A 70,539-nucleotide genomic window follows, 5' to 3' on the forward strand; every position below is an offset into this window, starting at 1 on the left:
CTCTCTGCATGACATAGTCTGGAGCTCCGCCGGCTGTTTGTTAATCATAAACTTTCGACGGTGCAGGCCAGTTCCTGGAATCAGATGTCGTTCCCAATAGTCCCGGTTTTAGTGGGGAGCGGGAATGTGGGGGAGTTTCCTGTTAAAAAGGCCCCTTCGGTAAGGCCTGAGACAGCCCCTGCCCTGGAGACAGAGCATGCCGAAACACACACGCAAGCGTGCGCGCGCGCACACACACACACACACACACACACACACACACACACACACACATACACACACACACGCACACACACACACACACACACACACACACACAAACACACGCACACACACACACACACACACACACACACACACAAACACACAGAGACACGCACGCACGCACACACAGACACACACACACACACACACACACACACACACACACCCTCTCGCCCTTGTCCTAACCTCGATCAGAGCTGGTCCAGAGCGTGGGGAGCTGTGTTCTGATCAGGGCCCAGTCCCGTCTCTCCTGCTTGAGGCAAGATGGTTTCCACATGTGGGGAGGAGACACGGCTGGCTGAGCAGCCCTCGTCCAGGGATTCGTCGGCAGGAGAAGTCACAAGCCAAAGGTGACATTTAATAATTGCAAGTTAATGCTTTTGATGGAATAGGTGAAGCCACGCCCACTCTCTCCCTGGACTGGTACCAGTTTAACAAACGGGCCGGAGTCACAGGAGATTTGTTTCCAATTAGTATTGCCATGAGTCAGTGTTGGGAGGCCTGCCAGAGTAGACAGTACACTGTTCAAATGTTTCTCTTTGGGATGATGCAGTCCAATCCAAACTACACTGTAGGAACTCTGTTTCCATTTCTCTCACATGTTCAGTACAAAAATACATGTACTAGAGAAGCACGCTTTCTTTTGCTGTTGCATACTTTCTCACATTTATACAACTCCACAAGTCTTCACAAGTAGCTGAATACGATCTGACAACAAGCAATGACACGAATGAGTCAAAATGTTGACTCCATTGGTCATAACTGAGACATGAAGAGTCACCTAAAATATAGAGGTCTCTCTCTCTCTCTCTTTCTCTCTCTCTCAGTATGTCTCTGTTTCCCTCTCTATCACAGACACACACACACACACATACAGACACACACACACAAACACACACACACACACACCACTACTACTAGTACACCAGCTCCTCTGTGGCCAGAGTTTAATTGCAGACATATAACACGCTCTGGAGCCTCTCCAGGATCCGAGAATCAACCAATAAACAAGCAGGCCGCATCAGAGCCAAGTGGCCAGCACTAATCAGAGAGGGGGGAGAGCTAAGGCTGTCATTTACTGCCTTTCCCAGGATGCAACCTAATCCCGCAGAGCGCGAGAAACCGAAACACAGGAAAGCGTTTTAATTCTCCTCCAGACCCTCCAGTCTGAAGATGATTTTAATGAATACCATATCATTTTTGAGTCATACAGACATCATCAGAGTCGTATTGAATTATAGGGTCCTTTATTAGATTAGTTGTTTTCTTTACCCCATGCTTTCAGTATGACAGAGAGACATTTCAGGCTTTGGACGATGAACTCAAATAATGTCAAAACTAAGACCACATGTTCAAGGTTAAAGGTTGCTTCACTTTTTTTTTAAGATAATGACCCATATTATTCCTCATTGTTGTCTGTGGGCTTCTGTAAGAAACCATAATATGACCAAGACCGAGACCTGGTCTTGCAGGGTGACCTTTGTCTGTTCCAACCAAGGCAAGAGAGAGAAGAAGGTTGAAAAGGACAATACATGTGTTTGATAGCTGTTGGGCTGCATGTGGGCATCTTGGCTTTGCGAGGAGGAGCGGATATTTACAGGCCGTAGGTATCAATCAGATTGAGTAGCTTGTACTGTCCTTTTGGTCAGTACTGTATATCTCAACTTGTTCTCCAAACGGTCTTGTTCTTTCTTTCAACCACACAGTAAACATGTGCAGCCTGGGCCCACCACTGGGAATGTAGGATGTTATGAGTGGAGCTGTGGTCGGACGTGGGGGATCGAGGTATAGAGTCTGTGATCGTGATTCGGCTTGACATGGTTGGTTTTCATCAGTGTGACAGAACAAAGATGGAGGGAGAAAGAGAGGGAGAGGGAGAGGGAGAGGGAGAGGGAGAGGGAGAAGGAGAGGGAGAGGGAGAGGGAGAGGGAGAAGTCGTGGTGAGGAGACGTAGACCTGGGGGGCTGAGTGGATCACCATGGCGCTGGTTGGAACCTCTCATTTCCAGTGGGGAACATAGGAGGATTCTCTTACAGGCATAAGTGCTCCCTCTGACAGTGTCTCTCTCTCATGTGGCTTTGTGTCATAGAAATGCCTGGTGAGACGCTGCAGGCCACAGGCTTTGGTTGCATGGCTTTGTTGTTCTGATGGGAGAGCAAGGAAGAGTGGGGGGCTCACGGGGTGAGTGGGATTTGGGGGGCTCTTCGGAGGTTTTGTGGGGAGTCAGAGGATGGGGGCTCTGTGGACAGCTCTCCTCCAGGAGATAGCCAAGGCCTGGTTTCAATAAGATGCATGGTGAAGCAGCCTCGGTTCCCACAATGCTTCCTCCACCACAGACCCCAGGCCCAGTCAAGACTTGTCATTAAGTCAATCTGAGGAGGGGTACTTGCACCCACGCACGCTTGCATGCCCGCACGCGCACACACACACACACACACACACACACACACACACACACACACACACACACACACACACACACATTTATTTTACATTTATGGCATTTAGCAGATGCCTTCATCCAAAGCGACTTACAACAAATACATTTGTTTTAGTAAGTGAATCATCTATCCATCAGTCATCATAAGATAAAGTAATCAATGCTCAGACCAGGGGCCATAGGCAGTCACAATGCTAGAAGAAGGAAAAATTACTTTTTTTAAAAATGTATTATTATTATTTTTTAAATGTATTAGCAGGAGAGAAACTTGTACAGGGGGGTAGTGGGGGTGAAGAGGTCGTTAGGAGGGACTGTTAAGATGTAGCCTGAAGAGATGGGTCTTCAATCTACGGCGGCAATCTACATACACACTCACTATCTCACAAACCTTGTCTAGCATAGATACGAGCAAACAATCATTGGCACACTCTACTGCACTATTGATATTCAATGCACTCAGTTAAACTTTAGTCATTTCATAAGTCTTTTATAGCTCATCTTACGTAATACACACTCCTTGTAGTACCAGGGCAAAGTACATTACGTGAGTAAATGAGTCCCCATACTACAGGCTAAATGTGGATCTCCTGTAGTCTTCCAAGTTTAGTTTCAATCAAGGTTAAATACGATTTCAGTGCAAAATAAAGGAGTGGAACTGATGGTAATAGATTTACAGTGAAGACCTTTAATCATGGCCCTTCGTCCATTGCCTTTCAGCCACTGGGATCCCCAACAATGGGTAGAAAGACAAAACGGCACTGTGTGTGTGCCTGACATTACGCAGATGGACGCTCAGCGATGATATAATCATAGCCCAATCCGTGCAGTGTCAGTGAAGTCACGTAGAATGGCCCTGTGACTGACATCTCCATACCTCCTGGGCCTCTAATGAGCATAGCAGAACAGGTCAAACCTCTGAAGCGCTCTGCCCTCCTCCACACATGTTTCAGCTCAGCGCCCCTGTCCAAAGTTCCCATACTGTAGAGATGACAGATCTCACCGCTTCTACTCCTCTGATTACACCGACAGGAGATTGGACTCAGACATATAGATTTTGTGCAGGGTGATTCAGAGAATTCATGGAATGCCCCAAACAACGTAATTGAGGTGTTTCCAAACAGGCCAAAGCAAATATCGTATAGAGTATATCAGTCAGCGCTGAGATACAGTGAAGTTAAAGTACCTGGTATCAACTCTACTTAAGTTATCAACAGGAGCTAATGACAGTACTGTTAGTCAACTTAGCATAATCAGTTTACCTTTGAGTGGGTTGTCTTGGTGGGTTAGCCCATTGCCCTGGTGTTAATGAATTCTTGTCAGTCTTCAAAATGGAGTCTGACCCCTCCCCCCCCCCCACTCCCAACACACACACACACACACACACACACACACACACACACACACACACACACACACACACACTCCTCCATGTTATGTAAGCCACATGCTTGTGAGGAGGGGGGATGAGGCATGAACTCTCAGGGGTTATCCAACCATGGCCCCACTGAGACAGACAGACCGTCATCCATGACAGGGACAAAGACAAACCCCGGAGAGCTTATGCAACATCTGTGGTGAGATACTCCCTTCTACTCCCTCGATCCTGGAGCTTTTAGATAGCCGCCAAACCCCATTAGTTTACTTTCACCACTTCATCATGTGGTGATGGGCCTCAGCTCTGCTTGCTTTGGCAATGCGTATGTTTGTGAGTTTGTGTTTTGAGCTTGTGTTTCGTTTTTTTTGTTGTGGTCGGTTGCATTAGGAGTAGTGGACTTGCAGGATTCTTCTTTTCAATAATGTCGTTTTTTTCAACCACACCCTTAGCAGACACACACAGAGAAAACAGAAACAGACACACAGACGCATGCGCACACAGACGCATGCGCACATGCATGCGCGCGCACACACACACACGCAAAGACACATGCACACAAACTCACACACCCATATACACACACACAAACACACATGCACACACACTCACACACACACGCAAAGACACATGCACACACACACACACACACACACACACACACACACACACACACACACACACGCACAGACACACACGCAAAGACACATGCACACATACTCACACACGCATATACACACACACACACACACACACACACACACACACACACACACACACACACACACACACACACACACACACACACACACACACAGTTAATGACTCCAGGGTTGGAAAGAGTATTATTGTTTCCCTTCTGGCTGCGAGCCATCATTTCACACAGGTACAAGTCAAATAAATCATGGAGGCCGTCCAGCCTCCAATTTTCTTTTCTTCATTCTTTTCCTTCCATTTCACTGAGTCTGCAGCAATGAATACAAAGAGATGGGGTAGAGGGAGGGTGGGAGGGGAGGGGGGGGGGGGTTTGCACATGTGAATACAGAGAATAGAGAAAGAGTTAAGGCTGAGGAGAAGAAAAGAGAGGGATGCACCAAGGAGGAGAGGTTTTGTGGCGATGAAAGAATGGTGGGAAGGGGAGGAGAACACTGCGGGGTATAGGGGGGGCGTAGTTGCGGTGAAGGCAGGCCATCTCCTGCTTTTAGAACACGGTGGCTGCTTGACATGTGAGTCCTGTGGTCGAGACGAGGTCTCCTCTCTGACGTCCTTCCCCACACATCTCCATTGTGTCTCTTAACAGGGAAGTGTTCATGTTCACAGCCCCTGGTGCACTTATGCCCTGTTACACACGGCATGGACTCAAATGGACGAGACTCCATGTCTAGCAGAAGGTATCTCTAGTTCAAACACGCTGTCTGGCACCACCTCATTGGTCATCTGAGGAGCTGTCATGGGAAAGACTGCAGTGAAATCTGATCAGGTGAAAAGATATACAGTAAACCTAGGAATACCATATCCCTTCTGTACAGTATAAAGATGATGGGAATACACTTCAACTATACAAATATAGTTCAGAAAAACAACAACAACAACAACAACAACAACAACAACAACAACAACAACCACCACCACCACCACAATGTGCTAGAGGGTCAACAGCATAAAGCCTCCCCTCCCTCCATCTCGCTCCCATGAGGTCAGGAGTAGTCTGCAAAGTCAAAGGTCAGTCTTGTGATGGTGTGGAGGTCTGCTCAGCTCAGGCAATGCCCTGGGGTCAACCCTGCTGGGCTTGGGTCAGTGTGGCTTTCAAGCCACCCACTCTTATCCAGAGCTTAAGGCTAAAACCAACATGTCGCAAAACAGAAAAAAAAACAATCAGCTCTTAAGTGATCACCCTCAGCTCATGACTAATCAATGGTGCGGCCCTGAGTGTTCAACCTCCGTGACCAGGTTCAGGCCCCGCCCTGCAGAGTGACCGCCGTGTTGAGCAACATTGGCTGAACTCCCTGAACTGGTGGTCAGAGTGGAGTTCTTCTGTGGTCATCACACTCTCAGGGCAGTCAGGGTAGCAGGCCCATTCTCTCTCCCCTTCTGGCCAGGGGGAGGCGGGGGGGGGGCGGGTTATAGCCCAGGGAGAGGCTGGGAGGTCTGGTCTCCTTGCGGTCAGTGGCTGGACCTCGCTGTGTCTTGGCAGCAGTCATGTCTTTAGAAAAGCCAACGTGTTTGTTTTAGGATATCAGTCCCCCTCATTTACAGGAACCAAGCCTGTGGTCTGATTGCATTCCCAACCCCCTAAACTGATGTGTCGTAGGAGCTATTTTCATGCGTACAACAGAGAAATTGGAACTATGCAAGACGATACAATTACCCATCTACTATCTGAATATCTATTTTAGGGTAGAGAGATATCAGATGGGCCACATGGATAGATGGATATACTAAATGTGTAATACAGGAAAACCCAGAGTATGCTATGACGTATGAAAGTAAACAAGTATTGAAACCTACCATTTTCATTCCTGTTCTGTTTCAGGTTGTCCTAAAACAAGTTCCACAAAACCAAACAAAAAGTTGTTTCTCTTCCTAAGGTCGCAGAGTCCAATCTATTTTTGTTATGCTGGGGAAGCTCAACATATACAATCATGTAAAGATATTGTGGCGTATGGATACTGGAGCTGTAAGCACATTTGGGATGAAGTATGTAAATACCAGTTATTTTGGCCTGAAAAAGCCTTACTTTTCCATTCACCGACTGGGCTTGTGGGCTATTCTCTTCCCTACTTAGCATAGCACAGAGTTATTACATAACCACATGTAATTATTGCAATGGAACAACATGCTTCCCCATGAACGTTGGATACCGTCACCGTGAACTAGCGTGGCGGTAGTATAACAGATTTGCCTAAAATAGAGCTCAGGGACATTTCCAGTCCTTGTCTTTCTCCTCAGGACACAGAGTGCATGACAGTATGTGCCATCCCTGGTCCCAGCTGTCCCGTATGCCTCAGGCAGGTAACTCTAACTCAACCCCCTCATTGAAAACCTGGTCACCTAAGACTGCAGATCACCTGTGTGTTTGTATATGCAGGGAGAGAGGGGAGAGTGTTAGCGAGGACGACGCTTCATGTTTTTAGTTAGACTCACAATGGCCTCCCTGGCCATGTCATGACGTGCTTCCTTCCCCACTCATTCAAGGACCTGCTAATAGGCAGTGATATGGAGATTTGGATCACACAGAGAAGGCCTTGTGCTGGTATTACCGCCGTAATGATGGGAGCACTGGTGTAACTGGGAAGTAGCCAGAGAGGGAGAGGGAGAGGGAGAGAGGGAGGGAGAGAGGGAGGGAGGGAGAGATGGGAGAGAGAGAGAGAGAGAGAGAGAGAGAGAGAGAGAAAACAAGGGGGGGGGACCTCCTCCCCCTAGCACTGAGGTTCTTTAATTGCTGTGAATTATGTGGCTTCTGTTTCTGGGTGAGTGAAAAGCACTGAGAGAGATAAGAATAAGAGTAGTTATAAAGTGCTACCATGTTTATTGGAATTTCTGTTTGCCTTCCAACCTTGTGGTCTCAGATACACAACATGTCAGATTGGCCACATAAGCAGACACAGTGAGGAGGACACTAATGTATATTGCATGGTAGCTAGGTCACCCTCCAGCAATCATTACCTTTCTTGTTTGAGTTGTCTACAGTATCTTTATCAATCTTTTTGCTGTTGACACAGGCACTATAATATCTTTACACTTATGTTCCTATCTTTCATGTTGGTTATCTCAGGATCATCATCCCTGAGCACTGAGCAGCCTTTTCCATTTTGGAGTTGGCAATAACCTGAACGACAGCACTATCTACTGGATAGTGTCTGCAATAGCAGTCTACCAAATTCTTCTCTTTGCATCAAATATTTTATTATCAGTACAGACAATCAATACAGAACAGCAAACACACGTAACACAATCATACACAGATACTGTATTAATAAGGTATGCATTTTTTTCATTCATTTGGAAAAGTAACCTCTGAATGGCAGCTTTTGTGGACTGTGTGTATGCCTACATGTGTCCTTTCCTATTACTCCAAACCCAACGAGAATGGGCCTCCTTAAAGTTTACCTGCATAAGAGAATATGATTATATTATTTAGTCAAAACAATACATACTGCATTAAAAAATAGCTACCTTCAACTGTGATATATCTTTTCACAAACACTTTTTGGGTTGTCTTGGCTGTCTTACCTGATGAACAGTGAGATGTGATGACTGTTATTCCAAACAGGTGAGACCTCTGCCTTGGTAAATACTCTTCTGTCAGATTGCTGTTATCTTTATTTAGTATGACAATCCCATCCCTGAGAGAGAAATCAGATTAGCACTAGTCCTTGATCTGAGGGAATCTGTATACACAATCAAATCAGAGACACAGTTACTGTTTGACATAAGGACAACTTACCTCTCCCAGTCTGTGCAGTATATGTTGTTGCCATGGAAAATTAGGCTGAACGGGTAGTCAAGACTACTATGGATCTCTCTTCTTCCAGTCCCATCGGCTGTAATGCACTCCAGTTTCTTGGTCCCTAATTGTCAAAACCGATACAGTACTAAATAAAAACCCACATTTTTTTTTGGACATGCAATAGCTGTCAATAGCTGATCATATTACATTTAGAAACTGGAAAGCATGGCTCTCACGTCCATACCTGCATCTGCCCAGCACAGATGTTTAGTTGTGGGGTCAAGGGTCAATGCGTTGGGCAGTGCAATACCCTCCTTCACCAGAACCTTCCTGCCTTTACCCTCCACAGTGGAGATCTCGATCTTAGGGGCATCACGGTCCCAGTCAGTCCAGTACAGGAGACTGGACACAAGGACAAGAATACACACCTAAATAGTATTGTCCTCCATCCACACCATCCCAATGCAAAAGCCTTTGGTAACCATTTAGTGTACCTACTGTACAGAATAACAGAATACCAGAATTAATTATATGTTTTACGTATTTCATATATTTAACATCAATATAGGTTGTGCTTTTAGAGGGTTAAAATGAGTTTGATGAATGTTTTTTTGAGTGTTTTTGAGTGTTTTTTTGCTATGTGCTACATACCCATGGATGGGGTCCACAACGATGGCTCTGGGGTTGACCAGGTGAGAGTCAAACAGAACCTTTCTGCCACCACCATCCAGGCTGGACACCTCGATCCTGTCTGCCCCGCTGTCCACCCAGAACAGCCTTCTTGACTTCACCTCTACTGCCATGCCCTCTGGACTACTCAGACCTGAACACAAGACACAGTATATTATGTTATATATATATATATTATGTTAATGCGTGCGTGTGTTCGTATGTGTGAGCGTGCGTGTGTGCATGTATGTGTACGGTATGTATGACTCGTGCTCTGTGTATCACCTGTGTTGATGACAGTCTCAGGCTCAGCTCCGGCCACCAGTTTGACTCTGTCAATGGTTTGTTTGGCCAGGTCTGTCCAGTAGAGCCTATTCTCCTGACAGTCATAGTCAATCCCAACCACTATGGAGTCCTGTGTTGGATGGGCAGTGGGCACATTAACGTGTTATTATCCTGCTGTGTCCCTTGACATTGTATGTTATGACACTGACATTGTTTTGGGCCCCTCTATCAAAAGAAAACCCTATTATTGTACTTGCATATCTACAGGGACAGCGTGAAACCTCTTATCCATACCTTCAGGGTCAGGAACACTGACGCTTTCTCCTTGACAACTTGAGGTCCGTTGAGAGGAAAGGATCCAATCTGCTGGCCCTGAGAATACAGAATGGCTGGAGCAGGGGGTGGAGAGGCAACGGCAGAACTGACCAATGGCTGAGGAGTGTTTGAGATCACAGTTGGAAGGCCTGCCAATGGGAGGAGCCGGAGGAATGGTGAATAAATGTGAGATACGGAACGTTTTCACGTGCTGCACCGCACGACACACTATGGAGAAGTGAGCCGCACAGCACATCATAATTGTCACCTTTGTCTGTTATGTGCTTTTGCGAACAAACCTTTTAACAATGATCCAGTCAAACTGTATTGGAACACTGAAACAATGCACTACAGGCCTAATCTATAGGCCTCGGTGCAGTAAATCATTCTAAAATACCCTATCCTAAGTCTCCAGTTCCCCACACAGACAGACTCACAGGCAGGTTTGACGACGTGGTTTGAGCGGGTCCCGACCACCTCTCTCCCGTCCCTGTCCACACACCAGCAGAAGGTGCTGTCGCCGTAGCACTGCGCGGGCAGAAAGTGTCCCTGGGCGTCACACTGGGGCATGTAGTCCTGGGGGGAGGGCTGCCCTCCGTACTGCTCCTCCAGACTCAGCCTCCAGCGCTCACACAGAGACTCCACACTCACCCGAGGAGAGGCTGCAGGGAGGGGCAGCTGCTTTGTGTGGAAGCCTGAGTCACATTTTCATGACATAAAATGATGTGATGTGATGACATATTCTATTTCTCAATGTGCCAACATGGCTGATAGGGAGGCAATAAAGAGGTGTTATGCTGTTATGAACCATAAACCTGTGTATACTTTCATTCGGTTCAAATCACAGAAATACTGTAGTGTAGATAATCTTCAGTATTTACAAATCTGAGACGTTTGATTTATCTTGCAATTGAATGAGGTATCTTAAGTGTTGGTGAGGGGATCCACCAAAACTGTGCCTTTGGAGCGGCTGATTATAGTGATGCTCTTACACACTACATAATTAACCCAAATATAGACCTGTGGCTCAGCTCCTGCTTTTCTAGACTGAGAGGAGCATTTCAGAGAGAAAACGAGAGAAGACACTACTTTCACTGGTAATAATACAGCCACGGAAGTGTATTATCAATGTATTATCACTGATTATTACTGTGGTTCAAAAACAAGGTTGAGACATTGCACTGTAGAAAATGATTCAACTACGATATCTATCAATCATCACAACGGCAAGCGTACCAGGAGCTGGAACGTCAGCTGTCCGACCTGGCTGGTCACAGTTGACCGGAGGTGTACCAGGGGATGTCCTGGTGCCTGTTCTCTCCTGCCCTCTGCTGTCCACACACCAGCAGTGCCCGGTGGTACTGTGGCACTGGAGGGGGAGGTACTGACCCTCCTCGTCACACTGGGGCACAAAGGTGCCCGCCACGGGCATCCCTCCCCAGGAGCCCAGACCCTCCTGCAGGCTGTCTCTGTGCTGCTCACAGAGGGTCAGCGGGAGCTTAGGGGCCACTGCCAGGCACAGGGGGGGGCAGATCAGGTCAGCAGGGCACACCATGTTCACTCATTGTAATATAACATTTATAGAATATTGAACACTTACATGATAGTTTTCAAGTGATGCAGTATTTTGTTAAGATGACTCTCAACAAATGTTGTGTTTTGTAACAATTGACAAGCATTGTTAATGAACCATTCAACAGTCATTTGTCAAAGATCAAACATGTTATCCATACCTGATTGGTCACAGAGAAATCCATCCCCGTAGTAACCCGGCCAACACTGGCAGCGGAAGGATCCCTCAGAGTTTGAGCAAGAGGCTAAAGGATGGCACCGTCTAAGGTAGCACTCATCAATATCTGGGACAAGGACAGACATAAGAATATGTATTGACAAATATGATTGTTCGTGTGGGACGTGTCAGTGTTCCAACCTCCCCTGACGTACTTATGTTCATGTGTTCAGATGAGTACATGCATATCATCTGTATCCTCACCAACACAGGTGTGCCAGTCAAGGTCCAACTCAAAGCCAGCGTCACATTGACAGTGGTGGCTGCCAGGCACGTTGACACACTGGGAGTGAGGACCACAGCTGTCCAGCAACTCTGAGCACTCATCCACATCTGACCAGGAGAGACAGCAAGCAAAAACCATGGGAACACATGCTGAACATTAGCGGATGTAATGATTATTATTAGATAACCAATACAGCACATGCTTGTGTACATACAGTTTTTGTGAAATAAAACAATGTTCCACAGATATCAATTTCAAAATATGGATCTATTTTCGATTAACTTTGATCAGGAACGATACGGTACCAAAACAGTTCTGTCCGTCTCCTCTGTATCCCAGGGCACACTGGCAGTGGTAGTCTGGCCCCACCCCAGGCACACACAGGGCCATAGGGTCACAGTGGTGGGCTCCAGCAGAGCATGGGTTCACCCAGTCAGGGTCTGGCAGCCCCACTGGGAACACAAGGCCACAGAGTCAAACAGCAGTGACACGTGAGCACTGCAATACGTTTGCTGTTCTGCCTGCTCAAATGACTTCTACTGAATAGTGTGCATGCAAACCCCAAATGGAAGAAAGACGCAGGCCTTGTTGTATGTGAAATGACTAGAACAACTCTATTTCCTAACTCTGACTGAGACTTTCGTTTGGAACGAAACGTCCTACCTCCAACGGGTCCCACAGTGTTGGTGATGGTGTATCTCAGAATGTGGCCCTCCTTGGCATACATGATCAGAACCCGGTCCACGTTCAGCTGCTGGAACTCTGGAATGGCCCTTGCACTGTGATGGCAGCCCTGAAACGTCACATTCTGACGCAGCAGGTAAGAGAACTTCTCCAATCCTCCATTTTCGGACATGACTGAGTAGTCTCGCAGCGATGATGAGGTCACCACTGGAAGAGAAGCAGAAACGTCACTCATTTACTCATTTGAATGTAAATCCATTTGAATTCATGCTCTTGTCGCTACCAAATTCATACCCCAACACTATTTTACATTGACGCCATGCCCGGTTACCTGTGAGAAACTAGTGAAGTGTTGGACACATTACATTACCACAGAACAGTAGCTACCATGAGTGGTTCACCTGAGTGGTTGAACTGGTATGTCTCCTTATAGGGTTCAAGCTGGACCGTGGCACCAGGAAGGAGGTAGGGCACCTCTCCATTGATAAACGTCTCAACCCAGAGACAATGGAACGAGTCCAGCCCCTGGGATTTGTGTGTAACCGTGAGATTCTGTTTACCAGGGTAGAATGTCATCTCCGTGTGGTGTGTGAACTCAGCACCTTAGAGACGCAAAAGAAGATCATACGGATATTTCTTTATGTAATAGGATTGAAATAGATAAACTACATGCTAATATTGTATGCATTGCCTTACCAGTGATACTGAAGCCATTCTTGTGGCCTTGGAGCTCCAGGGCGAAGAGCCAACTGAACAGGCCGATGATGGGGCTGACGCTCCTCAGGGCCCAGCCTGCCTGCTCTGGGACCGGGCTGATGGACACGTGAGCACGGCCATCACCCACCACAGCATACCCATGGAGATTCACCCTGTCCAGCCGAACTTCAGCCCCCCCAACAAACACCTGCCCACTCACTTTCCCATTCAGACGCTGGGGGACACCTGAGAGGCGGGACACAAAACACACACTGAAACGTAGCTCTAAGCACAGATCTAGGATCAATTTAATTGTATGGTCAATCGCAAAACTCTCACACACACACACACACACACACACACACACCTTGTATAATCTATCTCCTAATTTCCAGACTCACCCTGTGGTAGGCACTGTCTCCCGTTGCCGTAGTAACCAGAGCGGCAGTGGCAGCAGGGCCCGGAGGGGTGGTCTGTGCAGTAACTGTCCTGGGAGCAGAGTGGCAGGAGCTGGCCACATTTCTCCTTGGGGCTGGGTGATCCTCCGGAGTGTGACAGACCCTGGCTGGGGATCTGTAGGGGGGTGAGGGTTGATGTCTCTGGGTTGACTTTCGGAAAGGGTTGGGTCGAGTGGGAGTTGCTGTCCATCTGTAGGCGGGTGAGGGTTGGTGCCTTGGGGTAGACCGTGGGTACATTTAGGACAGAGAGGGAGTTACTGTCAGACAGAATGGAGAAATCATCATTTTGATCTTCCACTCCTGGGCTCTCAATGCCAGACGGCTCCCTCTCATTCTGGCCTGAGGGTTTTGCCATGTGATATGAATCATTCACTGCAGCAGGAACGATGGTCTGGAGTGAAGACTGGCTGCCAATGTGAAAGAGCCACAGCCCTTCTACCCCTGTGTTCCCCTGCCTAAGGAAAGGGGAAACAAACTCATGTCAAAACATGAAAACAAGGTCATCACCCGTACTGTTAAACAAGATATTGTAGCGTTGACTTGAAAACGGTTCTTTCGTGGCTGACAGACTGACTGGTGAAGGTTCCTAATGCTCTGCTCTGGGAGAACGTAGTCGTGATCTTCTGAGGTGGAGATCCATCCCCTACTGAAGCCCACTCTGGCTGGCAGCTCTGTTCCTGTTCCTGTCTTAGGCCTCGTTCCAAAGAACTGCAGTCCCTCCTCAGGGTAGAAGAACAGAGCATAGGAGTCTGTGTCATCCGAGGCCAGCACAGCCTGGAAGGTGTTCACCTGAGGGATACGTAGAAGCTGTTATTAAAACACAGCCACGGCGCAGGCTGCAATAGTTTATCCAATGCAGAGATGAGTTGAACTGCACTGCTGAGCTACTGTAACACATGCTGTATGTCTGCAGCAGGGGAGGCTGGTGGAGGTCGAAATCTGAAAATGGGCTCATTGTAGAATGTGGAATGGAATGAGGGATACGTCCATGCATTACAATGAGCCCGTCCTTCGATTTCGACTTTCGATTTTCAGCCTCTCCTGGTCTGCTGTAAGCCATGCACGTCCACATGTGTAACCCTCTCTTGTGATACATGATCCTCATTGTATCTACAGTACATATTTGGAACCTATCTGATCTGAGATGGCGATATTTGATCGATCTCTCACCCTATCAGAGGACTCCGAAGAGTGGAGCACTTCCTGGTGACGACCCACACTCTGCCAGGTGGCGATGACTGTGTAGGTTGGCATGAAACTGGTGTTTGGGAAACCCCTCCGCACAGCCACAGACACCTGATTTAGTATGTCCATAGACGCCTCCATACGGTAGTACACAGCACCTCTCCCCCGGCTAGTGTCTATATCAGCCAAGAAGGGTGCAATGACGGAGAAGCCCAGAGGGAAAGGCCTGTCCACATATGCATCCTCTTTAGGAGGGGGCTGCATACAGAGTATCCCATTGGTGGATATCTAAAAAAAAAAGAGAGAGAGGGGAGACTCCTATATACACTGAGGCATAATAATCACAATCGACAAGTAATAATATTTCCAACAATTGTTGTCCACAGGCAGGCTGTAGGCCAACTAACAACACAGACAACTTATTGAAGAGCATAACTGCATTCTGTAAATTGTGTAAATGTACATATTCATTGTAGATAACAACCACTAGTATGACACTCACTGCGTAGCCTGTGTAAAATAGAAATTAGCTACTTACTTACATAAATCCCATTGTACTGCGTATCATAGAAAAATAAACACTTTTCAAGCCACAGGACTTCGGACACCTCATCGTCACCGTCGCGCAGAGTGGAATCACCGACCTGTATCCCATAAGGAAAAATATACCTTTGAAGAGCAGTAATGACATTGTAGTTAAAAAATAATATCGAGAATGTCTCCCATATCCTCATTGCGAAACCAAGTGAATAACAGTGAGCGATCCCCAGTGCGGCAATACAGTAGTCTACAAATAAGTTAAGACAAGGCGGTAATTTAAAGTCTAAAAGGTTCCAACCCACAGGCCAGTGTGACAACAAGAATGCTTGAGGAAGGTTTATCATCTGATAGTGCAGGTTGAGATGAAATAATGGACTCTGAATATGCCTCTAAAAAGATGTTTAGCTGTAAAAGGTAGATATTTTCATGTTTTCAAAGTATTCTAAGCATGCAAAAGTGACATTAATTTTGTAGTCAGATAGACCTACTAACAGTGAATAAAATGCCTATAGGACGTTCGCCACTTGGAGGCGCCTTTTCCATGTCCAACCGCGCGACTTGATGGCTTTCACTTTACAGTTCCATCACCTCTGGTCCTGTTATATGTAATTATTTGGTAAGTATAGGTTACAAACTGTTAACGTCTTGTAAATAATTCTGGCATTTGTTCAAATAAAACGCATCCCTAAGTAACGCCCAGTTAATCACAGGCCGAATTAGTTTTCATGTAATTAGGGGGCTAGAAAATAAAGAGTTACTTAATTATACCATAGCCTAATATGTTGAGGATAATTGACAAACACTTGTAATGTTTCTCATCATGTCTATTGAATTGAAACTGTCCTAAGTTACCTAATTCCACTCGTCGACGTTTGAGTAAATCCGTGACTCACTCGTGTATCGGTCAAAGTTAAGCTTAGGGCGAAGAGGAGAGTGACGGCATCACATCCGCTTCAGCGTGGTTGCTTACCAAAAACTTTTTTGTGCGTGTTTCAGCGTGGTTCTCATATCGAGACAGCATGGGAGATTCTTTGACGCGGACATTTCAAAATCCTGTGCTCTAGTGTGCATGAAAACTGGCCAAGTCCATGCGCATAGTCAGTTGTCAGTCCATATGCGCTTTTAGTGGTTATAAGCTTAGTTCTTATGGAATCTACGATTTGTGATCACAACTGCCATCGCAGTCTAACTGTGGAGGACGGGCAGCCCACTGCGTCCGCGGTTATGTTTTCTCTTGGAGTTCTGGGCAATCTGATCGCATTGGCCCTATTGGAGATGCGGCGCAGGAGGCAAAGTCCATCGCTGTTCCACATACTGGTGACGGCGCTTGTCATGACGGATTTACTGGGTACCATCTCTGTCAGTCCTCTTGTTCTAGCCTCTTATACCCACAACAAGACATTGGTGGGTATGAGCGACGGCGGAGCAGTGTGCGCATACTTTGGGTTCAGCATGACTTTTTTAAGCCTCGCCACTTTGGCCATTCTGTGCGCCATGGCTCTGGAGCGATACCTCTCCATCGGACGCCCGTACTTTTACGAGCGGCACCTGAGCAAGCGCTGTGGCTACATCACCATTCCAGTCATCTACCTGGTCTGCGTCTTATTCTGCGTGACTCCTTTCTTGGGCGTTGGCGAGTTCGTACAATATTGTCCAGGAACGTGGTGCTTCATTGACATGAGCCCTATGGATCACAAAGGCAAAGTGTACGCCGGTCTATACGCGTCCTTAACGCTCTTTATGACTTTGTGCACTGTGTTTTGTAACGTATCGGTCATTTGCCACTTGATTTCGATGCACCGGAGACACAAAGCGCACCGCGGGGGAGTCATGCGCCAGTCAAGGATGTACCGAAGATCCTTCTCTATGACGGAGGAAGTGGAGCATCTTCTGCTTTTGGGCTTCATAACGGTGGCTTTTGTCATTTTCTCGTTTCCTTTGGTGGTAAGAGTATTTGCATTTGTAAGAGTATTTGCATCAGCATGTTGGTCAACATGCTGATGTCTTGAGACATAGGCCACAACTTCCACTTACTACGTAACACCGATTTATACCAAAAAAGGTCTAAAATTAGTTGTTTTTTTATATCAATAGAAAGCTCTTGATAAAATCCATCAAGTGGTAAAAGGAGCTGACTGAGATCATTAACTGCATTGAATAGAGTGTATAAACAAAGACTCATCATAATACGATCTTTACAGAATCAAAGTTTTGTTTTTGCTCTCCTGTAAAATTCAGAAAATGTCACTTAAACTCTAAAAGCAAGGCTATTGACAAAGATGGCCTTTGAATACAATGGATGGAAAATGTGTTATAATCCATTTTCATATTCTGTGTTCCTACACCTTTTAAACTATAACCACAACTCCAATATTTACTGATCAAATGGATCAAAACAAATGATAAAAACGTTTTGTTGACGCCTTTGACTTTGTGTCTCCCTGTAGCTTCGTGTATATGTCAACTTCACAGGCAGGACAAAAGAATACCCTGCTGCTGATCTTTTTGCCCTTCGCCTGTTGTCCTTCAACTCCATCATCGACCCCTGGGTCTTCATCATCCTCAGCCCCTCAGTGCTGCGTTTTTTGTGGAGGAAGCTCTGTAGGCCCCAGAAGCCTACATTGCCACAAGAGAAGGCTATCCCCATTCAACCAAAGCTTGTCCAGCCAAGCCCACCCATGGAGCAAAGAACCACAGAGTGGACCGGAAATAGAGACAGTCTTGGGTGCCATGACCCTCTGCAACAGGTTTATGGGGTCCATTGACCTCAGTAGGAGCCAGATGACACAGGAAGTCATTTGTCAGATATCCAGACATCAGACTCCTGTGGCACTGTTAACAACTTCTACGGACTAGATGGATTTTGGAACAGACTTGCATTTTGAAAATGCATTCATTAGCAGTGTGACTATTTATTTATTCCGTTGATTTATTTTTTTACATTAATGGCTTGATGATTAGGTCTTTTGGTTGGACTGTCATCTGTTTTTACCACATTATAGATGAATGGATTTACTTTTCTATTACCTAATCTCAACAGGATTTGAGATTGGATCACATATAACGTGGATGAATTGTTTTTTATTTTTGATGTATTTGAATGTTGAATGTTTACATTAAATCTGCATTCAAATCTAATCCACTATCTGTTGTAACAGCCCCATAACGCAAACACAGCTGACATCAGCAGTCTGGAAAAGGTCACGAACGATCTGTGATGTCAGCCATAGGCCGGCATGTGACTGTACATGTACATGGTAGAAGTTAGTTAAAAAGACATTGAAAGACTCTCTGTTGTGGTCCTCTGTGGCTCAGTTGGTAGTTCATGGCATTAACAATGCCAAGGTTGTGGGTTTGATTCCCACTGGGACCATATATACTGAAAAATGTATGCACTCACTGCAATGTAAGTAGCTTTAGATAAAAGCGTCAGCTAAATGGCATATACATATATTATACATGTGCCATACATTCAAACCCATACCAGACATGACTGTGAGGACAGACAGGTCACCTACTGCATACAGTACTGTAAAGCAGGCAGGCCCTAATGACTATATCTGAGCCTGTTAAGAGACAGTCCAGTGTGACATTCAGCCCTGCTTGGCATTTTCAATGATTCCCAAATTGCCTGTAATGAGAGGATGCTAGGTTTCTTTTTTTTGACTTGAGATTTTTCCTGTTAATAGCCAAACAAAGGGTTTGAAATGTCCTATGACATACACCCTTAGAGTAGGATACAATGGTTTAACATGGTTTCAAGTGCTCTTGCCCTCATCAATGTACAGTATTGTGAACATCAAACCCACTGCTGACACAGTGTTTCCTGTATGTGTCATTCTTTCCTGATATAGTTAACAGTTGTCTTAGAAAGAACAAAAAGAAAGGCATAGGCCCATCAAAGGCTAAGTGCTTTCAGATCCCATCTGGCCTGTCTTGTTATTTATCTCTGATTTTAACATGTTTATAAGACCAGCAGGGATCCCCCAGGCAGCGATCTGGCTGATACTATTTTGGACTGAAATGGAACTGTTGTTTATTAGAGTATCATTGCTTTAGGGATGGAATAAGACAGATACAGTGTGTTTGAGTGGGTAGATCCAGTGGCAGATAATCCCCAACTCTAGTGTTATTTATATGTTTGATCTTATTTTCCATTTATGGAGAAAACCGTTCAGTCCATTGTCCTTACTTACTCAGCTCAGCTGGCATTGGGCACTAGAAGGTGGGTTGGATGTTTTCATTGTTTGCTGGGTATTCTTAGTCCAGCGTTATATGAATGTTTGGGAAGAAACACTTGCATCGTGATTGTATCAGTATGGCATTGATCTGAGATCTTGGCACAGGCCAGATTTTGAACAGGTCAGGAAACAGATGCTCTTTGTATGAGAGGCAATTGTTCAACTGTTTTTGGGTTGACGGCCAAGAAGAAATGTGTGCCCAGATTACATTTGGTATCCATAGACCATACAAATGAACATGTACAGGTATTCGATCCAGATTTAAAGGCAGAATGAAAATTCAAGCAATTAGACCAACAAGTCCCCAGATCACATACTGGACTCACTGCGTGTGTCAACATACTGTATGTACAACAGCAGCAAATCCAGATAAGACTTCATATAGTAGCCATCACACAACCAGATGGTGTTTTGTTGCACCTAACACAGATAAACATAGACTTGGACGATAATCCACACAGTACAAACAGACTTGGACCATAGAACACTTTTCTATTCAGAACAGAAAGATGTTAGGACACAAACAGCTCACAGAACGTTCTGCACCTCTTGAGGATAACAAGGGACAAACAACCACAGCAGGGAGAAAGTAAAGACATTGCAATACAGCGCAGAACATGACAGTACATACTAATGTATACCTCATGAACAAGCTCATAATGACCAGAAAATTATTCTTAGCTGTGGTCTTGGTCTTGAATTCATGGTTTACATTCTTTCATGCTCCCCTCCCTGGAAAAAGCTGAGATAACATAGCATTCTGTAAATACAGACACCAAAACTGTGCCAAGGCAGCATCCCTGGGGGATAATTAAAGTTGTACTTTCACAGGACAGAGAGTGTCACTATGAAGTCCTAACATTTCAGCTGGTACATTATGTCTAAATCTGTGTATTTATTTAAAACAATGCGGTTGAACACAGACACAACACATGCTGCACCATTGAAGTATAAAAGTAGGATCTTGATCCCTGGGCTTACACAAAGTATGTTGAGTTTGGGACTGTGCAGTAGTTGGTTGTCCTGATTACCATGGAATCCCTCTGTGAGGGTTTATTATTACTCCCCAACTGCCTTTGGAGGGTAGATGACTACCCAGTGTCCACTTTGACTCTTTAGACAATAACATTCCCATGAAGTGCTGCTTGATGCATTTTCCATTTAGACCTCACCAGTAGTGCGCTAATGCAACATGGCAGCTGACAGAGTGCTTGGCTTTGGTCATGTAATGAAGATGGTTGTGTGCTTTGGTGCTGTAGCTTTCAGAATGCATTTATTGGAACATTATCTCCTGATGTTCACATGATAAGGCAAAACAGGGCTGCGTTCTCTCTCAGTGAAGGGGTGTGCAGAGGTGGATGACTGGTTCCTATCCTGCCTGCATGTGTACCAGGACACTCTGGAAAAACTGGTTATCTCCCACTGTCCCTGCATTACTGTGGGAGCCTGGCTGCGCTGCAGAACCTGAGGGGGCTCCGGTGGCTGGACGTGTCCTCTCTACCCAGGATCCAGAACCCTGAGCTGGTGCACATCCTACTGGAGGAGATGCTGCCTCACTGCCCTGTTAAAGTCACTTTAACAGGGTACATCCAGGACCAGGGCCTGCCCGTCAGCCAGCTACACACCCAGGCACAGCCAGGACCAGGGCCTGCCCGTCAGCCAGCTACACACCCAGGCACAGCCAGGACCAGGGCCTGCCCGTCAGCCAGCTACACACCCAGGTACAGATCGAAGTCCATGAGGCTGAATGTCTGGTCCAAGGAAATAAGAGAGATTCTCACAGACAAATACAGGTGTAGACAAATATAAGACCTCTTTACCCCCACTACCCCCCCTGTACTAGCCCTACCCCATACCCTAGAGACCTCTTCACCCCCACTACCCCCCTGTACGAGTTCTCTCCTGTTAATAAATAAATAAATAAATAAATAAATTAAAAAAAAAAAAGCTTCTGGCATTATGACTGCCAATGGCCCCTGGTATGAGCATTGATTACTTTGTCTTATGATGACTGTTGGATAGATGATTCACTTACTTAAACAAATGTATTTGTTGTAAGTCGCTTTGGATAAAGGCGTCTGCTAAATGCCATAAATGTAAAATGTAAAAAAGCAGATCTCTTTGTGTAAACTATTGGGCTTTTTGGGTGGGTGTCCTTCTCATGTGCTTGAACATACAGTTTGTGTCTGTGACATTCCTCATACTCTCTAGCAGCCATTAATCACTGTTGGGCATATTTCAGTCCACAAATAGCCATTATGCATGCAATACCATACCATACCATGCCATACAACCTTAAAGGACACTGGAGAACTGGTATGACATAGGCCTACTGTAGGTCATATATTTGCCGGAATGTAAATAGTATTTTTTAAGGGTGCCATACCAAATGTGTTGAATGTAGAAATGGAACTAACTACAACTGAGATTTTTGATTCAGATTGAATGCTATTAAACTTCCAGTGTTACCTCATTCAGGCACCGTGGATTTGCATTACACCCATAACATAGACCAGCTCTTCTCTGACCATAATATATATATGCCATTTAGCTGACACCTTTATCCAAAGCAACTCACATTTGCAGTGAGTGCATACATCAGTATATATGGTCCCAGCGGGAATCAAACCCACAACCTTAGCTTTGAGGAGGACCACACACCCAACAACCCTCAACCTCAGGTAGAAAATCCCTTCCCTAAGGTGAGGAGAAACATGGAACATCAAACCAGTTACTACTGTAGAGGAGGGATGCAAATGAGACTACAGCTGCATCTTGTCTCCTTTGGGTGAAGTGGTTTATAAGCCTTTCCCAGGCTAAATGATGGGGAGGAGATAATTGATGAGAACAAGGCCTGGGGTGAATTGTGTACTGACTTCCCCTGCTACAATCCACTCAGTCAAGTGTTTACATGTGAGAATGATTCGAAACACTCTGCTGGCTCTGGCACGCATGTGGACTTTACAAGATCTTGCTATGGAAGTGATCCAAGTGTTTTTGACCTTCCACTAAGAACATCATCAGACTGATTCAAGTAGCTTCATCCTTGTCTCAGTCCCAGAAATAATCAAACACAAACCATTTATACGTATAATTGTATTGTTGTTTCGACTACTTAGTATTGTTTTTTTTAAAGAATTGTCAATCTCAATGGGGTCTCTCTTGTACTGTCTCTTAATTGTTTCCAAAAAAGAGAGAGGGCTGATCCTGGAAGCTAACAGAAGGCATACAGGACAGGCCACATTATGAGAACTCTCTACTCATGGGCACCGCCAAATATGGCCAGACAACACAACACAACTGTAAAATATTTTAACTATCTCACCACATCCATTGGGTATAAAAAGTCATCGAAGGCAAACCACAAGCTCATTTTTCTCTCCAGACATATTTTGTAAGAATGATTCACATGTGTTTTAAATCAAGGGGAAATATTTAGTGACCATTGTCTTGTTAGTATGTGTTCCCTTGTCAGATAGTGTTCCCCCTCTATAAATTGTGGTTTTAAGAGGTACAGTATCTAAGACAAAACGTAATTGATGATGGATTATGATGTCACCATTGCCTTCCAAGTGTTATCATGCATTTTAAAGAATATTCTAAAATGAATGATTTCATTCAGAACATTAATTGATGTTATCACAATCAATTAAGTCAATTTAACACCAATATTAATCAACTTTTTTTACTTGAATGATATACAGATGCAATCAATAGTATGTCATCTGCAAGCATCAGAAACGTTTTACAGATAAATAAATGAATACATTTTGAATACATTATTATATTCATACAGAGGATCTAAAGTGCATGGAAATATCACTGTTATAATATGTAATCAAATGTGATGAACAAGGGTATAACATGATTGACAATCATTAATGAAATACTAATTAATCATAATTCCAAAAGTTGAGTAATATAACATGTGCTGCATCATCATATTGATGATATCATAACTAGTAATCATGAAGCTGCTTTGGGATGCAACGTAAGCCATTTACCACAATATAGATTACTCTTAAAAACACACTTCCTGTCAACACATCCTGCATATTCCTTGTCTATTAACAGAGACTAACAGAATACATTGAATAGAAATAGGGAGGCACTGCTCCCAAGTGGCAAAGCATACAAATTGCATGAACAACCTGAGCCCAATCATAATATGCGTCTCAGTCAGGTGTGTCCACTGAAATTATGGATATAGCAGAAGATAAATTATTCAAATAATTTTATGATCAAACCAAATTGAATCTGACAGACAGGGGGTGACCAAAACAAAACAAAACACATCACCTTCTGACGTAACTACTGTTCCCATAATTCAGTGGAGCATCATGGCCGACACCAGAGAAAAGGGGCTGCAAGATTACAGGAAAAAATTACTTGAACATAAAGAAATTGATGGACGTCTGAAAGAGTGTAAGTATTGTTTAGCTTCGAAGTCGTCGACATGTTAGAAGAGCAGGCCAGAGGGCTGAATTTCAAGATCAAGTGGACAACACAGCCAGTTTTCTTGATCGTTGGCTAGCCAGCAAGCTAAGTCGCTTTGTCATGCAGTAGACACGGCTATAGAAATGAATGGTCTTGACAACCGGCTAACGTTAGCTGGATAGTCAAAACAGCTAACTATCCCTTCAGAACAGTTTGCTTGCTATTGATCAACCTCGTGAGTTATTTGGCTCCAATCATGTTTTTGCTATTAAGCTTTCCAATCAGCAGTGCCAGTTGATAGCATAGTTGATTTCTATTAATTACATGTTTCTTATTGTTTTAAAAAGCTAGCTTTGATACAGCAACAAACCCCAACTCATCCTGATGCTGATTTCATTCCTCCTATGTCTCTAGTGCGGGAACAGCTCAAAGAACAGACAAAGCAGTATGAAAAATCTGAAAATGACCTGAAGGCCCTGCAAAGTGTTGGTCAGGTAATATTGATTATATACAAGATGTCGGCCTAATGGCCAATGTACTGCAAACATTAATTTCCATGTAGCACTGACTGTACATATTTCCCTTCAGTCATTCGTGGCGAATTGCAATGATGTGGTGAATAGAAAAGTACTTATTAATTTGCATATAGGTATTAAGAAACAATTGCTGAAATGTTTATTGTGACTTTCTATTTCGTTTAGATTGTTGGTGAAGTACTCAAACAGCTGACAGAGGAAAAATGTAAGTTGTATTGTAATTGACTGGAACAACCTGTATGTGCATTTGTGTTATGCCATGCTCATTTTTCCTACCTCTCGTTAGTCATTGTCAAGGCAACCAATGGACCTCGCTATGTTGTCGGCTGTCGCAGACAGGTAAGTCCCGAGCCTTGATCTTGCCCTCAACAGTCTATACCTTCTGGGTCTCTATGTGAGTTATTTTTCCATGACTGACATTGAGCTCATGTATTTGTGATTCCCACCACAGTTGGACAAATCACAGCTCAAACCTGGCACCAGAGTGGCGCTGGACATGACCACCCTCACCATTATGAGGTAGGCAGCAGGCACTTATCAGACATAACTGTTTCTTCTGTTGACATCAGTGTGCTTCCTTCAGTTGTCAGTATGTACTGTCTTTCAGACATGTGTAAATGTTGTCCTGAAGCTGGTTATGTGTCCCTTACCCCTCAGGTACCTGCCCAGGGAGGTAGACCCTCTGGTATACAACATGTCCCATGAAGACCCAGGCAGTGTCTCATACTCAGAGATCGGGGGCTTGTCCGAACAGATTCGTGAGCTGAGAGAGGTACATTTAAAACATTTTTTTGTTTATACAGATAAGGTTATGTTACATGAAATCAGAGATTGAGAGACAGTTGTTATATGACATTCTCATGTTTTGCGTCAGGTGATTGAGCTGCCCCTGACCAATCCTGAACTCTTCCTGAGGGTGGGGATCATTCCCCCAAAGGGTTGTCTTCTCTATGGACCTCCAGGTGAGTCAGCAGCCAGATTGCAGTGTGCAGACTTTAGCCACAGAGCTCAATCTTCATGTGTGTGAGAGAACTTGACAGTTTATTTATTTATTTATCTCCCAATTTTTCATTTAGGCACAGGGAAGACCCTTCTTGCCAGAGCTGTGGCCAGTCAGCTAGACTGCAATTTCCTGAAGGTGAATTGCTCACTTCTTTAGTTTCACTGGTCTGTGGACTCTGAACCAGATGGCTGTCGGCGATGACACTGACACGGCTTCCTGTCTTGTTTGCCTTGCCCATTGCAGGTTGTGTCCAGCTCTATTGTGGATAAGTACATAGGAGAGAGTGCCAGGTTGATCAGAGAAATGTTCAACTATGCCAGGGACCATCAGCCGTGCATCATCTTCATGGACGAGATTGACGCCATCGGTGAGTATGCTGGGCCCTGACACTCCTCTCTGCGCGACCAGTGAAACCATCTCACATTCCTCAGCACTGCCTGCCTTTAATGGGACTTTTGAATGTGTTGTAAGTTTGCCTTATGCTTCGCTTTAAGGTGGCCGTCGTTTCTCTGAGGGAACATCTGCAGACAGAGAGATCCAGAGGACACTGATGGAGGTAACATCTTTGACTGTTCAGCATGTTAATCAAGGGTTTACTGGAAGGTGTTTAGGTTATTAGGATCCATGGCAGATAATCCTTTCCTGAGTTACCTGTTGACTAATCTGTCTCTCTGGTCACTCAGCTGCTGAACCAAATGGATGGCTTTGACACCCTGCACAGAGTAAAGATGATCATGGCCACCAACCGGCCAGACACCCTGGACCCTGCCCTACTGCGTCCTGGCAGGCTGGACCGCAAGATCCGTATGTTCTTTCTACTTCCTCATCATCATTCCCTGTTTCTAATCACATCCAAGCAGTAACAAACCGAATGTCTATGAACTGATGAACTTGATATCCTCTCTCCTGTTTCAACAGACATTGAGCTGCCCAATGAACAGGCTCGTCTGGACATCCTGAAGATCCACGCTGGTCCTATCACCAAACACGGAGAAATAGGTCAGTGTAGACTCATAATGGAGGCAGCTGCCAGATCCATGTGTGTGTGATATTGTGTTGTATATGTAGGTATTACATACTGCTCCTTGTAACGGGTGCTGTTGGCTCTGTCTTTTCAGATTATGAAGCAATCGTGAAGCTTTCGGACGGTTTCAATGGAGCTGATTTGAGAAACGTGTGCACTGAAGCAGGTAACTGACTGACTTTCGCATTATCCATATTTGTGATTTGCTAGTTCCCTCTGGGACCATAAATACAACAATGTATGCACTCACTGTACTGTATGTAAGTGGCTTTGGATAAAAGTGTCTAAATAGCACATACACTCACCGGCCACTTTATTAGGTACACCTTGCTAGTACCAGGCAGGACCCCCTTTTGCCTTCAGAACTGCCTTAATTCTAAGTGGCATAGATTCAACAAGATGCTGGAAACATTCCTCAGAGATTTTGGTCCATATTGACATGATAGCATTACGCAGTTGCTGCAGATTTGTCCATGATGCGAATCTCCCATTCCACCACATCCCAAAGGTGCTCTATTGGATTGAGATCTGGTGACTGTGGAGGCCATTGGAGTACAGTGAACTCATTGTCATGTTCAAGAAACCAGTTTGAGATGATTTGAGCTTTGTGACATGGCGCGTTATCCTGCTGGAAGTAGCCATCAGAAGATGGGTACACTGTTGTCATAAAGGGATGGACATGGTCAGCAACAATACTCAGGTAGACTGTGGCGTTTAAACGATGCCTAAATGCATTGAGTTGCTGCCATGTGATTGGCTAATTAGATATTTGCGTTTACGAGCAGTTAAACAGGTGTACCTAATAAAATGGCCAGTGAGTGTATATGCAAGAACACATTAACACATGTTCAGGTTGTCAAAAGTGTTGTGTGTCTGTCTACCAGGTATGTTTGCAATCCGTGCTGACCATGAGTACGTCACTCAAGAGGATTTCATGAAAGCAGTGCGCAAGGTGGCGGATTCAAAGAAGCTGGAATCCAAGCTTGACTACAAGCCTTTATAATACTTATATCTATATATCTATACTTCTGTGTAAATGAAAAGGATTTGAGGGAGGGTTTGCTGTTGCTGTGTTAGAGACCACCACCAGGAAAAGTCTTTTTTGCTATGTTGTTTTTGTATGATGCCGAAAACGTCTCTTCCTTTATTTGGGGGAAAAAATATATATCTTGGGTCTGTTCATAATAGAATACCATTTCTATACAATGTTGCCAAGAAGTGACCTCAAACTATTATAAATATGGGAATACATTAATTCATGTCCCTGTGCCTAGTTTTTTAGTCTGGAAACTGTCTGCCCCTAAGATTAGTATATCATTAAAAACAGTACATATTCTCGCCATTGGACTACCTGTACCTGTAAAGAAGTGCAAAGGAAATATGCCACATTAAAAGGTTGATCAATGAACACTGTTTGTGTTTTTTTATACAGTGCCCCTTGCGTCACGCACAGTAATGCTGCAATGTTTGTTTTCAGTCTTGTCAGGGCAATACTTTTTAAAATTGGAAATAAAAGAAGCAATGGCTCCCTTTCTCTCTAGAACAAATTAAAGACTGAATGCAGAACAAATACAGATTCTATAAAACAGGAGAAATAAAGTTCAACTTGATGGCCCCAACAGTCATTCCTGAAGCAAATATCTTACTATACAGTACAGACAATAAATATATTTTCTCTACATTAGACATTAAAACAAAAGGTTATATTTTCTCATACCTACATTGTTTCAAAGCTCAGCTCAATGAATAATTTCCTTCTCTCTATAAACTCATCAACATGATAAAATATGTGGTTGCTATGTTTACATACCCTTTAAAAAGTTGGAAATGTAAAATATATCCCTTCAATGATAAACATTTTGATTCCCTTGAAATAATACTGTCTGTATTGAGTAACATTCCTATCAAGTAAATAAATACTAATAACACTGACATTCTACGATCATTCTTCTTCCTCTTTTTCCTCCACCTCCTCCCTAGAGGGCTGCTGGGACAGAGCAAAGGACTCTAATACGAAAGCCCTGCATATGGGGCAGTGTTGAAACCGGGAGACACAGCCATCACACACACAGGCATGTCTACAGGGCAGCAGGACACGGTTGACAGCCGCGTTCTGACACACCACACAGTCTTTGCCTTTTCCCTCAGACCAATCCTCCTCCACTTCCTCCTCCATCCCTGGCTCCTGCTCTATCACATTGCTGGGTTCACTGTCCTGTGGTTCTGGTGCATCTGCGCTGGGGGCAGGGTCAATAACCCCAGACAGTCCCCCGCTCTCTGCTGACATAAACAGTGGCTGGGGAAAAACAGATAACAGAACAACATTATGTTTCCGGATGTTAGTCTTAGCAGAATGTGAAGTGTTTTGCTAGTGTGCAGAATGTGTACTGCCAGTATGAGACCATCTCTGTACAGTGAACACAATGGGGGAACACAATTACTTGGACTTGTTAAGTCAACGCATATAGTACTTGTGATATATCGCCATATAATGCTACCCAATAAAGACTGATTTGCGTATTCTCATTGTACAGTACCTTTAACTCATACATGTTCCCTTGTGCTGTGAGCAGATACTGAAACAGGATCCGTGGAGACAGGTTGTATTTGTCATCAGGAACATGAACCACAGTGACACTAGCCACCTGAAAGAGGAACAATGGAAGATAATGACCGTGGCACCATCCACGCCGAGTCTAACCATGCCATCTTACTTACCCTCACACTTTAGTTAGAGGGGTATTGATGACTAATCCATTACATGTACTAAGGTGCCTGGATTTCAGATTTAAAGGGATAACGCTGCAAATGTTGTCTGACTCACAATGTTATACGTGTCCCTGGCTTCAGCCTTGGCCAGTGTAAGGAGGGCCACTAGGGGGTAGCGTTCCCGTGGCAACAGCCCGAAATTGGTGATGCCGAGATCAGCTGGCATCTCAGTGAAACGCTCCTCTCTGTCCTCATCTCCAATTCTGAGGTTTCGGTTAAGGCGTGAAAACAATGGGTGAAACATAATGGTTGACCTATCCTCACGTCACGGTGCTACAGCTAAAAATGTCATGTTGCATACATTGATGAAACCTGTCAGAAACGTAATACCAGCAAGGGCCTTTCACATTGGAACATCACATCTACTAATACAACTACCTACAAAGACCCAGAAGAAGCTTATCCTATTCTTTAGTAAAAAAGATACTGAAAGCTCTGGCAGTGGTGGTACTGCAAATGCAGAGTCTCCTGGAACTGCTGGGGTGTGCTGAGCCTGGGGCCATGTTGGTGGGCTTGCAGCGCCCCCTGCAGGGCCTGAACACCACAGCCCCAAAAACAGCTGAGGACACAGGGCTCCAAGCAGCATGGTTGAAGAGACACACCACCTAAAATAATACAATGTTACCATGTTATAGGGTGATCTTCCTTAATTATAAAACATATGCAATGTTTGAAAGATCATCAGTCCCGAATTAAGATTTCCTGTAGCGCGGGAGTTGATGTGATTACAACACTGGTACATATTGTTCCTTGTTAACCATTTAGAAAACATAAGAAACTGCACTGTATGTCACAAAATAACTTGTGTCTGACAACAACACCTGGACCTGAGTGTGTTAAGTGCTCACCCATCACAGAGGCAGGCCTAGATCCTATGTCCAGAGCAAAGGGATTGGTCACCTGAACCATTCTCTTCTCTGGGACAGGTAAGACAGACTCTGTCTCATCAGAACTGCGTAAAATGACTGGGACATCAAAACCAAACCTTAGGGAGGTGAAGGGGAAAATAACAGTCAGTAGTCAGACAATTTTGTTATTCCACATACATTTTTTGATGATGACCAAAAGACTAAAGTGTTGTACTTTACAAATACTTGTTCATGTTATTCATTTCACAACACGGGCCCTAATGCTTATTGAGCTTCAAGTGTACTCGTTTTTCATACAGAATTATTTGAAGCAATGTTACTATTGTTTCAGTTTTCGGGGTCAAGCACTCAGATGGCACATAATAAGTTTGGATGGCACGTGGAAAATGTGTCAAATAATGTAACACAAATGACGCGCGGGCTGTCAAATTGCGCAACACCTCTGGCCGCCTTTAATATTGCAATAACAAGCGCAAACATAAGCTTTCCTGGCAGTAAAATGTCAAAATAACAATATAATATTTCTCACTGAGTGACAAATAGAGGCAATTTACACCCGGGTAAGCGAGTTATTTGGCCAACTGCCTTTGAAGGTATACAGTACATAAGCAGTTTATTCAATGGCAATGTTGTTGTCAATATAGCCAGCAATGAGGAACCTACCAGCCGAGGACCATGGCGGCGGTAACAACGAAACATAAGGATATAACACTAATGTAAAACAGAGGTGAATATTCATACAACATTACTAGGAACACGGCAGCCATTTCTAAGCGTGTCTATAAGTAAACACGGCAATATATGATAAAAACCTGTCGATTACACAAAATTCGTATCTTCCATCACAAGCACTTCCGTCTTTCAACTACGGTGGCCCGTGCACACATCTCCCTGATCCGCATTATTTACGCATTTGGGAGGAGCACGTATCATTGTAGCCTTTTTTTTTCGTAAGCAAACCACAGATAGGCATGCGAATAGAAAAGGTGAACAGGTAAATCTATCCGCAGGGTAAAAATTGGTCGCTGAAAATATTTATGAATAATTATAAGAAGTCCCATGCTCGGCAGTTCTGCGGAAGACTGGACAGAATCGCCGTACAGATGGTGGCAAAAGCGGTGAATAAGGGGAAGGTTTTGCAACCGTTAGTCCTGGACCCATGACAGCCGACTGATAGCAGGTAAACAAGAAGCGCAGAGAAGAAGAACGTTTAGAACGTACCCACTCCTTTTTACATAGGGTCAATATTATTTTTTTGTCAAGTCATGAGCAATTTTAAGGACAGTCCGAACAGCCGCCAACAGAGCGTGGATAACAATTCTGTCAGCAGTAATGACTGGGATATGGCAAATGATGTCTTTGTGTCCTGTTATGAGGACCCGATTAGTGAGACTATACACGGGGGAATGGAATCAGTCCAGTCCGGCATGGACAGACACCTGCCGATGCTGCGAGGCGGTCACCGGTTATCTCAGGACGGCATGATGTTGGGCCTAGTAGAAGAAGCTTATTCGGGCTATCACCCTCATCCCGACTCGGGAACAGGGTATTTGGACATCACAAGCGACCTGAACTACACTGAAAGTGATGGAAATGTAACCACAAAGAAGCGGAACCGCTCCAATAGTTCCAGGCACCGCGGTGAGGTCGTTACTGAGCTGGGGCCGGAGGAAGTGCGATGGTTTTACAAAGAGGACAAGAGAACCTGGAAGCCATTTGTTGGACATGACTCTTTGAAAATTGAAGTAATTTACCGCAGATTATGTGAATTAAACCCCGACAAGGTCAAACGCAGGGGTCCCACTGAGGCAGAGGACACTGGTAGTTCGGCCACAGGGTCCGAGATACAACCGGAGGATATTGAGGGGGGAGCTGTTCAATCGGAGCCCCTGACAGCAGAACAGGGGAGTGAAGGGGACGGGGGATCAGTGATGGATGAAAGGGATCTGGATTCCATAAGTATCAACGTTGAGGCTGTGTGTGTAAGAGGGGGTCTCTATGAAGTCGATGTGAAAGAGAAAGAGTGCTACCCTGTGTATTGGAACCGTGAGTATTTTTAATACTAACATGATTTTAATCTCTTAACCTGCCATTTGTCTTGTCCGCTGATAGCCAAGCTGATAACAAGCTGATAGTCACCACATTAAGAAATCTAAATGTGGCATTTATAACCGTTTAAAATATATAAGACCATAACTGATAAGCCTACTCCTATAATGCTGGACCAACATGACCGACAATCGAACACTCTTCCCACAGAGCAGGACCGTATTCCTGTGATGAGGGGACAGTGGTTTATTGATGGCACATGGCTTCCCCTGGAGGAGGACGAGAGTGACCTCATCGAACTGGAGCATTTGGCCCGTTTCCGGGGGCAGCAGATGAGGGACACCTATGAGACGGAGGTGGTAACTACCACAGTGGACAGCAAGGATGGTAAAGTGGATGGACTGTGGGGTCGTGTGTGTGTGCGGGATGTGGTAGTGTCAAACCATGGTATTTAGGGCAGGGTCACAAAGCATGTCAGGTGACCTCATTTGAGCTGACATCAGCTAAACCAGGGGGACATTCATAAGCTCACCTGAGAGTGAATACACATACAAACCTGCTCACACACTCACCTCATGTCTCTCATACAAGGAATAGAATACCCTGGACACACACACAGACACACACACACACACACACAAACGATAGGAGGACTGCGTGTATGAATTTGCAAGTGGGACCTATACAAAATCACTGGAGATGTTCATTCATTAACTAAACACAACAGGTCCCTGTTAATTAACGCTCTCTTTCAGCAATCGTCAGTTTGAAACTCAGCCGAAGCCATGTGGATTGGCACAGTGTGGACGAGGTGTATCTCTACAGTGATTGCACCACCTCCAAGATAGCACGCAGTGTCACACAGAAACTAGGATTCTCCAAAGGTTTGTATCCTTATATACCGATATGAAACAGCAGTCTTCTGTGAGATATGTTCAAAGAATGATGTGTTCCTGTCTTGTAGTGGAGTGAGCTGTTATTGCCCTCTGTTCTTCTCAGCCTCCAGCAGTGGTACACGTCTCCACCGGGGGTATGTGGAGGAGGCAGCCCCCGAGGACACCCCACCGGAAACAACACACATCGTCTTTGTGGTGCACGGGATTGGCCAGAAGATGGATCAGGGACGCATTATCAGGAACACAAGCATGTGGGTCACAGTCATAGTCACATGGGCACTCTGTTCCATAATGAGAAACATGGGGATGTCAGATGAGTTTGAAATGTATTGGTGCAAGTGAAGCATTTTCTTTATTTTTAATGCAATTTTTTGTTTTTGTGGGTCTACGTCTGTGTTCGTCTGTGTCTTTGTCTTTGTCTGTAGGATGAGAGATGCCGCTCGAAAGATGGAGGAGAAGCATTTTTCGGATCGTTCCACAGAGCATGTCGAGTTCCTACCTGTGGAGTGGAGGTCCAAACTGGCTCTGGATGGAGGTATGACCACAGCTATTAGTGTGTGCTGTAGACTGAGAATGTACCTGTAATTGGATTGGATATTCCTGAGGAGTTGGTGTATTCCCGTTGTTGTTGATGACATGGGATGTGTCTGTGATGGTTGTAGACACAGTGGACTCCATCACTCCAGACAAAGTGAGAGGACTCAGAGACATGCTGAACAGCAGTGCCATGGACATAATGTACTACTCCAGTCCTCTGTACAGAGATGAGGTGAGACTTTAGATCTCTCTCTCTCACGCACACACACACACACACACGCACACACACACACTCGCATTTCCGAATCCCACACACAAATGTTTGTGATGCGTTTGTTTGGCTGTAGATCACCAAAGGTCTGACCCTGGAGTTGAACCGTCTCTACACACTCTTCTGCAAGCGGAACCCTGAGTTTGAGGAGAGTGGGAAGGTGTCCATTGTCAGTCACTCCCTGGGCTGCGTCATCACCTTCGACATCATGACAGGCTGGGACCCTGTGCACTTTGTTCATCCGGACGCACCAGAGCCAGAGGAGACAAAAGCATGGCCAAGCTATGAGGAGCACCACTTACAGGAGCAACTGCGACTCACACGACTCAGGTAGTACTCAACAGTCAGTTCCGACTGTCATTTGGTAAAAGTATGTTGAATTTACGTATCGTAGAGTGTAATATCTCTGTATTGCATTAATGCTTGCAGGTTGAGGGATTTGGAAGATCAGTTTCAGGGTTTGCAAACCTCTTCATCTGTAGCTGCACCAGCCCTGAAATTTAAGGTGAAGTTGGCAAATTCTCTATCCCATTCCACCTTGATTGTAGTGATTGACATTTAGGCATGACTTAACCCTTTGCTGTCCTTTGACTGTTTCTCTGTCATTCATCTGTTGTAGGTGGAGAACTTCTTTTGTATGGGTAATCCCCTGGCCGTGTTCTTGGCATTGCGAGGGATCCGACCTGGGAACAACGCAACCCAGGACCATATCTTACCCAAATCCATCTGCCAACGTCTCTTCAACATCTTTCATCCTACTGACCCAGTGGTGAGCCCAACCAACAGCAAACAGTAGCCTACAGGCAGTCAATAATAATGTCACAATTAACTCCCTAATAATGCCTATGGCTGTATTTACAGGCATATAGACTGGAGCCTCTCATCTTAAAGCACTACAGTAACATTTCACCTATCCAAATAAACTGGTGAGTAGTGGCCTTAATAAAGTACCTATCAAGCCCTACATTCAGTGAGTTGATAACATGGGTATAACCTGACTGTGGATTGCAGGTATGACACCACCAGCCCAACACCATACGACCAGATCCGTCCAACGCTGCTGAACCCACTGAAGGAGAGTGCGTCTGTGTCCGATACGGAGAGCATCCCCAGCCCCTGCACCTCCCCCCCACAGGCCCGCAGACACTACGGAGAGTCCATCACAAACCTGGGCAAGGCCAGCTTCGCGGGTGAGGGAAGAAGGGAAGGAAGACTGAAGCCAGAGGGGCATACAGAAAGAGAGAGAGAGAGAAAGAGAGAAACAGACAAAGATACTTTTTTTTTGCTGGACTCGTCATTGTATTATCTGGTCTTTGGACTTTGCTCTTTGGCTATGTTGTGTTTTGGACTTTGTCATGTTTTTGAACGAACAAGGGTGTATTTAGGTGTGTCATTTTTGCTGAAATTGCCTTATTTTGTGACGTTGTATTGTAGAGTGGAATGAGTATGTGTTAGGCCTGAGGAAAGACCTAATTTGAGCCAACTGAAACAGAAGTAGCTTGCATAGCTGATGTATCAGCAAGCCAAGCACTGCATAGCCAGCACAGCCTAAACAAATCAATAGAGAGTAATTATGCCCTGTCTCATGGATTGACAATACAGGGCCCATGATCTCTCTGTTTCCTTAATGCAGAGATATATTTGACGAAAGTACATTTTACAGTATATGACCACCATCTAAGGCAATGGCAATTATGTACATACTTTTGGTGTGATGTCTGTACACTGAGCTCTTACAAGAGTAATTCTATGTGCATAGTGGGGTCTGTCTTTTAGTTCCCCTGTATTCTTCGCCTCCCTAGGTGCGGCCAGTATCGGCAAGGGCATAGGAGGGATTTTCTTTTCCCGCTTCTCACGCTCCAGTGGTCAGGTTGGCGGGTTGGAGGAGGAGCCTTCGGATTCGGATGGTGGGGCATCTGAGGTAGAGAATGCCCTGTCAGGAGAGGAGGGCGGGCCTACAGAGGGAGAGGAGAAGGTAGAGGAGAGGAGGGAGGTAGATCCCACCATGTCTCAGTCCACCTCTGCTATCTTGGACAACACCTCATGTAAGTCTCCAGTCCGTACCTAAGCACATTTCCATACTTCATACTGCTTTTTTAAACAGGTAATGAACTGCTACCGAAAACCTTTTTTTGAGGCAAGCTTCCCCATTGCCTTTACTGTCTTTGTGTTTTATCCCATTATGGATGGCTAGTGTCTACAGTGTGTGTGGGCATTGTTGTCATTCTTTGTCTTTGTGTTACAGTGGAGTTGGAGAGGCGCATTGACTTTGAACTGCGAGAGGGCCTAGTGGAGAGCCGCTATTGGTCGGCAGTGACCTCTCACACAGCCTATTGGTGCTCCCATGACATTGCCCTGTTTCTGCTCACTTTCATGTATAGACAGGAAGACACGTCTGTGCCCACGGAGGATAACCCTGAGTCATAGCCTACATACAACACACACACACACACACACACACACACACACACACACACACACACACACACACACACACACACACACACACACACACACACACTCTTATCCCCACCCTATTTCACTCAACACATTTCACTGGCTCCCGGTTTACACAGCACGCTCACCATGACTTGACCTTAGTAACCACCAGACCCAGACGGAGCAGCATTAGAGAACCACTCTTCAGACACGTGGCGCTCATCTTATCAAAGACTGTTCCCTTACCCCCCCTATGACTGTTCCTCTTATGGTCCCAATGTCCCAATGTTGACCACTGATCTTATCCACCCTGTGCTATATTGGCTATATTGTCTCTCAGCCCAACAATTACAATGACTGGTCCTGTGACCCTAAATGATGACTGTGTTTCTATGACCATGCATCTGTCAAGCATCTAGGACGTGTGTCTGTGACAAGCGCTCCTTAAACTGTAGCCATGGCTAAAGCCTATCCTCTCTCAGCATGAAGCGTCAATACTCATCTACATCCATTTGATCATATTATTGAAACCTGTTGATTGGGTGGGGGGGGGGGGGGGGCTGAAAGTGAACTGTAGGACACACAGACAAAATAGAATGCAGCCATAAAGACTTAACTGTACTGCTTAAACTACTGTTATCATTTGGGGAGTCATAAGATAATATATGTCATATATTATCTTATAGATGTGTCATGTTCTCATGTTTACACTAATTGCAAGATTAAGAGGTTATGGAGAAATGGAACATTGTTGCTTACTCTTTTGGGTTCACAACTTTAATAAGTGGCCAAATATTAGTTTCTCTCCTACTCTCATAACCAAGTGACAGGGCTGTTCACTTGGCCAATACATATCCATCGAAAGAAGACCACAGAATTGCTTGTTCAACTGTGATTGGTCTTGATCTGACATAAAGCACTACAATTATGTTTATCAATTTATACTAACACTGACATGTTGCACATGACTTAATAGTTTTACATGAGTAAATGTGTTACTACAGTACATGTCAGTCATGCATGTAGAATCCATGCAAAATGTTTCTTATAAAACCATAGAGTGACAATGGGCAGATATGAAGAATATACCATAGTTATTTTTTTCACACTTCATTGGATTAATTTCTGAAGGAGTGAACGTTAAACCAATTATGATTTGGGTCATAATGAAGCATGATATGCAGTATGTACATAGATATAGGGGAATATGCTTTGTTTAAGATTGTCTTGCTGTATAATGGGGACAGTAGCATGAAGAGGCTCATTTGAAGCCACACTGAGAGTTTCTTCCCCTGATTTTTTTTTTTTTTTGAGGTTTTTATCAAATGAATAACACTTACATTGACATAATATCAGCCAGGAAAGGATCACACTTGCCATCCAGAGGTTTTTAAACAAGATTTATGTCTAGCAAATATTTTCTTTAAACTCAGGATTTGTTAGAATACATTTTTACTTTATTTTACAAATTTGTTTCATGAGATGTGTTTGTGAGCCTTCCCTTTGAATACTGACTGTCATTCATTCTCCTCAGTAGGCTAATGTATCATCCTAACGCCTTTGCTCTTACAGAGACAGACTACTTACCAATGATTGTTAGTTCTGCATATATCCTTGTTTACATGTCACTACACTACTCAGTTAATTAAAGATGATACCTCCTCCTTCCTTAGGATACAGCATAGACCTACCCATTCTTGTGCCATAACTTGTGATTATTTGACATAGAGATACTGTGCTAGGCAAAATGAAAGTACTGTACCCTACGGAAATCGAATTGTTATTGTGTTGTGGGTAGTCTACCCTTCATCTGTACCCACTGCCATGCACAAGAGGACACTGTATTTTTCTGTCATGCTCACCCTTTTTAACCTCGGTGTTCTGTTCCCTCTTCAAATTAATGACGTGGTGCTTTACCATGGTAAACCTTTTGTTTTTCATTAAAATAGATCTCTACAGCTCTGTCTATGGTCTCAGTTTATTTCATACCATCAGTAAATAAAAGTGAACCCCATATCAATGAGCTTCAGAACACTGTTTCACATTAAATAATACTGTAGGGAGGAAGCGGTCATTTTCACTGTCCTGAGAATATTGCAGCAGGTGCGTACCTTTATTGATTTGTTTTAAAGTGATGATAAACCAAGTGAAACATTCAAATTATGAACGTTTTGGTGATTATTGAAATTAGATGAAACTCCCTACAATAGCCCCGACCCACGTGACCACAAACTCATTCAAATAGGATGGTTTCTCAGATAAAATCGCCTTCTCCGCAAGGCACGCCGTTGCGGTGTGCCGTGTATTCGCTGAACTCGCCACAGCTCATTATCTCTTGGATTTATACATTGATTTGGTCGCAAGTGATCTCGGAAGATTGGCGTAGCATTCTCATTCTCACAGTTTAGGCAATGGAATAGTTTGGTAAACAAACCAATAGTCTCGCTTGTTTCTGTAACGCGCCAGTCATACAGCAAAACAGGTAAAGTACCCTGTAAACAGATTCTCTTTCTTTGAAGGAAGTATTTGATGGCCACTTATCTTCGATTATTGCAAATATTTCCATGTGCATAGTTGATGAATTTATTCTGATGAAAAGAGTAAATTCATTACTTAATTAATTTTTTTCGTTAGGGTTAAGCGCCACTGTCCATGTGTGTCACTGACTGTGGTGCTTGTTAGAAGTCTTGTTAGAAGTCTTTCAATGTAATGCTGATAACATTTTACACAAAGTAGGCCTACATGGGGAACTATTTCTGTCTACTAATCTTTCTGCCCATTTTAGATAATCCATCACCTTGGCTCCAAGATTCACGATGAATATCCAGTCTTCTATCAATAAGGAGGTATTTGCCCCTCGAGATGAGAGGATGCTGGTTGCTGTTGAGGTGAGGAGAAGAAAGAGGAAACGGGTTCCGTTTCTGCCCACTGGAGGAAAGGGAGAGTATGCAACATTCATCTGCCTGTCAGGTAAACCATTGTCTCTTACATCCTACTGTTCTGTTCTGTATTGAATAGCAGCATTGTTTAGGGGAGCACAGCAGTGGCAATGTTGTCAAAGGACATGGATACTTAAAGCAGGCTTTGACCACATGTTGGAAACATTTAGTTGTGTTTAGTGATTGATTTTTTATTTGGGAGTAACACAAAATGCACACAGAGTGCATGTCCCAGAGGATAACACAGGAAATGGTAAAACACTTATTCAATCGTAGCTATTGTGTTGAAGTCACCCAGTGTTGTTCACTCTCCACTGCTCCAGTTCCCTGTCAGTGACTAAACACCCCTACCCAATAACACCACTGACATGATGGGTGTCCTCAGCTGACACGCTGAGGCCCCCCCCCCCTTCCCACTGCACATCCCAAATATCATGTGAGCTAAAAACAACTGAGGAAGATGAATGATACAATCTGCTTTTCTGGGATGGTGAGGTATCTCACTGATGCTATTGGATGCTCTGGACGCTCTGTGTACAGTTTAACACACTTTAAGTTGATGAGAGCCAATCCCCAAACTGCAGAGCCCCTTTATACTGTAACATTGGCTGTCAGAAGAGCTGCAGTGTTTACGTCCTCCTTGGTGGGCAGTATGAGTTGTGCTTATTTTTTTAGTATTGACACATCTCTGACCCCTCATCATCTCCCAGTGACCAATGAGAGGCCAGCTCAGCTCCTCATCACAAAGGTCAAGCAGTTTGGTGACTCCTCCTCCTTCATCAGAAGGTCTCAGTGGACCGCGGAGCAGCTCCGACAGGTCAACGGGGTCAACCCGAACAAGGTCAGCCCAGGCTCTTCTACCAACAACACTGTGCTGTCTGTCAAGTATCCACCCCATTGCCTTAGATTGACAGGTCCCTACTGTGTGTCTCCCCCAGGACTGCCCAGAGTTTGATCTGGTGTTTGATAACGCCTTTGACCAGTGGGTGGCAAGCTCAGCAGCAGAGAAGTGCATCTTCATCCAGATTATATACCATGCCTGTCAGACCTACTGGGAGGGCAAGGAGGCCAGAGAGGTCACAGAGGCCCAAGGTAGCCCCGGGGACCAGCGAGGCCAGAAACGTCCAGCGGGCCTAGGTAGACGGAAGAGCATTGTGGCCCCAGCCCCACCCAGGAGAACTGAGTTCGTCAACTGTCAGTCCAAACTTACAGGAGGTAAGGGGAATGTAGAGGTGTAAAGCACTGAGTATGCAAGAAACACTGTTTCAACCTGGTGGTAGTGGGCTTGCCTCTCTCCTCCCACAGCATACGGTGAGTCCAATTGCATTTGAGATTCTGTAGTTTCACTTTGGCCTACAGATACAGTATGGGAATGTAGATTTTGTTAGATTGTACTAATTGTCTCCTTGTCGTCATTCTAACAGATGCCTGCACCATGAATTTGGTCATTTACCGCTGCAAGGTCTTCTTTAACCGCATGAAGAAGGTGATGGTTCCAAAAGGTCATCCTCAGAGTGGAAGTAAGCAAATCAAAACTCAGCAGCGCACTCACACTGTTTCTCTTGTTATATGACTTTAACTCGTATGACTAAGACGTAGGGGAGATTACCTTCGGATGGCGTGTCAGTTCTGTTACGGCTTCCTCTCTCAGGCGCTTGGTTCTGTTTATTGTGCTCTGTTACACCTCTCAGCCACAGTAGAGAATGGCTCTTCTGTGATGTGGCCGTCAGATGAGAGGAGACTTTGTTTTTATCAGGAGGGTTGACACCAACCAAAAAAAAGAGTTTGGACACAAAGGCTTGCCTTGAGCAGCCGGAGCTGTGAGACTCTGTGAAGGAGCGCGGCTCCCCATTGAACCCACTGACAGAGGGATTGTAATGGGTGGGAGAGGTGCCAGGCAGTAGCTGGGCAGAGACACACAATGCAGCAGCGGCAAACTGTGTGCTCTGTTGCCTTAATGTAGTCTCTTATTCCCTCTTTGTAATAGAATGTGTCTTTCCAACCGAATTACCCACTCCAGAGCTACAGTATATTACACATGGACTAATCAATGACCAGGTGTTTGTGTTTGATGTACTCTGTCCCTGTGTGTTGTGCAGGTACTCGTGGCAAGAGACCTCTAGGGGGCAGTGTGGGTAATGTAATGCAGAGGGCTACCATGGCTCTGGGCGAGCGTGGGGAGCGACTGGGTCGGGCTGAGGACAAGACCGTCGACCTGCTGCACAGAGCCCAGCAGTTTGCAGACACTGCTCACAAGGTGAAACATTGCACCAAATAACAGATGTGACACACACACACACACACACACACACACACACACACACAGTCTTTCCAGACTCAAGACGAGTTTGACAGTGATTTTATATATTTTTCTCCTCCAGTTGGCTCTGAAGCATTCAATTTAGAGGCATCTCTCTGGACCTGTCTGTGGAGACCTTGGCCCCACAGTGTGTCTACAATATATATAATAATAACATCCTTACTAACGCTGAGTGAAGCACCGCCTGGACCCAGTGGACATGCTAGAACTCCTCTGTGAAGAATAGGCTTCATTTTCTGAGAGGAGGACTGGGTCACCAGCCTGCACATTGACAGATTTCTTGACTGTCAGAAATTAAGAACCGTCACAGACGGGCGGTGCAGAGGACGTCTCTGTCGTGGAACGCAAACTGAAAGAATAACCTTTCACCTCTAGGATAGGACCTGAGCTGCTGTAGCTGATTAACTGGATGGCAAATGGCAAGGATGTGCTCTGTGTGTTTGCCAATACTCATTCACTTCCATGGTAGCTTCTGCCTTGATGGCAAGAGAACCTATTTGAATAATTTACATGCATGTTCAAAGTTGTTTATCTTTGCATGCTTTTAGATGTTTTAGTATGGGTCATATTAGTAATCCCCAGAGTCAAAAGTTGCAAACCCGATGCACTTTAGTTTTGATATTTTCTGACTTTATATTCAGACTGCACAGGTGTCCTCTCTACAGTGGAAGTCAATATGCCAGTTGTGGTTTTGCTCATTGCTTAAATCACGGAGCATTTATCACAGTGAATGGGCACACACGATATGAGTGGAGAGAGAGATTCCATCAGGCAACTCGCAATGAAAATGCCATTTGCGGCCTTATTTTAATATAATTGTACCAATTTTATCGATTGTTCTTGTAACATTTTAGAAATAACCAACTTGATTGAAAAGCTGAATGATGTCAAAGGGATAAGTGTCTCTCATTCAGGTGATTGCCGTCATGTATCGTTGGGGTAGGTGTAGGGAAAGAGGAACACCTGGTGCTGGATGATGCGAGTGGTGAAGTGTTTTTTTCCAGATTGAATGTACACTGTGTGGATTGAGTTCTTTGCCCTCATTAGACATGAATACACTGCATGGGTTACTTTAATGCAAATTCTCTTTCACTGTTTTCACTGCTCCATTCCTACAGTACCCTTTCCCTGCTTGTATCAAAACCTTTTGATTAATCAATAAGCCCTGTTCGAAAGTGTTTTGTAATATTCATATTTCATCTTCAATCTTACTGTCCCTAGTCTTTGTCAAAGCTTTTTGTATGCAAGATTAACGTCCTTAGTGTCCTTGCTGATGTCTCTTGTGTCACACTCTGTCAATTGTCTCTCGTCTCTTGTGTCATACTGTATGTGCTGTTGTTTGTCGTCTGTAATACATTTCCTTTTTATTTAAATGTTATGTTTAGAAAATGGTTCCATGTCAAAGAGAGTTGAGTGCCAGTGGAGTAGTGGGTACAGGCAAGTAGAGCAGGGCTCGTCTATGGAGGTGAATGAGTCGGCATGGAAGGCTGCCATAGAGAGAGAGGCAACGCTGTTATGAGGGGTTGGTGATGAAGGTCGGAGGACGTGGTGAAGATTGAGTTGAATGCTGTTCTTGTGCCTGTATTCATGGCTGTTACAGAATTGGTCTTTTAGGTAACAAATGTGTGTTAATTGCTGCTGTGTGTGTGTGTTTAGGGGACGGACAGGGCTTAATTGATATGCTTTAATCAGGTGGGGCAGTGTTTGCCCCTCTTAATGCTGAACCTCTTAGAGCCAAAATGACAACAGAGGGGAGTCTTCCCTTAGATCTTATAGAAGCCTTACTATTATGATGTACAGATAGAATGAGGCTTGATTGATTAGTGACAATTCGATCTGTTTAATGATAAAGATGGAACACAAGGTTCATTTAAAAACTGATTAGAAAAGGTAGGAAGAGTGATAATGGTAGGAAGAGCCAATAATGGTACTTGTTCAGAGTGTGTTTCTTTAGCCTAGTTATGAATGTACTAACCCTGTTGAAGCCTGTTTAACCCCTGCCAAAGCTTATATTACAAATGCCTACTGAATTGATATTGTCTTGCCTTAGTATTGGCCCTCAAGATTTGTTTGAGGCTGTAAATGTAAACATGAGATGTGTTCCACTGTCTGTAATGTGAGCAAAATCACACTTTTTTAACTAAACTCCTCTTTTTCACCCAATGAATGATATGGAACCAATACCGTGTACAGTGGTTTCTTTGCTTGTGTGTGCCTGGGTGAAAATCACTTTTGTGATGGCATGTTTTTCCAACACTAGATGGTGCTCATATGGCGCACAATGTAAACCTATCATCAATCATCATCAGTTCCTTCACACACCTTTCTATTTGAAGAGGTTGTTTGGCAGTAACTTGAGCATGTTCTTCTAAGGAGACATTTGTTTTTTTGCGTAGACAACACAACATAAAAACCATAATGCACTTGCCTACTTAATTTTCCCATTGTCTTATCCCAAGTCATAACTCTGTGTCAGTCCACTGGCCAATCAACTTCTCCTACACAATCAATTACGACATCTTGTCTTTATGCTTCTATAATTAGCCATGGTATACTAGCTAGGCAGCTTGGTGAGAACCTACGGTACACTATTCATGCTTTATTGAGTACAGAACCCATTGTCTCTGGACAAGATCTAATGATTCAACTATATAATGCATGAGGACATGCATAGGCTCCTTTTCTTAAGTGCTCCTCCTGTACAAATGCAGCAGATGTTTTTGAATCAAGGCTCCGTGGAAACACTCAGAGATAATATCTATATAGATTTTAAATTATATTTTATGTGTTCCAACTTGAGTTTGTGTGTGGTCAGTATGAATGTGAAATACTCACCTCCCTCTCGGTGTGTGTACGTAGATGTATATTATGATTCACCCATCAGTAGCACGTTGTGGCGAATCAATACATTTTAACATTCATGGTCACAGCATTGAGTGTCAAGAGTGTAGTATCGACAAATAAAATATATTCCTTGATGGCTAAAGTAGACGTATCAGCAAGAATAGCCGGTCGTGACATTGTGGCCATAGGGGCTGCAATGACTTTGCATCAATCGCACATTGATCCTACTTGTCTATTCCGCCTGGGTGGAACATGGCACTGACCCTGAGTCTGACCTAACTGTGGCCTTACAGGGCTTAAATAAGACCCCTGTGTCACCACTCTTGGCCAGGTTATATGATCCCTGGGAACAACATTTGAACATTAACAATTTAAACACTAAATGGAACCTAAAGGATATTGTCATCATCATCTTTTGACTGCCGTAGTAAAACATCTCCTATTATTTGAACCATCCTTTTTTTTTTGTATGGTTAGCCAGTGTACCACAGTGGGGCAGTGCTGAGCAGGACTGAAGGTGTTGTCAAGGCACATTTTGTCCCAGCACCTGACAATGGAGAGGAAGTTGGATCCTTTTGATCTGTTTCGCTGACATTGTCAACCTGCTACTTTCAATGAAGGCCATCTGGCAGCAGGCTTACATCTAATAAACTCACACTCTGTGATGTTTATTATTGAAACAGGTAAAATCGACTTTTAATACCCCCCATACATCATTGCCCTCAATCTGACTTTACCTTGATGCATATTATTACCAGTGATTTACAGGTCATTGATGTCATGAAGAGAAAGTGCACTTTTAATCCCTAAGAGAAAAATCCATTTAGTTTTTGTCCAATTTGCCCATTTTGATGCAAATGTCCTCTTTGGCAATATCAAAACACAGAAACTTAACCTAGAATAAGTGGTTAGCGGAAGAGAAGGTACACTTAATTCTCAAAGGTCCCTCTAACATGCTTCAGACAAACATTGTGTGAGGAGAGAGAGAGAGAGAAACAAATCCAATTTGTTGTGAACAGAAGACACAGGAGGTCCTGAGACTAGGGGCACTGTCAGGGACAGGATTAAGGACAGATGCACGGACATACACACGCGTCAGGGAGCACTGGGAAGTGGGACAGGAGAGAAAGAGAGTGTTTGGTGTGTGTGTGTGTGTGTCTTTGTGTGTGTGTGTCTGTCTTTGTGTTTCTGTCTCTCTATGCCTTAGGTTCTTGGGCTGTACAGTACAGATAGTCTATCTTTTTAAAGAGTGTATGTAGGGCAGATCCCAACGAGGCGACAGGCTTATCCATTCCTTGGTTGTCTCACACTGACGACAGGAACTGGCTCTAGGGAGAGGTCGTCACATAGAAAATGTGTTTTGTCTTGTCGCCGTGGTTGGTTGAGAACGTGTCATAGCCATAAAGAGGAAGGTCATGCCCATATATGAGAATTATTGGGACATAAGCTCTTCATAACCATAGATTTTGCTATTATTATTCACTATTTTTGAGGGGTGAGATCGATTAAGGTGCCCTATATCATGCCTGAAGAGGGTTAATTGGTTGAAGGGCACGTTTTGTCATAACTATGTGGAGATCGTTCAGCTGACAACTATTGTTCACCCAGTACCCAGGAACATTGCAATGTTGATAATGATGTAATTATCATTTCATTACAGAAATAGTTAGGCTATTTCCCTGCCCTTTAGTTTCCAGGAGTATGGCACTCAGGGGTCAGTGCAGACAGAGAGTGAGTATGGTAATAAGCTGCAATAATTATGTGTGAAGCCTGTGAACAATCACTCTTTATTATTATTCAATACATCTACACGTGACAACATCCCGTGTTGTCCCAGAGGACAGTTAGGGTGTCGTGCAGTAAGCTAAAAGGATAGAGACGTACTGTTCCACCTGTATGGGAGGTAGCTGGAAGAGAATGCAGTGCTGTACTGCGGTAGCTAGTGTGTCTGTTGTCTCCTGCAGCAGCCCTGGCTGGGACAAGCCTCTCACAGTGGGACCATATGGTCTTCTCTATTTCCCTCCCAGCCTCTGGTCACCTTCACCCCCCCCCTCCTCCCTGTGCTCTGGCAGCCTGCCCCCCCAGAGAGGTCACTGTCTGGGTTACTCTCCTCCTCCCCTTCTACATATGCCTCTCTCTCTCTCTCTCTCTCTCTCTCTCACGAGTCACCCCCTCCTCCCCCCACACCCACTGTATTATTCTCTCTCTCTCTCTCCCTCCTGATCTGTCTTTGTTGTTTTCTCTCATCCTTCCATAGCTTTTCCTCTCAGACATGGGACAGGTCAGGTGAATAACAATGAGTGTTAAGCTGGTTTAAAGAGAACATCTCTAATCTATCAGCCACTGATTTGGGATGTCTAGAGTGTGTATGCGTGTGTGTGTGTGTGGGGTGGGGGGTGGGGGGGCTGGTGGAGGTAGAAATCGGAGGACGGGCTCATTGTAATGCATAGAACGGAATTAGGAATGGTATCAAACACACATTCTTCAATTCCTGCCTCCACCAACCTCCCCTGGTCCACTGAGTCCAGTCAGTGGTCAGTCCAGAGACTAATTAAAATGATGTGTGTGACGGGTGAATTGCCCCACATGTAGAGGAGCAGCATCTGATTTGATGGTAGTGTTTGTGTTAACGGGTGACAGACTAACGTTCACTGCATTTGCCCCGATTAATTGGTTTCTGTTTCTGTACTCTACAGCCCTCACTCCTCCGACTATGGGTTCTGATCCTTCACGGATGAAATCCAACATGGATGGTCTGAGCGAAAAGATATGATCAAAATCAGCCATGTAACATGTTTATGTGAAGACATACAGTATAAGATACTGTAAGAATCTAAGAATAATTCAAAGCTGAGCAAAAGCCATTAGACTGAATGAAAGCAACTCGGATGTAAAAAGCTCTACATTACCTTCCTGTCACCCGATCTAATATAAAAAGCCCAGCAAGGCGAAAGGGAATAACTCCATTTACCCCAGCTCTCTCATACCCCCAGTGTTGGGCACGGGTCAGGCTTGGCGCTGGGCTCTGAGCAGATGTTTGGTAACATCACAGAATTAAGCTGGTGTTTCTGCTTGACTTTTCCCGCTCGCTGCAAAAGCCCTGAGCCTCCCCACTGGCTTAGAGGAGCATTTTTATTTTACAGAGAGAGAGAGTGGGGGGAAGAGGGAGGGGTAGAGAGTATAGAGATGATGAAAGATATAGGGTTGGGATGGGATGGGGGAGGGAGGGAGGCAGTTGCAAGCTTGAGAGTACCAGCATCAAGGCTTGCTACTCGCTCATTGATGTACATTTGACACCCTGTGACTACTACCCTTCACTCTTTGATTCATATCAAAAACCAGGAACTCTTAGAAAATGAGAAAACAATTTTATTGCTGTGCATTCATGTAAAGCGTGTTGTGGATCCATGTGAGATGTCCCCAGGAGAGTGGACCATGCCTGGCTGGGTAAACAGGCCAAACGGCTAGTAGACTCTGCCTTACTGGTACTGCCCTGTTCTCAGAGCCTTGTTTGTGACCCCCCCCCCCCCCCCCCCCCCAGCCAAGGGCAGCCTACAGGGGCTCCGTGGTCCGGCCATAGCCAGTACCTCCCACCCACCATCCTCTGCCCACCCGCCCACCCACCCAACCAACTACTCCCCACCACATTTTTCTCTGCTCTGATGCCACAGCCTGGACCACAACCATAGTGTGGGCTTTCATTTGGAATCTGTTCACTCCCTATACGGCAGTACATGATCACTGCAATTATTTCTGTGTGGGACAGAACTATGTTGTACTGTTGTGACAGACTTAGCTGTTTTAACATGCTTTCAATGCCATATTCTCACAGATTTTACTGTATACATTCTGGTTAATTTGGGACTGGCAAAATATAGTATTTCACATTGATGGCACCAAGCTTAGATCCAACAGTCTTTTCATATCAGCGTTATTGGTGATTTAATCATTTCCTGTCTGTCCGCATGCTCTGTTATAGGGTGACTGTGGAGGTCACCGTGGAGGTCACCGTGGAGCTCCGATTACAGAGGATAAATCCCGGAGACAGAGATGCTCTGAGATGAATTCCTCTGTCAGACCTATTCCACCCAAAGACTCCACATTCTAATAATAACCAGCCAACGCTCTACTGTTGACCTTTCAGTCCAGCACACAATTGTTTGTCCTTATCTGTCCTCACATTGTATGACCATGTGTTTGTGCCGTTTGTACCGTTTGAGAGTGAGCTGGTCACGTATCTGAATCTGAATGGTGTGTTTTTTTACTGGATGCTCTTGGTGCCTCTTTTGGAAAAATATGTTTACTTTTGAGAGTATTGTGCATGGCTGTGTATAGGCTGTATTTCACTAGCATATGAATGGGTTTGTATAGTCTTTGCTTGGTTGTGTTAAGCCCGTAAAAAAGCATATCTTTTTACATGGCAATGGCAATATCACACACACACACACACACACACAGTGCTGCTTCCTCCGAGTCTATTTATATCTGGGGCTTAATCCAGTAGTCATTACTGTAAATCTCCATGCCATGTTATTTGGTATATACAGTGCCTTCGGAAAGTATTCAGACCCCTTCACTTTTTCCAAATTGTTTTGTGTTATAAACTCAATTTAAAATGGATTAAATTAAAAGAATTCGCCATCAATCCACACACAATACCCCAGAATGAAAAAGCGAAAACATGTTTAATTTATTAATATTGAAATACAGAAATACCTCATGTACATAAGTATTCAGACCCTTTGCTATGACACTCTTAAAATTAGCTAAAATGCAAAAATGTCATCATCAAATCACTCAATAAGTTGAACTGAGTCCATCTTAATGCAGGGATAATAGTTCATGGAATTTTGGAATTAATATAATAATGTTTTTATAGGGTCTCTGATTTGCATAGGAATCAATTACACGCTGTGTGGATCAGGTTGTCATTACAAACTGAGCAAATGGAGAGGAACAAAACTGCTCAGGAATGCTACCCTGAGGCCTGGGGAGACTTTTTTGCTGAGTTGGTTGTGACATCCTAATCTACCCAGTGTGTAATTGATTCCTATGCAAATCAGAGACCCAATAAAAACAAAGATAATAATTCCAAAATTACATTAACTATTATCCTTGCATTGCTCCTTGCAGGTCTCAATTCAACTTATTGAGTGATTTGATGATGACATTTTAGCATTTTAGCTAATTTTAAGAGTGTCATAGCAAAGGGTCTGAATACTTATGTACATGATGTATTTCTGTATTTCAATTTGAATAAATTTACTGAAATTTCCCAAAAAAACTAGTTTTTCGCTTTGTCATTCTGGGGTATTTTGTGTGTGGATGGATGGCAAACTCTTTGAATTTAATCCATTTTAAATTGAGTCTCTAACACAACAAAATGTGGAAAAAGTGAAGGGGTCTGAATACTTTCCGAAGGCACTGTATAAGAAGAAACTATGGCTGCCTGTTCACTGGTTTGTGTCTGTGGACACAGCAAAGTGATAAGGCACTGAAGCACTATCACACCTGTTTGCAATGACCATCCAAGAGGTGCCATTAAATGCTTCTCAAATGACACAGAGTTAGTGGTGTAAAGTCAAGTAGGGTAGAGTAAATGCCTTTATGAGGATACAATCTTAATAGCGGTCGTGCTGGCTCCCGTGCTTATGTAATGCTGCTGGCACAACTACTGTATGAAGGATTTTGAATTGCACATCTGTGCTTCTCGTAAAAACACAGGACATCGTCATCACTCATCCACGGTGTAGGAGGTCATGTGAGTGGATGGATGTATCCTCTGTCAGCCCCTCTCTCCTGCGGGGCTGTGCTGGTCAGCAATTGCTTCTGATCAACCCCCTGAGGGATTTGATTGGCCAGCAGTCATATTTCTCTCTGTGTACTGGGCACCATCTTTCCTTCTCTCTCTCTCTGACTCTTCTTCCTGTTCGGGTGACATTTGATTTATCTGTGAGTTATGTTTTTACACAGACAACAACCCCGACCCCGCCCCCCACACACACACAAACACACAAACACATGGACACACACACACACACACACACAAACACACACACACACACACACAGGCACGCATGTGCAAATAAAAACACACACACAAACACATGGACACACACACACACACACACACACACACACACACATTCTCCCGTACTCATTAAAAGTATGTAAACCCTCAGCTGTGCTCAGCCTCCAGCCGATAATGACTGCGGTGGGAGTCTCTTTATGCCAGCCGGTTAATGATCAACCACTGGGATGGGCCGTGTTTATTGTGATGAGTCTCAATATCTGCTGGGTTTTTGTCCTGACTGCCTCTTAATAACCTTCAACTCATTATCTCACCCTCTTGGCATCTAGATGGATTCAGCAAAGTGATGAGCTACAACAATATTAAGTGCACGGAAGGATCAAAGGTACGCATACATTATTGCTGTCCAGTGACCTACCACAGAGACTATACTACTATATGTGTTTGCAGAACTGTACCTACCCCCCAAGAGGGTCTTTGACTATCTTGGTCCATGTCCAACATTATTGCCCTGTGTTAGTAAGGGGGGAGATAAGGGGGGGGGGGGGGGGGGGGGTGATAAGATGGCACCCAGCCAAAACTGATGGCAACATTGCCCTCACTACCGGTTCACGCACTGCCAGTCTGCCGGATGAGAAGTAGGTGTTGCTGCCCGGAAGGGTGAGTATAGGGGCTACGCACAGCAATGGCTTACATTTCCCTGGTCAGGCTCTTTTCCCGTGATTCTCATGCAGTTCCGTTGTCCGTGCAATACTGTGTCTGGTCTGTCGGTAAGACGATACACATGTGGATGTGCAGTTTTTGCCGCCGTCATGCACAGATATTGTGTTGTAAGTGGACTGTTGACACCGGTGGGTGGGTGGGGTGGGGGGGGAGTGCAGCATTAGCCTGGTAGATGCGGTACTGTCCTGAATGTTTAATATCTGCTCAGTTTCAGCCGCAGTATAGCTCAGAGCCCAGTCTTCACAGCATTGATTTGGCTGAGCTGCTGCTGCTACCTGAAATAGCACTGCTACATGTGGAGATGCTGCAAGCACACACACGCACACGCACACGCACACGCACACACACACACACACACACACACACACACAGTGCTTAGCTCTGCGCACAGACTCAAACCTCCCCCTCTCTATAAACCCCCAGCTGAGACTAGCCCCACACCCACACATCCAGCTTTAGGAAAGGAACCTGAGATGCTGCAAGGGACATTAATCAAAACCCTGTAGGTTAGAGGAAGAGAGAACGGCAGGCAGAGGGAGGGAGGGAGGGGGGGGGAGAGAGAGAGGTGGAGAGAGAGAGAGGGGTAGAGAGAGAGAGGTAGAGAGAGAGAGAGAGAGGTAGAGAGAGAGGGGGGTAGAGAGAGAGAGGTAGAGAGAGAGGTAGAGAGAGAGGGGGGTAGAGAGAGAGAGGTAGAGAGGTAGAGAGAGGGGTAGAGAGAGAGAGGTAGAGAGAGAGAGAGAGGGGTAGAGAGAGAGGGGCAGAGAGAGAGAGGTAGAGAGAGGGGTAGAGAGAGAGGGGCAGAGAGAGAGAGGTAGAGAGAGAGAGGTAGAGAGAGAGGGGGGTAGAGAGAGAGAGGTAGAGAGAGAGAGAGAGGGGGGTAGAGAGAGAGAGAGAGAGGTAGAGAGAGGGGGGGGTAGAGAGAGAGAGGTAGAAAGAGATGTACTCTGTTGTTCTCTGTTGTACCTCCCTCCCTGAGGTAGCGGTGCATGCGAGGTTCTGTGTGCTGGGTTCACTCTGGGCTGAGGCAGCAGTGGGGCGGTGGCCAGAGTGTCCCAAACCGCTGGCCTACTTCACCTGCTAAACAAAGGGAGGAGAAAAAGGAAACAGATGCAAATCCCTTAATCCACACATGCTGACCCTGGGATGATTAAAGAGCCCGGTCGGAATAATGCACTCTACTTTAAATAACACAAACCCCAAATACGCCTAATGGTCTCACGGGAGAAAAAAAAAGGGGGGGGGGGGAAACGAATGGGGACAAACCAGGCTGGGAATAGATGGTACTTGTGTTGTTTTTGTTGATTTTTTTTTCATCCTACAACCATCCCTGATGAAACTGTCTGTCTCCCACATCATGAGTGTAGAGATGCCTGTTTTGTGTGGAAATGATGGCAAACAACAAGAGAAAAAAGCCGAAACAGACGATGATTTCAGGAACAATGTGTTGCGTGGGTGTGTGTTTGTGTGTGTCGGTGTCTGTGTGTGAGTGCGTGTCTGTGTGTGAGTGTGTGTGCCTGTGTGTGTGCATGTGTTTATTTAGATACTCCACTCGACATAATCTCTGAATGAATAATTTTAATGGGTCATTGAAACCCTTTTATTGACTGCACGGCTCATCGTGGGCGGGTGAGAGTGTCTATTCATGTGCTGCGTGAGAGCCTCCACATGGCAGGCGTGTGTTTCCCTGCAGGCATGTGCTCTGCTTGGCTCCAACCTCCACCTTTATTGTGCTGCCATGGCAGCTGGGAGAATTACCATACCGGCCTCCTTCCTTCCCCGCAGCTTCCTTGTTTCATCCCAGGAGGGAACAGAGCAAGAAAGGGGGTTGGAGGGAGTACAGGGGGAGAGTGTGATGGAAAGGGTAAGGAGAGGTAGAGTACAGAGGGACAGAGAAGAGGAGAAGGGCATTTGAAGGCCTTGATCACTACCGTGGACAGTAAATATCCTTTGATAACCTGAGATGAAAGACCAGACTAGAGATTTTCCTCCTCTGTTGTCTTGACACAATTCAGAAAACAAAAGAAAGAGGAATTCTTCACGAATATGAGACACTGTACATAGTAGAGTGCATAATAACAACACTGCACTCTGCCTCTGGCGAAAGTACCATTACCCAAAGTAGCTCTCCCCCTGCCTTCCACCCTCCACTGAATGACTCCTGCATGACAGTCCCTCTCCTCCCCAGATGCATCCTGGGTAATGGCGGTGTGCACTTCCAGGTGTCAGCAGATTGCTCCGTGGGATGTCACAGCGGATATTTCACGTTCTGATGGCTCGTCTCGTCAAGGAGTGACCTCCAAACTCCTGTGTCAGCAGGATGACTTGGGATGTGTCACACTGTGTGACCAGTACAGCGCTGAGATGAGGACAATGCTGGGCCAACAAAGTTTTCATGGAGCAAAAACACAAATACAAACAATGCTGCAGTTCACACGGTTTGTTTGTTATGAGCGCCAAACTCTGTGTAAAGTCTTGTCACAATAAAGGAATAAAGGTGATGGAAAAACTATTCAGAGCCATCAGCAAATCTGATCAGTGTCGACATAACATCACCATGTACTGTTTGCAGAGTGTGATTTTTCTCTTATTAGAAAACAGGTTGCCTTGCTCTTTAACTCTATGAATTACACTGGAGCGGTGACTCAGGTCAGATCAAACTACTTATGAGGATGGAGACATCAGCCATTCTCTCTTCGTGGTCCCAAGCGGCCACTGGGAGAGAGAGAGAGAGAAGCAGCCAAAAATACCCCAGCCCTCAGGACAGGGCCCTTGAAGCCCTACAACAGGGGCCGTGAAGCAGGCCGCTGTCGCTGACGTCCCATCGGCCATCTGTCAGAGCGGGAGGACAGGGGCGAGGGAATGCGACAGGACTGAGTGGGTCGTTGCATGGCCGCGCCCCTGCCTCCGCTGAGAGTCGTCCCCTGTGATGGATCACCGGATGGCCCAGGCATTAATCTTCCCTCAGCCAGCTGATCCAGCACTCCTCCTCCTCCTCCTCCTCCTCCTCCTCCAGTGGTGGCCAGCCACACAGCCCGCCATGCACACCCCCAGACTGGGCTGATTTCATCAGCCTCCGGCCCCCTCCCCCACCCTCCACCGTCCCACAGCCACATCATCAACAGAGTTATAAGCTGGCCTGTTTGTCATGTGTGGTGGCGCGTTGCTGAAAAGCTAGGGAGGGGTTTAATCTTACACCTTTTCTGTTGTTGAAACGGTTTCCAATAACACACACACTATAGTCCATGATACGCTACACATTTGTGAATGTTCCTTTTCATCTTTTAATATAATAAGTATATGCCAACATTTAACACGTGTTTGATACCATTCCTCATTCCATTCTATGCATTACAATGAGCCCGTCCTACGATTTGTCCTCCACCAGTCCCCACTGGTTTCCAGCCAATATCATAATAACTTTATGGCAATAATCAATATATACTCAGGAACTGATCAATGTTAGTCGCACGCATCTCTATCATCACCATCATCATCATCATCACCACTACTGACATTGTATCAACATGAACAACATCTTCATCGTCATCATCATCCTTGTCATGGCAACACAAGGAACCCCCGTTCTCTGTGTTTAGAAGGCCAGTGGCAGAGGGGATGACACCTCACTATGTGTCTGTTGTACAGCTCAGAGAGGTTCCTCTGCTGGACTATAATGACCTTGCTGCTCATTATTTTCACTCTTCTAGAAAGGGCATTGTTGGCCTTAATGCTAAGGTTATCATACCAACAAACCAAAGCAAAAGTTAAGACAGACTCTATATATATGATCTGTTAGAAAAGGGTCGTCACGGTCTTCTCTACGTGGAACTCCTGCCAGCTTCCTCAGACAGGCGCTGCTGGCCTTTTTTACACAACGTGTCAGTATTACGATCAAAACTCAGCTTGTTATCTACTGTACTGGATCATAGTGTCAAGGTACTTGCAGTGTGATGGGTGAGGATGGAGGTTTTCTCGTTTTTAGGAGGTTTTCTGGTGGTAAGAACGGATGCTGCTGTCCAGCAGTAAATGAAGGAGCCGCGTTTGGAGCCTGGTGCCACACTTGCGGTTGACAGGAGTTATGGTGCGTCAATAAATTCAACCCTGCCTGCTGTTTCGCTCGCTATTATCTTATTGATTGCACATTCTCATCAGGCCTCATATTGAAGGGGCCCTGAAAATCACCCATAAATCTCCTTACAAGTGGTCCTTTGGTAATAACTCAGTCAACACCTGTACTGGACTTCACCGCCCCCCCTTCCAACCTGCTCCCAGCCAGCTCCCAGACCAGGACCTTGGCAGGATTCGGAAAAAAGGAGCTACTGTACGCTCACAAATCTCCCCTCAAAGATTTATTTTCTACACTTCTCTCTGGAATTGTTTGAGTCGAACAAAGAGCTACACTTTCAACCCCTCCCTGGGTCTTAAGATTGTGAGGATTTGCAGTGATGAGGGGAAAGGGAACGGAACACTGCAGGGGTGCAGTAAGTGATCAGGCTTATGTCCACACACACACATTCACATACGCACACTTCAGCAGGAGATTCAGTAATATGATCAGGGTTATAACTCGAGAGTTAAGATTCAGCACGGTACATTCACTCTTTCTCCCTCCCTTTCTTTTGCACACATTCATACCCACACACTCACAGATGTGCACACACACACACACACACACACACACACACACACACATATCCACACACTTGCAGACACGCACACACACACACACACACACACACACACACACACACACACACACACACACACTCAAGGCTTAGGGAGTCAGAGGAGGTAAGTGCCTGCTGACACCAGAGTGACAGAGTGCAGAGTGGACAGAGTCGTCTGTATGTGCTCGATGTTCAAGGGAAGTCAGTGTCCCCTGGTTGTCATTATCTATATCCATCACTATACTGAGGAGAACTGCAGTAAGTCTGGATATGTTTGACATGTAATACACAATCCAACATCCTACACAGATACTATGGCGCATCAGCTAATGTAAGGTAGACAGACATTTTTGGTGTGTGTCTTGTATCTGTGTCTAAGTCGCTTTCCAGATACTGTGTCTGGTAAGTGAGACTTTTGGTGTTTGTATACAGTGTTCTCATGTGAGTGTGTTATTTATACACCATTTGGTAACTGCGTGGATGACGACTGTACTATGTAGTGATGCAACGTTCGTTAATCCACTTAAAGGGCAGAGCCAGACCGGGATTAGAACTATCTCTCTTTTGCTTCAGAGTGAAGAGCTACCTGTCCCTATCACATAGTGGGCTCTATTGTAACGGCATAAAACCCGGGGGGCGCTAGGGGGTGTGTCTGAAATATGATGATGATATTTTCAAGGCCATATTTTCTTCGCTCGATTGATGGCACTTGAACTGCTCACTGTCGCGAACACGCCTCTCTTACTGCTGCTCCACCCACCTGAGGGCAGCTGAGACGGCGGTCCAGCACCGGGGTCATTTCACCTGTTATCGTCGACACAAATACGCCTGCGTTTCGACTTTTTGCACTTGCTGAAAATACAGGCGTGTGTGTGTGTGTGTGTGTGTGTGTGTGTGTATGCGCGTGTACATCACTTCCTATAATTTCCCTTGTGATTCCAGCTGGGTGCAGTAGAGGTCACATGGTCCGTGGTGTTGAGCTGTGAGGTCACACCCAGCACCAGTAACCAGACACCAGTGTGTCTTCCCATTGACACTGTGGAAACCAGATACCTGCTACAATACAGAGGTCACAGCAGAAGGCCATTGACAGTCTGCAGATCTTACTGCAGACATATGCTCAGACAAACTCTAGTTTAAAAGGATTAAAGGGCACTTTGTACATTCCGATTGCAAAAGAGATAGTGATTGCTTTGGGGAGAACACAAAAATGGATTTAGGATGCAGATAAAAGAGGATTTAGAGGGGGTTAGTTGAAGAAGAGTTTGCATAAGGGAGTGTCAGGAGTGGGTGACCGCCCATTCACCGCTGGAGTCTACTGCGTGGGTACGCTCAGATCTAACACCATGGAGAACAGTGTAAAATCACAATGATCTGTCACATTGTGTTCCATGACTCAGGGTGGCGGGTGTGTGTGTGTGTGTGTGTGTGTGTGTGTGTGTGTGTGTGTGTGTGTGTGTGTGTGTGTGAGCAGAGCACGTCTTGTATTATGCTGGCATGTGATGGGGATTTTGGGAGGAAACAAGGGTGAGCTGAGATGGGGGAGGGGGGGCTGGGACTTGGTACCCTCTTCCCAAACACCAGACAGTGTTTAATTACAGTGTAATGAAATAATAAAGAAGAGACCTACAGGGTTTGATAATGAATCTCAAACCATCCTCGGAATTATTTCAATCCCCTACTGTTTCCATCTAACATTAATCGATTTTTGAAAGCTTGGCTGAACCTTGCAGCGTCCTATTACTTTTTTCAGAGTATGTGCATTGGGTTTAATTAAAGTATTTTTCTTTGGGGCCATATTGTCTTAGATTGGCTCAGAGGAATGGTGCTTAGAAAAACAGAAGCATTGTTCTCTGCTCTGTGAAATATCGGTTCTGACAGATAGAGGCCTCTATTCATTAGCAACTCCCCACCTGCTAAGATCACACCTGTTCTTTTCCCACCTGCAGTGACTGGCAACTTTCACAACTTTCAACGCCTGACAAGACTTCAGAATGCTGTATCTGCAGAGCTCCTGAAACTGCATGTAAAATCACAGCACTGTTGTACAGTGTGTGCGGTTTGATGGAAGAGATCGGTATTGATGATGCTCTTCCCAGTGGTTAATAACAGCTCTGTAAGACGTTGAATACTTAGGTTTTTTTTTATCAGCGATGGAGTCTAAATTTAGCACTGTGAATGGTTTCTTGCTCACCCTATTCTTGATTATTGATTTATTTTTAACTAATTAGACAGAACGATGTCAGACAGAGAATATTGATAATGAAGGGGAGGTCCTTCTTTCTCCTTGCTCTCCTGCTCTTTTTTTCCCTCATCCTCTCACGCTCTTTCACTCTGTTTACCCCTCCCCCAACCCCTCTGTCTCCCTCGTTAAGCCATGGGAACCTTAAGGCCAATCTATACAGAGGGGTTTCTGGCGAGGCGGCTGTGAGCTGTGAGCTACACTAGATTTCGTAGTCTGATTAGAACAGTACATCCAGCATTAACTACCTCCGGAGGTGCCTTCTCTAATACCTCTCACAAAAAGAACACTCACTCCTACACCTACTGTAAATGCCTAATGCCATCCATCCAGACAGACAGACGGACAGACAGACAGACAGACAGACACAAACACGCATGCACGCACACACGCACACACGCACACACGCACACACAGAGAAGCTAGGAGAACACTGACTGAACAATAATCAAAGAAAATAGGTGATGCTTATGCCAGCAAAATGTCTCCCCCTGGGGAAAAGTAATAACTACTGTGACACGAAGGTCATCACAGTGTTTTCAACGTCTCTTTACGGATACAGGAGGGGCAATCGGGGGGCTGAGGAGATGCAGTAGAAGAGGGCCCATGGGAGGTCAGACATACCATGACAACGCTAGTCCTCTCAGGCTGGCAGGTATTCTGTTTGGGGGGAGCTGAAGTTTAAGCTCAAATGAGATTTAGGCTAAGGGATTATAATTAGCTGTTACGGGGTAGATCAAGCTTGCCTTTGCAACCTCTCCAGCTCGTGCACATGGAATCAGATTTCTCTGACATTGTTCTAAGTGATCTTCCCTCACAGTCGTTGGCCTCCCTCCTATCATTGAGAAACGGAGAAACAAATACTTGTTTCAGGTTTTTACTGGATTTGGCTGTATGTGAGTGGATTTTTGAACGGCCTGGCGGTTAAGACCTTGGTAATTCCGTAATGACTTTATTGCCGTCACAGCTTTTCAACCATTGCGAAACTCTGCACTATTAAAAGCACTGAGCTGGCTATCATGTCTTTACGAGACGTATACATTTGAGTGACGGTAATTCCACAACACAGGACTCAAAAATGTGTCTGAACGAAAGTGTTGACAACACCAAAACACTGTTCCTGCATTGACAGCACTTCCTAAGGAGGTAAAGGAAGTTTAAGTGGGATTCCGATGAGCTAGCTGCTTATTCCAGCGCTTGCTGGGTGTGTACACGTGCACATATTAGACAGGAAGCTGTCTTTGAAGTCTTGTAGCGCTGCCAGTCTAGGTGAAGAGTTGGGTAGTCTGAGGTGACAGTGTTTGATTTCCCTGAGATTGCATGAGTCATTATTGTCTGTGCTCCACCTTGTGGGCTCTAACTTTGCGAGCCCCTATGACCTCATAAAGCCTTAATGTCGTGGGCACAGCGCCCAGGCCATGGTAATGACTCCAGCAGGCACCATGCCCACCCAGGGAAGGGCCTTGGCGGCTCCAGCCACACCTCGCTCTCCCTTCCATTTACCTTGCCATCATCACCCCATTTGGGCCTTTCATCAAGATCTATGCTGACGCACTGAGATTCTCCTGCCCACATTATAATACTGTGTCAATTCACACCAATGGTGTGAATCAGTGCAAAATGACAACTCCTTGCTCTCAAATCTTTCTTTGTTATAGGAAACTATCCGAAAACTCAGATGATTTTCTTTGTATTGCAGAAATGTCTTTTACAACAATGTAAACGCCTCAATGACTCAACAGTTTTGTCTTTCTCAAATGTTTTCTCCCCTCTGGCCCTATTAGGCAGTGAAGTGCAGTCTTTATGTTTGTGACCAATGCCTCAGGCACTCCAGATCAGACGCCCCGGCCTCTGTTTCCCATGGCTGGCTGGCTGCTTTGAAGCCTGAATCTGCTCCAAACCAGAGGATGGAGGGAGGCAGGTAGAACAGACACACCAAGCACTCTGGATGAAGGGTGTCCCCTGTCCTCTTTGATGTTTGTTCATACATCTGTCTGAGGAAATGACATACAGATTTGTCGTGCATCTCATTTTTGAGAGGTCTTGAGATGATTTCATCGTGCGTGTGAATCATACCGTACATGTTCTAAGGTTTTCTAAGAAATTATGTCAATGACACCATAACATACTCGCTTTAGAAAGGTGTCTTTGATGATAAATACAGTTATTTTTAGATCAGGGAATAGTGAATATTTTAAAGATTATAGATGCGGTCAACAGTTTCGCAGAAGAGTCTATTCATGCATTTTCTGCGAGGTTTCTTTGAGAGACACTCCCATTGATCATAAGCGTATGCTGTAAGTGAGTTGAGTATGAATATTTATAATGGGTGGCTATGTATCTGAAGGAGCTCTGAGTGGTTCCTGCTGTGTTGTGTACTCTCCCAAGGAAACACACACGGGCCGAGCTGTCATGGAAACAAACTCGCCTTTACAATCACAGGAGCTTTAAATGTTTTATTTTTATAGCATTGCAGCTAAAAGCGGCCATGCATGTTTTATCCGGTTCATTGTTCTGTTGAAAAGCAGCCAGATACGATGACTATGAATTATTGATGAGCCACATGGACATTAATGTGGATATTTACATACAGTATATTGTGGCGTTATTTGTAGATAAACAATCCACTGTAAAAACCCAACATGAATACAAATTCAAGCCTTAATGAATCTACACATCACCGCCTTTAATGGAGGGGTTTCTGTGGTATGTGGCATGCATATCTACAATGTTTTCGAGGTAAAGAGCAATGTGAAAACAGTCGGCATCTGTCGTCAGACTGCGGTTCACTGTAGCTATTTTTAACTGTAAGTTCTGTTTCTAGTCTAACCTGGTCCTGTGTTATCCGATAGCCTCTTATGAATGTTACAAAGGAGCAGTTATTAGAAAACCACTACTTGCAGCACAGTCTCCCAATTCAGTGCTAAAACTATTAACAGGAAATATCAGTAGATATTAGGAAAATAACTGTTATGTAAAGCAAGTGACAGAGAGAGAGAGGGGGGGGGGGGTGTAGGAATGCGCAGCCAGTATAGTCAGCCGAGTGGAGCTTGTTTTGTGTTTGGGAGGAACGTCTAAGGTCCTTGCTGAATTTGAGATTGATCTGTCAAGGCCTTCGCTCTTCGATTTTTCTCCTTGGAGTTGCAGAGTCATCTTGGCAGCAGTACCTGTATCTCCACCCCCACTCCCCACTCTTGCATCCTGCATTGCATCCTGGCTGGTCAGCTGGGGAGCACTCTCTGGGACACGGGTGCAGTGTTCAGCACTTTCTCAGTGACCTTGAGGAAGTGCAGGCGACCTCGGCTTCCGACAGAGCTGAACCCACACTACTTCTACGGCCCCAGCCAAGGGTGAGGCACATGCAACTGATGCAACTGTAGCTGCTACGCCATTGCTACATATGAAGCTGTCAAAAAAACAGACAGGTGTGCAGACTCTGTATCTGTGTCAGGATCACACCTTTGAAGTTGAATGTGTCAGTATAATGTGAGGTGTTAATTAGTTTCCATACATTTCACTATCAGATACTGTTACATTCCTGTAGGATTGTCTGTTTGAGATTGTACTGTACATGTCCGAGGAGACAGAATACCTGTGTTTGATTCAGCAGTGGACCTAAAGAGTCTAAGGACCAAATGGCAAACTTTTCATTAATTCAATAAAGCATAGGCCTACTGCTTTGTGTCCTACGGCATGCCATCACAGAAGGGCGTTTACTGGAGAATGTATAATCTACTACTGAAAGCATCACACAACACACATTGTTTGTATACATGAATTCCATTTTTATTTGAGTCATGATCACCTTTCAGGTTGGTCTTACAATGATACTTCTTATGGAAAATGGTAGCACCAGAGGCAACCACTAATTGCCTATTCTCTGATTGATTCAAATTTGTGCTGTTTTAAAAACCATTGATTATCACTACATTGTCAATTATTTAATATGCAAAGGCTGTTTGTTTTTTATGTTGCAAAATGAAACCAGAGATTATAATGCCTAGTAGCATATAGGCCTACCATTTCCTTACAAACCATAGTTATTCAAATGAAAAGGAGATGACAGCATAATAAAAAAAGGAGCTTATGGAATTAACTTTCAGGATAAGGATTACAATAACATACTCTATAGATATATTATGTTTATATTTATGTACATATATGGCACTTGATGACACAAAATCAAGAGAAAAAAAAAATCAGAAATGAAACCAATGGGCGCTTGGGTGTAAAAAAAAAAGGAAAAAAAAGAAGAAAAAAAAGAAGAAAAGTCACAGACGTTAGCTTTTGCAGCACATTCTCCCAAGTGCTGCTGTTCAGCTTAAGCAATGAGGTTAAGGTCAATGGTGCGAACCCAGGCAACCAAAACAACGACAGTGCTAAGTTAAGCTATAAAGATGTGAAATGAGTGATAAACTAAGAATATGTTATCTACAAGTCGGAATAATTGTCTACTACCTCAAACAAATTGTGTTTTGTTGTGGTGTTCAAAACCGGTGGACTGTCGTAAAAACACCGTCACAGCACAAGTCGGATATTATTTTGGCTCATTGTATTCATATTTAGTGCAGGTATTTACTCCATGTTCACCTGCTGAAGTGGACGACAGAGTAAATAGGCCTATGTGAACACATAAAATCATATGCTTTTAAGAAGCCCTTTACAATATATTAATCATACTAAAAAAAATTCGCATCAGTGCCTTCTCATAAATATGATGGTCCGTTTGTTTTAGTTGTCAAAAAAAGACAAATAAAATCGATCTACCCCACCTACTTCATAAATAAGGTCGGTGAGATAAACTGTCCACCACATTCTTAATAAATATATTTGAAATATTTGTACAAATGTCCCATATCTGACTTAAGTACAGCCTCCATTCGCTCCTACCCTGCTACACATAAGCAGAGTCACTTGACTGAGTGCGGCCGAAATTGGGCATGCTCATTCTGGGCAAGTCTTTGTTGCGGATCTCGTAGATGGACTTCCTCCTTGCTTGCACGCCTTTAACTGCTGTTTTGATTTTCTTCCATCCAAGATGATTGAGTTCAGCCAAGTTCAGAAGCACGCAGACGCCACTGACCGCAAACATGAAGACCAGAAACACGGTCTTCTCCGTTGGTCTTGAAACGTAGCATTCTACATCTTTGATGCAGGGATATCGATCACACTCATATACTGCGGGGACAGTGAATCCGTACAGGAAATATTGACCCACCAGAAACCCTATCTCTAGCGCATTTCTGAAAACCACTTGGATGATGTAAAATCTTGAGATGCCCTCCTGTCTCCTCATTTTAGACTTAGTAGTTCTCATGGCCGAATTTGGGATATCCTTCACCTCCAAGCAGTCAGGTTCGGCTTCTTTGGTGGAGTTCTCTGTGTTCTGAAGTACTCCATTAACAATTGTGTTTTTGATCTTTTTGCTGTCGTCTCTTTTCATGGAATCCTGGTCCTTGTCTAAGGAGAGGTACACGGTAGAGTACCTCCGCTCCTTCTGCTTGGCAGACTGGTGCACTGAGTAGGTGATAAAGCAGAGGCTAGGGCAGCACACCATAATAATCTGAAATACCCAATATCTGATGTGGGAGATGGGGAATGCCTTGTCGTAGCAAGCCTGGTTACAGCCCGGTTGTAAGGTGTTGCAAACGAACATGGACTGCTCGTCATCATAGACAGTCTCTCCAACTATCGCTACTATCAGAATCCGGAAGATCACCACCACTGTTAGGAGGATCCTAAAAGCAAACAAGCAAATACACAAATGTATCTGTTTAGATTTGCAGAGTTCATATGCTTAATATTTAAACAAACAGATATATAGATACACAATTAGGGATTGGAAAGTAAAGCCTCTAGCCTCGTGTAAACGGGCGCTTAGGAGCTGTCCAGTGCTGAAAGCCACCAGCCGGTTCTGAATTGAAAGCGCTACGCGCCAGTCATATCACGGCATTTATCTTGCCACATTCTTAAATGTGAACATATTTAGTGTTATCAAACCAATGCTGCATGTTTATGTACTACATTGCCATTGGTTCACCGATTATATCGTAATGCCACGGACCTTAATTGGTTGATTGTGTAGAATTTCTATAGGCCTACACTACGTTATGTTATACTGCTTTCACTACTTGATTGTAAAACCTAACCTCTTGGTAACACTTTTGCAAAGTACTCTACATCTTACCTTCCGATCATAGTGGAGTGCTGCTGGACAGCTGCCTCCAAGAGCCGCTCTAGTATTGTCCACTCCCCCATGGTTGTTCATTCGGAGACGATGGCACACTGTGCACTGTGCAAAATTCTTATGGAATCTATTGTTTCCCGTCTTTCTCTCCGGAGGCTACAGTGTTATCTGGTGAATGCATTGATACCGCGCCGCTGCTGCGCTCCTGCCCTCTGCGCTTCTGCTGAAAGCTCACTCAAAAACCCAAGCACTTTTGCTTGCGCGAGTCAGGAGTGCTGATTAGTAGAAAGCCCTCCTATTTTCGATCGCGCGCGCCGTACTGTAGGTCGCGCGGAGCTTGAATGGAGGACAGTTCGGTATAATGTTTGGTGAGCGTTAATCCTGCTTTAAGTAGACTCCCCCCATTGCGTCACGCGCAGACAGGTTGGTGGAGAAAGGCCAGAGGCGCAGTTTTTTGGTTTCATTATTCTCCAAGTATGTTGAGAGTGCAGCAGATTAATCTGGACTGTAATAAAAATGATTGGTGATCAAATCAAATTACAGGGGATGTCTGTCGCCTGCAATACAACCGCGACCGTGACAGAATAGTGTGTTTCAGAGAGAGAGAGAGAGAGAGAGAGAGAGAGAGAGAGAGAGAGAGAGACAGAAACAGAGACAGAGACAGAGACAGAGACATTGTAGCAGACAGTGTTGTTGTGTTTACAATAGATAGACTATAGTCATATGATATCCAATTCCAGTAATTGGGGCTTTTCAAATAAAGGTGCCGTCGTCAGGTAAACTGATGATCCGATGCCTCAAAGCATTGTGATGGAAGGCTGCGATAATTCCTTAGACAAACTTGCCTGAGTAGCCTACGATTCCAGTTAGTTAATCGCTTTAAGGGGTTACTTGAGTGGGCCTAAAGATAGACACAACTTAGGGCTGGCTGCCCCCATAGTATTTTTTAATCACTATCAACCAAATTACAGTAATCAGTAAAACGGAGGTTGCACTCGACTGGGTACTCTACCATCAATCAATGTAATGTATTATGACGATAGGAATCCGTACACAACACATATTTCATTTTCTTATTTAAATAAAAAGTAGCCTAAATATTCGTATTGGTTATGAATGCATGCAAGCACATGATAGAGGGGATGACAAACACACAATTCCCGGGTCTTGTTTATTTATAAACCAATAAATATCCACATATACAGTACATTCATTTATAAACCAGTAAATAACAACATATAAATTGCACTTGTTGTATGTAAACAAACTGTACATCGACAAAACATAAAGAAGGGCTGCCTGGATTTGTAATTCCATATCCATATCGATATTAATATCCAGGCGGAGGTAATGTAAAGAGTTTTTTGCATCTGTCTGCGACTGTCAGGAGCCTTTGAGCGCTTAGAAGCACTTCCTGTGAACGATGGAAGGGCCTGCCTCATCGTACTCCTGCTTGCTGATCCACATCTGCTGGAAGGTGGACAGAGAAGCCAGGATGGAGCCTCCGATCCAGACGGAGTACTTACGCTCGGGGGGAGCAATGATCTGAGGGTCAAGAGAAGTAAAGATCAGCACTAGTCCTCTCAATATGTTGCAGTAATATCATTGGTAATGTATAGTTATGAACTACACTGTGAGAGTGTGCAAGGTTATAGTTTCAGATTGGATATTCATTTTGGGGTTTTTCAGTGAGACATGAGGATAGTACCTTGATCTTCATGGTGCTGGGGGCCAGGGCTGTGATCTCCTTCTGCATCCTGTCAGCAATACCAGGGTACATGGTGGTACCTCCGGACAGGACGTTGTTGGCGTACAGGTCCTTACGGATATCTATGTCACACTTCATGATGCTGTTGTAGGTGGTCTCATGGATACCAGCAGATTCCATGCCTGTTGTAAAGGAAAGGAACACGTTGTCAGGGATAACACATCACCTACATACTGCAGGCCAAATTCCACTAAGCTACCTACCAATGAAGGAAGGCTGGAAGAGGGTCTCGGGGCAGCGGAACCGCTCGTTGCCGATGGTGATGACCTGACCGTCGGGCAGCTCATAGCTCTTCTCCAGGGAAGAGGAGGAGGCGGCGGTGGCCATCTCGTTCTCAAAGTCCAGAGCCACGTAGCACAGCTTCTCCTTGATGTCACGCACGATCTCACGCTCAGCTGTCACAGAAGAGAGCGCAACGTTTGGTCCAAACGAGTGAACTTTAGAACTGAAGTTGGTGAAATAGTATGGTCAGGAATGATGTGCTCACCAGTGGTAACGAAAGAGTAGCCACGCTCAGTCAGGATCTTCATCAGGTAGTCAGTCAGGTCGCGACCGGCCAGATCCAGACGCATGATGGCATGGGGCAGGGCGTAACCCTCATAGATGGGCACGTTGTGGGTCACACCATCACCAGAGTCCAGCACAATACCTAACGTGGGAGGAATAATAATGTAAGGTCTATAACAGGTTACATGTAACACAATTGTGCAGATATTTAACCACATTCTTCTCCATGGAGCATTTCTCCTCTCGCTGCTCACCTGTGGTACGACCGGAGGCATAAAGGGACAGCACGGCCTGGATGGCCACGTACATGGCAGGAACGTTGAAGGTCTCAAACATGATCTGGGTCATCTTCTCTCTGTTGGCCTTGGGGTTGAGGGGGGCTTCAGTGAGCAGGGTGGGGTGCTCCTCGGGGGCCACGCGCAGCTCGTTGTAGAAGGTGTGGTGCCAGATCTTCTCCATGTCGTCCCAGTTGGTGATGATGCCGTGCTCGATGGGGTACTTCAGGGTCAGGATACCCCTCTTGCTCTGGGCCTCGTCTCCCACATAGGAGTCTTTCTGACCCATACCCACCATCACACCCTATAGTAGAAGACAGGGAACAAGTGTCATCAATACAGCACTTTGTCTGAATCTCATAGTGTATTAGTTTGGTCAAATAAACAAGGGAGCAAATAAGCAGGGGAAATGTTATTATGATCTACAATCCTAAACCTTCAAATCAGAACGCTTTGATGACATAGCAGATTAGGCCACTCAACAGTCTCCAGTTCAGTTGTTTTGATGCTGTGAAGCTTTACCTGGTGACGGGGGCGACCGACGATGGAGGGGAACACAGCGCGAGGTGCGTCATCTCCAGCAAAACCAGCTTTCACCAGTCCGGATCCATTGTCGCACACAAGGGCGGTAGTCTCATCGTCGTCACACATGGTGTCAGCTGAGTTTCTGATGTAAAAAAAAACGCACATGCTTAGCTAAGCAAAGTGAGACCATGAACGTCCGTCACAAATCGTGTTGTCATTGTCATAATTTCCTTCCATTTCTTATAAAACCCAATACTCTAGTCTAGAGAGACAGTTTATCAATATCAACAGTTTAACAGATACTTCAACCCTCCCAATAAATAAACTACACTGAAAAATGTATAAAGAGGAATTAATACAAATACAAATTCCAGAGTCAGTAGCGCATATATCGATATACTATCCAGCAAGAAAGCAAGCTGCTTTTGAATTTCAAGTCTAAGTTTATCTAAGTTTATTCCAATTTAGTTCCCGGTGGTTGTTGTCGGATGCGTAATGGTCCATTGATCATTGGCTCCAACCACGATACACAAGTTTACTAATTGGCAATAACTCCTGCCGGTCTCCCGCAGTTGTTTGAAAAGTTTGCAGGGCAGTGTCTCTCCATACTCACCAGATCAGTACCAGAAGCCTGTTGTTTGGAATAAGCAGGGGTAGAGTGCTCAGGGCACACGCCAATTTATACTCAACAAGTTCCCCTCCGCCCCACGACCCCCAATTCACCTTATTTGGTAGCCCCAGCGCCACAGAGCGGAGTGGCCATGAATGGAAGGGCGCGTAGGAGAAAGGGAAGGCCCGCGCGATGACTCCTGGACCAAGACCCATGTATGGAGGGGGATCCGCGCAGACACAGCGGGTTGGTGGTTGACGGTGCGTAGAGATATTCCTTTCTTTTCAACACGTCAATGGGAGTAGAGAGAAAGACGTTATTGATAGCTTAGGTTTCAAAAGCAGACGTCATTCATGCATATTGGATGAGCCATATCTTTTCAGAGATACGTTTGCACTTAGGAAACGTTGGTAGACATAGTGCATGATATAAACCCATAAGGTCTAAAATATGTAATGAGAATCATACATTCGTATTTGTAGCCTTGAAATAGATGGTAACCCTCTCAGTTAGAACTTATGATTGCAATGTGTGTAGTTCAAGACCCCTAACACCCCTAGCAATGTGTATGCTGGTCACAGACGGTTACTGTCATATGAATGATCAGGAGAGCAATGTTGAGTTGTAGGCCTGGGCTCATACATCATCCATTCATTTTTTACTGCTGGGGTGAATCATTCCTTTTTGGTGGACATACACCAGTTTTTTGGTGGTCATACAGCATGTTTTGATTACGGCTGCCTGGTAGACAAATTATTTTTCTCCTAAAATGACTAAGGCTATGAATGTTTCAGAGTGACAAAGAAAAAAGACCAATGCCATATATAAAGAAAGATTTAATTAAGAAGACCTGAAGGGGTCTGATTTATGATGCTGTTGTGACACAAAATTGGAAGAGTGAAGAATGATAAATACAGTAGCTACATTTATACATCCTATCCACTCCCTATCCCAAATAGCTCTGGTGCATCATTTATCATCCTGGATTGGCTGGATACATACATTTACATACTGAATATGTAAGGGAATATATTGGATGAGAAACTGAGAATCTCCTAAAACTGTACTTCTGTGTTTGGTGATTCAGAGGCAGCATCGCCTGACCTCTCTCCTCCTAAATGGTTCCATAGTCCTATACCTTATGTCTCCTCCACCCCCTCAAAAAAACACACATAAACACACCAGCGCTGTGAATGATGCAGAGAGGATATCACTGCAACATAAAAATGATCATCGGACTCCTTTGATGAGAGCAGCTGTTTAATAACCAGAATCACATCGTATCTATACTGTAGAGTCAGGGCGTGGTAACTGGGGATTAGGCTCTGCCCAAAATACTTCCTTTGTCTTATTTTACACCCTGACTCACACTCAATAACGTTCCAGTGCATGGACATCACAGGTACATCAGCTCCTTGTAGAGGTATGCATTTGTACCGTGTATGTTTTTCCCAGAGTCTCTGGATACATGGTGTTTTTGCTGTAGGTGTAAATGGGTTTTTGGTACTGTGGTGATCACAGCAAGTTTTGACCTCTTCCTCTGACAGAGGGGAAGTCATGTGACTCTATGTGTGGGTGATACAACCAGTAGCGCTTTACACATAATCCCACCCACATTCTATATCTGAGCATCTGTCAGCTGGCTTGGGTCTCCTGGTACAAATGGTTGGGGGTTGGGAGGGGGTGGGGGGGTGGGGTGGGGATTGTGGTCAAAAATAACTGTGATGGGTTTTTCTATGCATACTGTATGAGGAGAAAAAGTCAGCCTGATGAGTTGCTAGTTTTCACTGTGGGTTTGTTGCAGAAAAACAAACCAATGAGGCATTTGTTTCCATTGTTTGTTTCCAAATGAATTTGGATGTCAAACCCTCTTGACATACTGCACCACAAGATAAAAGTCAATGTCGGTCAAACATACCAACTTTCTTTATACCAAAAATGTACTGATACTCACTACTAAAGTATGAGTATATAGGCTTAATGTATGCCCTTAGTAGCTGTAGTCATTTATAATCATTCCCTGGAGTGAACTTCTTACACCCAAACATCAACCTTAAACCTAAACATCTGTTCTTAAAGGCAAGCTTAAAATCATTCTGAATAATCCTATTTGTTTTGCAGCCACTCTTTCATTCTGATGATATAAGTAATACTCCCCTCTTCACACTAACCTTTTAAATCTTTCACACTGTGCAGTGCTTGGTGGGTATAGCGTAAGTACGAATGTAAATGATTGACTTCACTAGCTTTTAATCTTCCTTTAAATTGGGCAAGGTATCATTTTCAACATGTTGCCTCGACAACCTGTTCCAATCATTTACTGCCAGGCTGCTGTGGTTAATGAAGGATTGTTCAGTCACTGAAAGCTCAGTTTTTTTTTCGGATCAATTTTGATGATGAGATACCTCAGTCTGAAAGTCCTACGCATATTACTAAATAGAAAATGAAGTGAAAAAA

The 70,539-nt window shown here is 44.6% G+C and overlaps 8 protein-coding genes across 8 annotated transcripts; 4 read left to right on the forward strand and 4 right to left on the reverse strand.

Moving 5' to 3' along the window:
* Positions 1-8,062: 8,062 nt before the first annotated feature.
* On the reverse strand, positions 8,063-15,097 carry nid2b (nidogen 2b (osteonidogen); the record flags this gene model as incomplete). Its single annotated transcript, XM_083688815.1, has 19 exons — positions 8,063-8,186; positions 8,310-8,422; positions 8,524-8,647; positions 8,771-8,928; positions 9,178-9,349; positions 9,481-9,610; positions 9,775-9,852; positions 10,004-10,023; positions 10,233-10,490; positions 11,032-11,304; positions 11,529-11,651; positions 11,789-11,917; positions 12,116-12,262; positions 12,474-12,701; positions 12,896-13,096; positions 13,191-13,436; positions 13,592-14,103; positions 14,223-14,437; positions 14,819-15,097. 19 exons carry the CDS (start codon positions 15,095-15,097, stop codon positions 8,176-8,178), a joined length of 3,417 nt encoding a protein of 1,138 aa, XP_083544941.1. The 3' UTR covers positions 8,063-8,175.
* A 1,312-nt stretch (positions 15,098-16,409) lies between these two features.
* Positions 16,410-18,518, forward strand: ptger2b (prostaglandin E receptor 2b (subtype EP2)). Its single transcript, XM_083689099.1, has 2 exons — positions 16,410-17,317; positions 17,821-18,518. The coding sequence occupies exons 1-2, from the start codon at positions 16,520-16,522 to the stop codon at positions 18,136-18,138; spliced, it is 1,116 nt and encodes a 371-aa protein (XP_083545225.1). The 5' UTR covers positions 16,410-16,519; the 3' UTR covers positions 18,139-18,518.
* A 5,427-nt stretch (positions 18,519-23,945) lies between these two features.
* On the forward strand, positions 23,946-28,535 carry psmc6 (proteasome 26S subunit, ATPase 6). The gene is made up of 14 exons (XM_083689096.1): positions 23,946-24,039; positions 24,466-24,545; positions 24,753-24,792; positions 24,874-24,926; positions 25,039-25,106; positions 25,245-25,359; positions 25,462-25,549; positions 25,664-25,725; positions 25,834-25,957; positions 26,085-26,146; positions 26,274-26,394; positions 26,509-26,589; positions 26,709-26,780; positions 27,499-28,535. The coding sequence occupies exons 1-14, from the start codon at positions 23,955-23,957 to the stop codon at positions 27,615-27,617; spliced, it is 1,170 nt and encodes a 389-aa protein (XP_083545222.1). The 5' UTR covers positions 23,946-23,954; the 3' UTR covers positions 27,618-28,535.
* On the reverse strand, positions 27,762-31,102 carry cgrrf1 (cell growth regulator with ring finger domain 1). Its single transcript, XM_083689103.1, has 6 exons — positions 30,916-31,102; positions 30,232-30,368; positions 29,811-29,988; positions 29,439-29,586; positions 29,152-29,259; positions 27,762-28,910 (listed from the first exon to the last, which is right to left on the reverse strand). Exons 1-6 carry the CDS (start codon positions 31,017-31,019, stop codon positions 28,557-28,559), a joined length of 1,029 nt encoding a protein of 342 aa, XP_083545229.1. The 5' UTR covers positions 31,020-31,102; the 3' UTR covers positions 27,762-28,556.
* Positions 31,103-31,517: 415 nt separating this feature from the next.
* On the forward strand, positions 31,518-36,432 carry ddhd1b (DDHD domain containing 1b; the record flags this gene model as incomplete). The annotated part of the gene is made up of 13 exons (XM_083688816.1): positions 31,518-32,298; positions 32,512-32,688; positions 33,057-33,185; positions 33,301-33,448; positions 33,623-33,732; positions 33,860-33,966; positions 34,082-34,335; positions 34,435-34,510; positions 34,625-34,774; positions 34,867-34,931; positions 35,017-35,195; positions 35,808-36,050; positions 36,251-36,432. 13 exons carry the CDS (start codon positions 31,518-31,520, stop codon positions 36,430-36,432), a joined length of 2,601 nt encoding a protein of 866 aa, XP_083544942.1.
* Positions 36,433-39,260: 2,828 nt separating this feature from the next.
* stxbp6l (syntaxin binding protein 6 (amisyn), like) lies at positions 39,261-41,661 on the forward strand (the record flags this gene model as incomplete). The annotated part of the gene is made up of 5 exons (XM_083688817.1): positions 39,261-39,414; positions 40,094-40,224; positions 40,322-40,598; positions 40,808-40,903; positions 41,483-41,661. The coding sequence occupies 5 exons, from the start codon at positions 39,261-39,263 to the stop codon at positions 41,659-41,661; spliced, it is 837 nt and encodes a 278-aa protein (XP_083544943.1).
* Positions 41,662-63,104: 21,443 nt separating this feature from the next.
* Positions 63,105-64,468, reverse strand: gjd2b (gap junction protein delta 2b; the record flags this gene model as incomplete). The annotated part of the gene is made up of 2 exons (XM_083689107.1): positions 63,105-63,948; positions 64,398-64,468. The coding sequence occupies 2 exons, from the start codon at positions 64,466-64,468 to the stop codon at positions 63,105-63,107; spliced, it is 915 nt and encodes a 304-aa protein (XP_083545233.1).
* A 1,094-nt stretch (positions 64,469-65,562) lies between these two features.
* actc2 (actin, alpha, cardiac muscle 2) lies at positions 65,563-68,115 on the reverse strand. Its single transcript, XM_083689098.1, has 7 exons — positions 68,086-68,115; positions 67,470-67,614; positions 66,927-67,251; positions 66,653-66,814; positions 66,369-66,560; positions 66,106-66,287; positions 65,563-65,942 (listed from the first exon to the last, which is right to left on the reverse strand). The coding sequence occupies exons 2-7, from the start codon at positions 67,596-67,598 to the stop codon at positions 65,799-65,801; spliced, it is 1,134 nt and encodes a 377-aa protein (XP_083545224.1). The 5' UTR covers positions 67,599-67,614; positions 68,086-68,115; the 3' UTR covers positions 65,563-65,798.
* Between the last annotated feature and the right edge of the window lie 2,424 nt (positions 68,116-70,539).

Source organism: Argentina silus, assembly GCF_951799395.1.
Source record: "Argentina silus genome assembly, chromosome: 17".
NCBI classification, from domain to species: Eukaryota; Metazoa; Chordata; class Actinopteri; order Argentiniformes; family Argentinidae; genus Argentina; species Argentina silus.

Excerpts from the sequence above, each read along its gene's own strand:
- ptger2b (XM_083689099.1), top strand. The coding sequence starts at position 16,520 with ATGGAATCTACGATTTGTGATCACAACTGCCATCGCAGTCTAACTGTG. Across the intron at positions 17,318-17,820 it reads TTTTCTCGTTTCCTTTGGTG|CTTCGTGTATATGTCAACTT; the intron begins GTAAGAGTATTT and ends GTCTCCCTGTAG.
- psmc6 (XM_083689096.1), top strand. The coding sequence starts at position 23,955 with ATGGCCGACACCAGAGAAAAGGGGCTGCAAGATTACAGGAAAAAATTA. Across the intron at positions 25,726-25,833 it reads TAGACTGCAATTTCCTGAAG|GTTGTGTCCAGCTCTATTGT; the intron begins GTGAATTGCTCA and ends TGCCCATTGCAG. Across the intron at positions 25,958-26,084 it reads GGACGAGATTGACGCCATCG|GTGGCCGTCGTTTCTCTGAG; the intron begins GTGAGTATGCTG and ends CTTCGCTTTAAG.
- cgrrf1 (XM_083689103.1), bottom strand. The coding sequence starts at position 31,019 with ATGGCTGCCGTGTTCCTAGTAATGTTGTATGAATATTCACCTCTGTTT. Across the intron at positions 29,587-29,810 it reads CACCACTGCCAGAGCTTTCA|AATTGGAGATGAGGACAGAG; the intron begins GTATCTTTTTTA and ends CCGAAACCTCAG. Across the intron at positions 28,911-29,151 it reads GGAACATGTATGAGTTAAAG|CCACTGTTTATGTCAGCAGA; the intron begins GTACTGTACAAT and ends GTTTTTCCCCAG.
- actc2 (XM_083689098.1), bottom strand. The coding sequence starts at position 67,598 with ATGTGTGACGACGATGAGACTACCGCCCTTGTGTGCGACAATGGATCC. Across the intron at positions 66,288-66,368 it reads CTTCCAGCCTTCCTTCATTG|GCATGGAATCTGCTGGTATC; the intron begins GTAGGTAGCTTA and ends CCTTTACAACAG. Across the intron at positions 65,943-66,105 it reads CCAGCACCATGAAGATCAAG|ATCATTGCTCCCCCCGAGCG; the intron begins GTACTATCCTCA and ends CTTGACCCTCAG.